This window comes from Oryctolagus cuniculus, chromosome 18 (assembly GCF_964237555.1).
Source record: "Oryctolagus cuniculus chromosome 18, mOryCun1.1, whole genome shotgun sequence".
Lineage (NCBI taxonomy): Eukaryota > Metazoa > Chordata > Mammalia > Lagomorpha > Leporidae > Oryctolagus > Oryctolagus cuniculus.
The window spans coordinates 9,916,904-9,972,893 of record NC_091449.1 but is presented as its reverse complement, the minus strand read 5'-3'; the positions used below and the strand labels follow the sequence as shown (position 1 = coordinate 9,972,893).

The window sequence follows — 55,990 nt, the reverse complement described above, 5'->3', positions numbered from 1 at the left end:
CACAGCCTGGGGCCCGAAGGAAGAGACACTGAGGCACAGAGGCCCCACACAAATCGAGCGAGAACGGGAGCGTGGGCGGGAGAGCGAGGACGCGGAGGTCAGGGACCAGCGTGAGGCCAAGGCAAGGAAAGCATAAGAGGGAAACTGAGGCAGAAAGCAGAGGACAGTGTGGCAATGGGGAGATGGGCGGCTGGGGAGGCACGGGGGCACCCAGGAGTGGGTGCTGAGAGCCCTGGGCCCCTCCTCCTCCCCACAATCTCTCAGGAGCGCCCTGTGTTTCTGTCCATCTTTGCTGCGTCCCTCTGTGACAAAGCTAAAGCCGGACGGGCACCAGTCAGACCCAAGCAAGGACTTCCCGAGGGGTGGAGGCTCTGGTCACAGGCAGGTGCAGGACTGTCCCCCCACATCTCCATTAGCCCTAATTGCCAAGATGTCGGGGGAGGGGCGAGGGGACTTAGGCAGATGGGTGCCCCTCCCCCTCCTAGCCAATGTCACCTCCCGGTGCCCAGTGGGTGCCCCAGCTCGGCGGCAGGGATTACCCCCCCGGGATCCAGGCCACAGCGTGTGACATCACTCCCGGCTCCGGGGCTTAAAATCACCCGGCGGGTGGGGACCTGTTTCCTTCTGCCTCTGCAGCCTGGGTGACTCCTGTGCCGTGTGCGGGACCTGGGCCACCAGGGCAGCCAGGTCGGTCCCTGCCTTCGGAAGGTGAGCGAGTGCAGGAGAGGCAGAGGGCACTGCGGCGGGGGCCGGGGTTGGGGCCGGGGCCGAGTTCCCCTTGTTCCCGGCTGGCTGGGTCTGTGGGGTGGCGGACTGGGCAGGTACACAGCAGAGGGCGGGGACTGGCCCTGGGCACACGCAGGGGCCCTGGATGGAGGGTGCAGGGGTGAGGGCTTCTGGCCGTCCTTCCCAGACAGCCCCTCTGCACCCCTGCGGGGTGTTCCTGAGAAGTCTCACTGCTGCCTGGAACTTTCTTCTCTGGGCATCTGCCTCTCCCACTCTCTCTCTCTCTCTGACCCCTGATTTCTTCCCAGTGCCTGCTGTGTGGTGGGGGATTTGCCAGGGTGTGAATGGATGGACAGGGAAAGACAGAAAGGAAGCGACGCGTGCACGCGGGGCCGGGCTCTCGGGCTCTGCTAAGTGGGGACCCTGGGGGGACTGCCCGAGGGGCCGGGATGCTTTGGGAGCCATGAGGCTGGTGACCTCATTACTTGGGGACCTTGCCACGCCTAACGGCTCCGGCCGTGCCACATCCCCTCCGAGGTTCCAGCTCCTGGTCTCTCCTGCTCCCTGGGGACCCAGGACAGAGGAGCCCTCGGGGGCTGCAGAGATCGTATGGGGGGGCACACAGCCGAGCTGGGGCCCCTTGCCAAGGGTGGGCATGGAGCCCTTTGGGTGTGGCCTCCCTGGGCTCCGGTCTCCTCCTTTGCAAGGTGGGGCTGGTGACGGAGGAGCTGAGGGAGGCTGGGGTCACAGGCCAGGGGAGGGGCGGGGTGGCCTCATCCTGCTTCCTGGGACCCCAGGTAGGTTTGGGGGACAACGATGGGTCCTGAGAGACTTGGGTTCTCTCTCTGCTTCTGCCACTTACCACCCATGTGGCCTTGGGACCCCTGGGCTCTGGGGGACTGGGGGAGAGCAAGGTGGGTATAGGCTCAGGGGGCGCTGGCCCAGCTGCTGGCCTGTGTGTGTCATGGGACCAGCCTCAATTTGCCCCTCTGTATACTGGGGCTGATGCCAGGAGCAGCCTCGTAGGCAGTTCCTCCCCCAGGTTCTTGTCCCCCGATGTCTTGTTCCCAAGGCCGTGCTGCAGGGACTGAATAGCTGGGAACGCTGGGACGTCCTTATTGTTATCCAATGCCTGGACTAGGGTGGGCATCCTCCTCCCCAGCAGGCTCAGAGACCCCTCCATGCAGAATGGGGTCACTGCAGGCCTGCCCAGGAGGTGGGGGTGAGCGCTCAGGTGGACGCGGGGCCCCTGGCCGGTGCTGCCGTCCCTCCCACCAGCCCTGGGGCCTTGAAATGCAGCGGGGCAGGGGGCGCTGTCAGGACCATGGTCAGTTCCCAGACACAGCCGGAATCAGCCGCTTGAGATCCTGGCTGACAATTCCTGGGGTGCTCGTGTTGCCGCCCACTCCTCTCAGGAGGTTCCAGGGAGGCCCTTCCGAGTTCATTTCTTGCTTGTCATTTGTTGTCACATCCCGTCTTCGTGGCTTCATCCACGCCTAGCGAACAGATCAACCCTGGGTTCCCACATGCTGCTGCTTGGCCCTGGGCACGCGCCTTCCTCCCCTGGGATCCTGCCTGTAGGATGGGCTTGTCCTCATGGGAAGTCCAGGCTTTTGGGGACACCAGCAGGGTCCTCCTGCCCCACTGCGGGGTCCTCCCGAGTCTCCCTCTTCCCATGCTCTCTTGGGGTTCATAGCAAACACTTCTCCTCTGCAAAGTGGGAGACAGCAGAGGGGAGGCGGATGGAGGGGCTGAGAAGGCAGGGGTGGAATCCGGGGTCCCCAGAGGGCCTCGCTGGGCCTGAGCACAACTTTTGGAGTGCGATGGGGTCCCTGCCTCCCAGGGCTGTGTGACAAGGTACTTCCTGCTTGGAGGTCAGGGGGAGGCTGGAATGCCAGTTTCCTGGGGCTGTTTGAATTGCTACGAAAGGTAACAAAGTGTTGCAAGCTTGCAAGGCGGTGGGCAGCAGGCATAGATCTCCCACTTGGCTGCTTGAGCCTCCTCCTAAGGCGGCAGCCAGCTCCGCTTTCCCTGGGGGCTGCCCTCTGCCAGGTCCCCAGCATTCTTGGTTAGGTACTGCAGCCCCTGCCGACCCACAGGGGTCCCCGCAGGGTGTGGCCATCAGGGTGGACTGCTCTCTGCTGCTGGTTTGTTTCTATGCGTTTCTACCCCAGGACGCCCCCGCAGCTCCTCCTAGATCTTTCCTCTCTGCCCTGTGATTGGTTCTGGTCACACTGGACCAAGTGATTCCAGCTTCCGGGCCGTTGCACCTGCTGTCCCTACTGCTGGGATCCTCTCCGTCCAGGACTGACCCAGTTGGGGGTTTCATCTTTGTCCCCCAACACTGGGACCGTCGCATCACCCCATTTTATTTTCTCCCCAGTTCATGAAACTCTGAGAGCATCCAGTTTGTTTTTTTTTTTTTTTTTTTTTTTTTGACAGGCAGAGTGGACAGTGAGAGAGAGAGAAAGAGAGAAAGGTCTTCCTTTTGCCGTTGGTTCACCCTCCAATGGCCGCCGCAGCCGGCGTGCTGCAGCCGGCGCACCGCGCTGATCCGATGGCAGGAGCCAGGAGCCAGGTGCTTATCCTGGTCTCCCATGCAGGTGCAGGGCCCAAGCACTTGGGCCATCCTCCACTGCACTCCCGGGCTACAGCAGAGAGCTGGCCTGGAAGAGGGGCAACCGGGACAGAATCCAGCGCCCTGACCGGAACTAGAACCTGGTGTGCTGGCGCCGCAAGGCAGAGGATTAGCCTAGTGAGCCGTGGCGCCGGCCAGTTTGCTGTTTTAAAAATTTATTTATGGGGCCAGTGTTGTGCTACAGTGGGTTAAGCTGCCATCTACAATGCTGGCATCCCATACGGGCACCGGTTTGTGTCCTGGCTGCTCCACTTCCCTCCGATCCAGCTCCCTGCTAATGCACCTGGGAAAGCAGCAGAGGACGGCCCAAGTCCTTGGGCCTCAGTCACCCACGTGGGAGACCCAGATGGAGTTCCAGGCTCCTGGCTTCTGCTTGGCCCAGCTCTGGCTGTTACAGCTATTTGGAGACTAAACCAGTGGACAGAAGATCACTTTTTCTCTGTCTCTCCCTCTCTCTTTTTCTCTGTAACTCTGCCTTTCAAATAAAATACGTAAATCTTTTTAAAATAAATAAATATTTTAAAATTATTTTCACACAGAGAGAGAGAAAGAGAGAGAGAGAAAGAGAGAGAGAGAGAGAACTTCCACCTGCTGGTTCTCTCCCCAAATGTCCACAACAGCCATGGCTGGGCCAGCCAGAAGCCAGGAGCCTGGAGCTCCATCCGGGTCTCCCATGTGGGTGCCAGGGGCCCGAGCACTTGAGCCATCGCCTGCTTCCTCCCAGGGTATGCGTTGGCAGGAAGCTGGATCGGAAGCAGAAGGGCCAGGACTTACACTCTGACATGGAATGTGGGCGTTCCAGTATTTTTTTTAATTTTGAAAATAGGCATATTGTCTTTCTGTGTGGATTTTTTTTTATGATTTTATTTATTTACTTGAGAGGTAGAGTTTGACAATGAGAGGGAGAGACAAAGATCTTCCATCCTCTGGCTCACTCCCTAAATGGCCACAATGGCCGGAGCTAGGACAATACAAAGCCAAGAACCAAGAGCTTCTTCTGGTCTCCCACATGCGTGCAGGGGCCCAAGGACTTGGGCCACCTTCCGCTGTTTTCCCAGGCGCGTTAGCAGGGGGCTGGGTGGGACATGGTGCTGCCAAGACTCGAACCGACGCCCGTATGGGAGGCTGCGCCACAGTGCTGGCCCCTTTCCATGAACTTCTTGCATGTCCTTCGTATGTTTGCATTTCAAAAATTTGGGCACCAAAGTGAAGTTATCCCACGAGCTAAGGGAAGTTCTATTCGTCCCGAGGGGCAGGAGACACAGGACTGTGCGCCGAACTCAGGGATGGCCCCCTCCCGGGAGGCTGGGAGGAGCAGTGGGGGCTCCCGCCGGGCAGAGAAGCTGTCGCCGCGGCCCACGGGGAGCCCTGCACACCTCCAGCTTCCTTTGCTTGGCACAGACTTCGCGGTTTCTGCTTTGGGAGAGGCAGCTACAGAGACCCACACCGTGAGGGCGGGGTCTGCAGGTGGCCCCCCTACCCCGGGCCACCTCACTGCCTCCCGCCCTAGAGGGAGCTTGCACCTCACTAAATGGCACCTGCTGCCACGCATGTGCACACACACACGCACATATATGTACACACATACAGGAATAAAGTCGTGCTGTGTTCTAAAGCTCGACACGACAAGCGGGGGGGCCTTTGGGCTGGTGGTTAAGATGCGCGCATCCCCTATCCAAGTGCCTGGATTCCGTTCCTGACCCCAGGTTCCCGCCCGTGCGGACCCTGGGGGGCAGCAGTGATGGATCCAATAATTGGGTCCCTGCTGCCCACCTGGGAGACCTGGACCGTGCGCCTGGCTCCTGGCTTTTGCCAAACCCACTGTGGGCAGTGAACCAGATGTCTCTCTGCTCCTCAAATAAATACAAAATTTAAAAGATGAATACAATGGTAATGTACATGCATTATACACTATATAATAAATCTCATGCTCATAAAGGTTATAGCAGTACTTTTTAGTGAGTACGATATTATAAATATATATGTAGCATTTGGTCATATATGCTATGTAACATACACAGACCAACACACCTATGGCAAAGTGTAATTAAAAATATTTAAAAACCTGATTTTCAGACGCAAATATGATAAACCCAGGTGGAAGATCTATTGAGGGGTCGGCACTGTGGTGCAGTGGGTTTCGCTGCCACCTGCAGTGCCGGCATCCCGTATCCCAGCGCCCGTTAGAGGCTCGGCTGCTCTGCTCAGCTTCTTGATACATTTCTTTTTATTGCATAGCTATAGCGCATTTTTTTAAATTTTTTTATTTTTTGACAGGCAGAGTGGACAGTGAGAGAGAGAGAGAGAGAGAGAGAGAGAGAGAAAGGTTTTCCTTTGCCGTTGGTTCACCCTCCAATGGCCGCCGCGGCCAGCGCACTGCCGCTGGCGCACCGCGCTGATCCGATGGCAGGAGCCAGGAGCCAGGTGCTTTTCCTGGTCTCCCATGGGGTGCAGGCCCAAGCACCTGGGCCATCCTCCACTGCACTCCCTGGCCACAGCAGAGAGCTGGCCTGGAAGAGGGGCAAATGGGACAGAATCCGGCGCCCCAACCGGGACTAGAACCTGGTGTGCCGGCGCCGCTAGGTGGAGGATTAGCCTAGTGAGCCGCGGCGCCGGCCTATAGTGCCTTTTTTTTTTTTTTTTAAAGATTTATTTATTTATTTGAAAGTCAGCATTACACAGAGAGGAGGAGGAGGAGGAGGAGGGGAAGAAGAAGAAGAAGAAGAAAGAGAGAGAGAGAGAGAGAGAGAGGTCTTCTGTCCGCTGGTTCACTCCCCAGTTGGCTTCAATGGCTGGAGCTGTGCCAATCCGAAGCCAGGAGTCAGGAGTTTCTTCCGGGTCTCCCTGGGGGTGCAGGGGCCTAAGGACCTGGGCCATCCTCCACTGCACTCCCAGGCCACAGCAGAGAGCTGGATCAGAAATGGAGCAGCTGGGACTCGAACTGGCGCCCATATGGGATGCTGGCACTGCAGGCGGTGGCATTACCCATTACACCATAGAGCCGGTCCCTGCTCAGCTTCTGAGCCAGCTCCCTGCTAATGTGCCTGGGACTCTACACGGGAAGCTGAAGCGAGGAGCCTGGAATGGCACCCAGGTCTCCCATGTGAATGGCAGGGACCCCAGGACTTGAGCCCTCGCCTGCTGCCTGAAGGGAGCTGCAGTGAGGAGCCAGGGCCGGGTGTGGTCACAGGCACCTCGACACGGGACGGGCATCCTCACTGCTGGGCTGAACGGTCCCGACCCTGTCCCCGTCTCCACCATCAGATGTTTGGATGGAGCTGCTGCCGAAGCCGGTGTGGCCTCAGTCCACTCCCCAGAGTCCCAGGGAAGCCCTGGCAGCCTTAAGCTTGAACGTGCAGAGAGGTCAGAGATGGCCCGAAGCTAAGAGACAGAGGCAGGATTTGAACTTGAGCCTGAGTGTCGCCGGGTGGAGAGTGACTGGCGAGTGTGTGTCTCACCCCCCCTTTCTTTTGCAGGCCCCCTGCCCCGGGCCCCAGGGCCCTGGAGATCATGATGGCGTATATGAACCCGGGGCCCCACTACTCCGTGAACGCCTTGGCCCTGAGCGGCCCCAGCGTGGATCTGATGCACCAGGCTGTGCCCTACCCGAGTGAGTGCCGAGCCGCCCCCACTCCTGGGGGCCTCTGGGGTCCCTTGCCTTCCGGAAGATGACGCTTAGAAGAGGGGGTGACACTGGGGCTGCATGGCAGCTCGGTGTACTTATCTGCAGGTGCAAAAACACCGCGAAGTGTCCCTTAGAGGGGCGGGGAGAGAGTGCTGGACGTGGCCAGAGAAATGAGGAAGGTGACTCCCTGGGAAGCAAGTCAAGGGTGCCTTCCTTCCAAAGCTTGCTTCCTTTGTACAGATTCCTTTATTTGAAAGGCAGAGTGACAGAGAGAGATGGAGGGAGGGAGCGAGCGAGCTTTTCTGTCTGCTGGTTCACTCCCCAATGGCTACAACAGCTGAGAGCCGAGAGCCAGGAGCTCCATCTGGGTCTCCCATGTGGATGGCAGAGGCTCACGGACTTGGGTCATCTGTTGCTCCCCCAAGTGCACAAGCAGGGAGCTGGATTGGAAGTGGAGCAGCAGGGACTCGAACCTCGGGCTCCTAAACGGGATGCCTGGTTCCGCCCCCCCCCCCAAGCCATATCACCAGCCCCCAGGCCCCATTTCTAAGAGAAGGGAGCAGTCAGTTATTCGTGGCTTTGTTTCTGAGCGTGAACTAGACCCACACGGGCGGGGTCACGCTCCACCTGTGTGCATCTTAGGCATTTTAGAAGGTGAAGGAGCGGACTCAGGCACCTGCTCCCCAGCTGGAGCCAGATCCCTGGGCGGGGGGGGGGGCACGGAGACCCTCCGCCCCGTGTCCCAGAGCGACAGAGGGAGGTGTGGAAGGGCAGGGGCCAGGCGCCCGGGGTACTCGTGGTCCCTCCCGCCGCAGGGGCTCCCCCCAGCAGGCCTGAGTCACCCGAAGCCCTCCCCGCCAGGCGCCCCCCGGAAGCAGCGGCGGGAGCGGACCACGTTCACGCGGAGCCAGCTGGAGGAGTTGGAGGCCCTGTTTGCCAAGACCCAGTACCCGGACGTGTACGCCCGCGAGGAGGTGGCGCTGAAGATCAACCTGCCAGAGTCCAGGGTGCAGGTGGGAGGCTGTGCACCCCGGGCCCCTCCCGTCCCTCCCTGCGGCCAGGCCTGGAGGGTGGCCCCCGCATGTCGCCCCCCTCCTGCTCCCACTCGGACCCGTCTCAGCCCACTGCAGCCACAGCGGCTCTGTGTGCAGCGCGTTCCCGCCTCGGGACCTTTGCGCGCTCTGCGTCCTTGAGCGGGAATGCTTATTCCGGCCCTGCCACTTGGTCTGGGTCTTTGCTTATCAATCAATCGGGCTGCCTCATCCCCTGAGGAGGCCCAACTGACCGCAGCGTTTGCAACCGCAGCGCCCTCCCACCCCACTGTGTAGAGCCCCTTTGTCGCATGCGCCAGATTCTGAAATTCTCAGATTTACTCACAGAGCTCCCCTGGGGGATCCCTGCGGCAGCAGGGCGTGGTTAATGCAGGTTTAGGAACAGGTTGCATGGGTGGGTGGAAGAACGCATGGTGCTCGCATGGTCGTGTGCACGTGTGTGTGTGTGTGTGTGTATGAATGGCGGGGAAGACAGATCAGTGTATGTGTGTACTCACGGATAGCTGAGTGTGTGTTTGTAGGACTGGATGGGTTCTTACCCCGGTGCGTGATGCGTGTGTAAGTGTGTGACCGTATGTCTGTGCACACACGATTGGATGGAGGGATGGGTGTGTTTGCGTGTGTAAGTGTATCACTGGAAGCCCTGTCAGACGTGTGTGCGATGGATGAATGGATGCACGCGTGCGTACTTGGGTGACGGTCGGCAGTGCGTGTGAACGGACGGGTGCATGTACATGATGTGTGCACGCCCCACGCACATACAATGCACGCCCCACTGTGCACAGGTAACAACTGCATGTGTGCATGGCCCGTGCCTATGTTGTCTCCGTGTGGCTGCCTGTGCACGTGTGTGATCAGGGGTGGGCACACACGTGCGTAGGGGACATGCATGTGTGCGCATGCATGTATGACAGGGTGGGCAGACACATGCTCCGAGCTTGGGGGCGCAGCGGGGAGACTCATCGCGGGCCTCGCCGCTGCTCCCCGGGACCTCTTCCCCACCCAATCCCGCTCCTCCCTCAGGTGTGGTTCAAGAACCGCAGGGCCAAGTGCAGGCAGCAGCGGCAGCAGCAGAAGCAGCAGCAGCAGCCGCCGCCGCCGGGGGCGCAGGCCAAGGCTCGCCCGGCCAAGAGGAAGGCGGGCGCGTCCCCGCGGCCCTCAGCCGACGTCTGCGCAGACCCGCTGGGGCTCTCCGAGGCCTACAGCCCGCCTCTGCCCGGCCCCTCGGCCTCCCCCACCGCGGCAGTGGCCACCGTGTCCATCTGGAGCCCGGCCTCGGAGTCCCCTCTGTCCGAAGCGCAGCGGGCGGGGCTGGTGGCCTCGGCGCCGTCTCTGACCCCGGCCCCCTACGCCATGACCTACGCGCCCGCCTCCGCGTTCTGCTCCTCCCCCTCCGCCTACGGGTCTCCCAGCTCCTACTTTAGCGGCCTAGATCCCTACCTCTCCCCCATGGTGCCCCAGCTGGGGGGCCCGGCCCTCAGCCCCCTCTCAGGGCCCTCCGTGGGGCCCGCCCTGGCCCAGTCCCCCACCTCCCTGTCGGGCCAGAGCTACGGCGCCTACAGCCCAGTGGACAGCTTGGAATTCAAGGACCCCGCGGGCACCTGGAAGTTCACCTACAACCCCATGGACCCGCTGGACTACAAGGACCAGAGTGCCTGGAAGTTCCAGATCTTGTAGGAGACGCCGCCGAGTGCAGAGGCTGGGGCTGCCTCCCCGACCCGCGTCCAGCAAGCGCTAGGTCCGGTCCACGCCAGGTGCAGCTTAGCTGCTCCCAGCCCCACCGGGTCCTCCGCAGGGAGCGGCTCCTGCTGCCTGCCCCTGGCTCAGCGGGTGTGGGACCCCCAGCCCCCGGTTGGGGAAGCTGCAGCCGCGCGGACTCGCAGCCGGCCTTGCGGGGGGGGGGGGGCTCCGTTCGTCTCCTCTCCACTTGGGCTCTTCTCTAGCGCACGTTAGGGGTCCTCGTAGAAATCCCCAGGATGGACTTGGAAGGCCCGCCGCAGCAGCCCGCTAAAACGCCCCCTGAACGCCCCCTGGGAATTCGACAGACTTCGAGGATGGCAGCTCTGTGTCAAACCCCAGGGCATTCCAGAGCGCTCCTGGGAAGATGGCATTCGAAGAGAACGTTTATTTTGGTGCAAATGAAAAAAAAAATTGAAATAAAAAAATATTTAATAAGACAAATGATCCATGATCTTTCTGAAGATTCTGCCTATGGACACACACCCATATGTTTTCTTTAAATAAATGTATTTATTTGAAAGAGTGTCAGAGAGAGAGCGAGATCTGCTGGTTCACTCCCCAAATGCCTGCGACCATCTGGGGCTGGGCCAGGCCAAAGCCAGGAGCCAGGAACTCCATCCGGGTCTCTAGCGTGGGTGGTAGGAATCCAAGCACTTGGGCCATCATCCGAAGCCTTCCCAGGCACATTAGCAGGAAGCTGGATCGGTAGCTGAGGAGCCAAGACCTGGACCGGGCTCTCTCTTATGGACGTGGGCATCCCAAGCTGTAGCTCAACCCACTGCACCACACTACCTGCCCGCCTGTTCCTTTTAAAAGACGTCTGTCATCCACTTGCTCACGTATGCACCAGGATGTGCACGTCTGGTGGGAGATGGGGGCAAGTTGCTTGTCCAGCTCTCCTGTGTGTTTTCTGAAGGCAATGTCCCCTACACGTGGGCAGAGCTGGAGGAGCTGCGTGGGAGTGCACTGGCTACCGTTGTGGGCGTGCCAGTGATGGCAATGAACTTGGAGTTGGGAAGAGTCCTGTGCTGGCGGGCGGGTGGGTGCAGGTGGCACCAGCCCCCGCGGGCCAGGAGCAAAGCTCGCCGTGAGGAGGGGTAGGGAGAGGTGCACACCGTGTGGACCCCCGGGGGCGCCCACATCTGCACGGAGCCAGTTCCTGTCTCACAGTCCTGGGTTGTGAGCCCCATGAGCAGCTGAGACACGGAGGACGGCTAGGGGGCCACACACGCTGGGCGTCTGAGGGTGGAGTCCAGAAAACACGGGGTGGGGGGAAGGGGAGGACCGGGACAGGGCGGGGTGACCCTGAGTCTAGGGTCTGTGCAGGAGTGGGGGGCCTCTGCTCTGTGCTGGAGCCCGGTGTTGGGGACAGGAACTTGCATTTGTGGGGGAGGCGAAAGACACAGAGGAAGCTTGGCGTGGACGCCGTGTTCACCGCCACCGTCAGACCTTGAGGGACTCTGGTCCCAGAGGGAGACTGACCTGGGGGGAAAGCCCCTTCACCTGCACCCCGGTGCATCAGCCGCCACTGGAGGTGTCCCACGCACGTCCCAGCCCCTACAGCCCGGAAGGTTGATGAGGCGGCGAGGGGCGGGGCGCGAGGCCAGGGGCTCCCCTCCCCCACATCCTGCTCCTCCAGTCTCAGCACTCAGACACAGCTCCCTGAGACAGGACGCGAGGCTGTGACCAGACTTTGTCTCGGAGCCTGGTGCCTGGTAAGAAGCAGCTCGGGGAACATTTATTTACTGACTTTTGTGCTAAAATGCACACAATTGTACAAATTGAAAGTATCCAATTTTTCCCCCTCTTTTAAAGTGTACCATCATGCACACCCACAGGAGCGTGTGGGCCCATTTATAGGAATCTTCAAAACAGGCAAAGCTGCAGGGAAGATGCATGGCTGCTGGGCAGGGCCAACTTCCTGGGCTCAGGGTTTTCTGCACACATCGAAAGCGGGTGTTCCAACAACGGCTTGTCCACTCATATTCAGAGCAGAACCCAGAGACAGAAGCACCCCAAGTGTCTCTCCAGAGACGGATGGGTCGACAAGTCGTGGTCTGGCCAGCCACGGGAATATTACTCAGCCCTGAAAAGGAATCAAGAAGCAAGTATGGCCTGGCACAGACGGCCCAGGGAGCACCTTGCTAAACGCATAAAAGGCCCCAAACTCGGCTGGCGCTGTGGTGCAGTGGGTTAACGCCTTGGCCTGAAGCGCTGGCATCCCATGTGGGTGCCAGTTCTAGTCCCGGCGGCTCCTCTTCCGATCCAGCTCTCTGCTATGGCCTGGGAAAGCAGTAGAAGATGGCCCAAGTCCTTGGGCCCCTGAACCCACGTGGGAGACTCGGAAGAAGCTCCTGGCTCCTGGCTTCGGATCAGCGCAGCTCCGGCTGTTGTGGCCAACTGGGGAGTGAACCAGCTGATGGAAGACCTCTCTCTGCCTCTCCTTTCTCTGTGTAACTCTGACTTTCAAATAAATAAATAAATCTTAAAAAAAAAAAAAAAAGCCTAAAAGGCCCCAAGTTGGAAGCCTTCCAAGGGCCTCTCCACTGCGAACACCTTGTGCCGGCCTGGGCGGGGGATCCCGTGTGACTCCACGTGTACGAGACTCCAGGAAGGACACCGGGGTCGGGCAGCGTGGGATTTGTGCCAGTGGACACCAGGGCGCCCTTTTCTGGGTGTGTGTGGGGTGTCAGACACGTTCTCTCCTCGCCTGGGGCGCTGGTTCAGGACCGCTCACTTGCAGCAGGTGGGGTCACGGACTGTGAATTACTCAAGAAACCACGGAGCAGGCTGCTGTCTGCCCAGTGCTGGTGCTGGCTGGTCCCCTGCGTCTCTGTCGATTCTCCGTCAGCCCCTCAGGTCCCAGGTGAGGTCACCGAGGCAGAGGCGACCCCCGGGCCCCTGTGGGGAAGGATGGGGCAGAGCCCCCCCCCCCCCCCCCCCCCCGCCAACTTTGTCCGGTCGGCTCCTCCTCTGGCCCTGCCTCCTACTCCCTACCTCTCGTCTTGTTTCTTCCTTTGGGATCTTTCCTTCTCCGCGCCCCTTCCCCCGCCCCCTGCGCCTCTGTCCCCCCACCTCTGCGCCCCGCTCTCGCCCTCCACCCTGTCTGTTTCCCGTGTCCCCGACCAGGACTAATTTAGCAAATGCCTCAATCCTCTTAAGGACACCAGTCCAACCTCAGCAGAAGGGCTGGGGATTAGAGAGGATTAAGCCAGCCCCGCGGGGGAGGGGCCGCGTGGAGACCCCTCCCCCGCCCTGCTCTGCAGGAAATCATTCCTGGCTGAGACCTGCTAGCATCAGCCCCCGCCCCTCCCCAGCCCCAGTTACAGGTGCGTTTTCTCTGTCGCTCGCTCACAGGGTCTCCACAGTGCCCTTCCTCCTGCCCTGTGGACCAGGAGGGGTTTACGTGCCTGGGGTCCAGTCCCAGCCTGCCCCTGGGCTTTCCCGGCTTACAGAGGAGGCGCCAGGCCAGCTGTGTCCGGGGCCTCCAGAGGGGATAGGTTTTCACCTCCCATGGAGCATGGAGGAGATGGAGAGGCAGAACCAGGGAGGGAAATGTTTTGCAGAGAAGCAGGCATGGAAGCCAGCGTGGAGGAGGCGGCCAGGGAGGGGGAGAGAGGGCCAGGCTGGAGCTGGGAGGGGCCGCAGGCGCCGCCCCACACATCCCCCTTAACAGATCAACGCGGGTTTCCATGGCAGCCCAGGACTGTCCTGCAGGAGGGACCTTGGGGTGGGGACAGGAGTGAGTCACCGAGCCCTCGGCTGGAGCCGGGGTCTGCACGTGGCTCGGTTCCTCCGGCTGCGGCAGGACTTTCTCCCCAGGCCGCCTCAGAGCTTCTGGGAAGCGGGGAGCTCCGGGCAGCTCCGGGCCCCACAAACACCTTCCTGCGACCCGGGATCCTCCGCCGACCCTCCATGTCCCTGCCCCAGCCCCCTTTGCTCGTTGTGCTGTGGCCACTGTGGCTTCCCCTTCTTTGTCTCCTGTGGCTGCCGCCCATGCTGTTCCCTCGACCTAAATGCTCCTCCATGCCTGGCTGAATCCTCAACATTTTAATTATTTTTATTTATTTTTTCCTTTTTTTTTTTTTTTGACAGGCAGAGTTAGACAGTGAGAGAGAGACAGAGAGAGAGAGAAAGGTCTTCCTTTTTCCGTTGGTTCACCCCCAAGTGGCTGCTATGGCTGGTGCATTGCGGTCAGCGTGCTACACCGATCAGAAGCCAGGACCCAGGTGCTTCTCCTGGTCTCCCATGGGGTGCAGGGCCCAAGCACTTGGGCCATCCTCCACTGCACTCCCGGGCCACAGCAGAGAGCTGGCCTGGAAGAGGGACAACAGGGACAGAATCCGGCGCCCCGACTGGGACTAGAACCCGGGGTGCCGGCACCGCAGCTCACTAGGCTAATCCTCCACCTGCGGCCAATGTTTTTATTTTTAAAGATTTATGTATTTATTTTTAAAGGCAGAGTTACACACACACACACACACACACACACTGAGGGGGGGTCTTTCATCTTCCATCCACTGGTTCACTCCCCAAAAGGCCGCAATGGTCAGGGCTGGACCAGGCTGAAGCCGGGAGCCTGGAGCTCTGTCTGAGTCTCCCACATGGGTGCAGGGGCCCAAGCACTTGGGCCATCTTCTGCTGCTTTCCCAGGAGCATTTGGATTGGAAGTGGAGCAGCTGGGACTTGAACCAGCGCCTACATGGGATGCCGGGGAAGCTGGCCGCAGCTTAACTCGCTGGGCCACAGTGCCGGCCCTGCCCTTCCTCAGCAAGGCCTCTCTGTACCTCCTCCAGCCCAGGCTCGAGCCCCAGTTGCTAGTCCGATTCTCTCACTTAGCCATGGGTATAACGGAGGTGAGCGGTGACAATGTATCCAGTGCTTGTCACAGGCCACGTATGTTTCCTAGTGTTAGTGTGTTCATGCGTGTGCATGCTTGGTGCAGCAGGATAAGCCGTGCCTGCGAGGCCCACATCCCGTCTCGGAGTGCCTGGTTCAAGTTCGCCTCTGCTTCCCACCCAACTTCCCGTTAATGCGCTTGGGAAGGCAGCAGGTGATGGCTCGAGCAGTGGGACCCCTGCCAACCATGGGGAAGACCCGGATGGAGTTCTGGGCGCCTGGCTTTGGCCCGGCCCAGCCCTGGCTGTTGCAGGCGTCTGGGGAGTGACTCAGTGGACAGAAGCTCTCCCTATGGGGCTGGTGCTGTGGAGTAGTGGGTTAAGCCACCACCTGAGATGCCTCTCGGAGTGCAGGTTTGAGTCCCAGTTGCTCCGCTTCTGACCCAGCTCCCTATGAATGACCTGGGAAAGCAGCAGTGGAGGATGGCCTGAGTCCTTGGGCCCCTGCCACCCACGTGGGAGACTGGATGAAGTTCTTGGCTCCTAACTTCTGCCTGGCCCAGTCCCAGCTGTTGTGGCCATTTGGGGAGAGAACCAGCAGATGGCCAATTACTCTTGCTCTTTTCAAATAAATGAATAAATCTTTTTAAAAATTAGTTATTTACTTGAAAGGCAGAGTTATGGAGGCAGAGAGAGAGAGAGAGATAGGTCTTCCATCCCTGGTTCACTCCCCATATGGTTGTAATGGCCAGAGCTGGGCTGATCCAAAAGCCAGGAGCCAGGAACTTTCTCCAGGTCTCCCATGCAGGTGTAGAGGTCCAAGGACTTGGGCCATCCTCCATTGCTTTCCCAGGCCATATCAGAGAGCTGGATCGGAAGTGGAGTAGCCAGGACTTGAACTGGTGCCCCTATGGGATGTCAGTACTGTAGGCAGCAGCTTCACCTATATCAGCGCTGGCCCCAATAAATAAAAAGAAAAAACCTCTTGTTCATAGTCTGTTAAATTGTGCAGTGCCTAAAAAAGTGTACATACCTTAGTTAAAAACTATTTTGGGGTTGGTACTCTGATACAGCCGGTTAAGCTGCTGCCTGGGACACGCCCCATATCAGAGCACAGCTTGGAGCCCCGGCTGTTCTATCTCTGCTTCAGCTACGTGTTAACACGCCTGGGAAGGCAGTGGAAGATGGCTCAAGTGCTTGGGAGACCAAGCCAAAGTCAGGAGCCAGGAACTCCATCCGGGTCTCCCACGTGGGTGGCAGAGGCTCTCCCAGGCCATTAGCAGGGGGCCGGATCAGCAGCGGAGCAGCCGGTGCTCCTGCCGGGATGCAGGCCTTGCAGGCGGTGGCTGGTTCCCACGACGCCAGCCCCCACGGGATCAGAGTGTTCCAAGCCCCTCCTGGTGCTGATTTTTGAATCAGGAATGTTCTTCACGGGGAATCCTTTCAGTCAGCCTTGCCAAGGTCCATCACAGGAGCTGCTACACCAGTGGCGGTGAGAGTCGATGCGGAGCGGACGCTGGGCTGCACCAGACCGGGCAAGTCTCGCTGGGCCCTATGTCAGGGCTCCTGGCGAGCAGTGAAACGCGGAAGGACTCTCGCTTTTCGAGCAGTACTTAGCAGCCGGCTTGAAGCAGTCAGCAAACCACGTGGGCAAGAGCTCCCGGGCTCTGCTCTGTTCATGGAGCACAGGCAGAGGGGATTGAGTGTTAACTCGTAAGGGCCCAGGCATCGTCAGATGGTGAGCGAGCTTGGCTTCTGCTTCCCGGCACCTGCAGGAGCCCCTGACGTGTGTGCGGGTCGGCCTGGCCATCGCCAGCTTCTCCCCAGCCGTGACAGCCCAGCTGGCACCATCGCCCTCCAGGGGGCGCTGTTCCGTCCACCTGCTGTGGGCGGAGCATCTTCACCAGCGCATCAGAGACGGCGGCTCCTGGCTGCAGCTGTGACCATGGCACTCTCGGCTGCACTGGGCATTTTTGTTTTTTAAGATTTACTTATTTATTTGAGAGGCAGAGAGAGAGAGAGAGAGAGAGAGAGAGAGAGAGAGAGAGAGAAAGGGTCTTCCATTCACTGGTTTACTCCCTAAATGGCCTCAACTGCTGGAGCTGGGCTAATCTGAAGCCAGAAGCGTCTTCTGGGTCTCCCACGTGGGTGCAGGGGCCCAAGCACTTGGATCATCTTCCACTGCTTTCCCAGGCCATAGCAGGGAGCTGGATCGTAAGTGGAGCAGCCTGGACTCGAACTTGGCGCCCACATGGGATGCTGGCACCGCAGGGGGAGGCTCAGCTCCCTACGCCACAGCGCTGGCCCCACGCACCATGCACTTCTGTGAGTGTGGACGACTTCTTAAGCCTCATCTGCAGCTTCTGCTGGCCTCAAACGCTTCTCCTGCAGCGTCCTCCGCTCTCTCAACCCTCACAGAACAGAAGAGAGTTAGGGCCTTGCTCTGGGTCAGGCTTTGACTTGGGGACCTCCTGGCTGACCAGATCTTCTCTATTTGAGAAGCAGAGAGACAGAAGCAGCTTCCACCTGCTGATTCACTTCCCGAGTGCCTGTGACCGCGAGTTGGCTGGGCCATTCCAAACACTAGGATGTGGAGCTCCGCCCAGGTCTCCCACGTGGGTGCGTGGCAGGGACTTGAGCACCTGCTGCCCCCTAGGGTGTGCATGAGCAAGAAGCCGGAATTGGAAGCAGAGCCTGGATGTGGACACGGCGTGCGTACTGCAATGCCTTCCCCGGGGAGTGTCTTCTTTTTTCTTGCCCTCTCCAACAAGCAAAACGTTCCACTGACATTTCTTTAAAAATTACAGAGAGGGGGACCAGCTGGTTGAATCTCACAGGCCAAGGAAGTTGCTAGATTCTCCCTTGTTAACAGCAGGGCCAGCTTGATGGCCGCGGTCTTTGCAGCTGCTCAGGGAGGTGGACCGAAGTGGCCGCTTAAGGCGGCGTGAGAGGGAGCCTTCAACTCAGCCGCCGCCCACTGACAGCCCAGCAGACTTGGGCCGCATGGGCAAATCCAGCCACGAAGGGGTGCTGAGCCTCTTCATGTCTGGGCCCTGGAGGGACCACTTGGAAAGTGGACAGTAGTGGCCAGGGTGGCCTCAGCGGGGAGGCTGTTGGCTTGTGCCCGCAGGGGAGATGGTGGTGGGACGTGGGCTCCCAGCTCCAGGAAGGAATGGGGGTGGCTGGAGGTGCTTTTTCTGTGACGGGGGCTGAGGGTTCCTGGGCTGCAGCCCCGGAAGGGGGGGGCCCAGCCTCTCTCAGCCCACCCCCAGCTGCCCAGCTCCCACTCAGCACAGGGCCCAGCATGCAGGTGGTGCTCAATAATGGAAGGGTGAACGATTCCTCCTGAGTGGGAAGGGTGGGGTTGGGGGTGGGAGGGTGGAGACAGAGAACCCTCCCAAGGCGGGGCCAGGTGGGCAGGAGGGAGGTGGGATTTAAATCCCAGGAGCACAGGAGCAGAGCTGGGGCAGGATGGACGGTCCGGATCCTTGCCTGGGTGAGTCTGGGGCTGGGGTCCGGCAGCTCTGTGACCTGCAGGGTGGGGGCCCTGGGCCCTGCCTGTGTTGGGTTCCTTCAGTCCCTGGTGGGAGGTTTAGGCGAGGAAGCCGGGGAGGGCAGCAGGCCGAGGCGCTAGGCTTGGGAGCCTGTTGCACCTGCCCTTACCTGCCCAGGTGAGCCGTGATCAAGTCCATGCTGAGGGTGTGAGTGCTGAGGCCCAGAGGGGTACAGGGTCTGACCAGGGGCTTGTGGGCCCAAGGCCAGTTTCTCTGGCTGCTCCCATGTTCCCACCTGCGCTGGAGGGGCTGCCCAGGAAGGGGAGGTGGCCTGGGACTGTGTGTGGGGTTCATCTGACCTGCTTCTCCCTCCTGCCCCTAGGACTTCCAGGGCCGCCATCACCCAAGAGACCCCTGAGAACCCCAACGCCCCCGGGGCCCTCAAGACCCCCAATGCCCCTGGGACCACCAATGCTCTCACTGCCCCTGAGACCCCCAAGGTCGCTGGTGTCGCTAGCATCCTCAGTGCCTTTGGTTTCTGGGAGATCCCCAACATCCCCAGAACCCCGAACACCTGTGGGACCCCCGAGACCCCCAATGTCCCCAGGACCCCCAACATCTCCAGTGCCCCAGAGATGCCCAGTACCCCTGGTGCCCTCAGGACCTGCGGTGCCCTCAAGGCCCGCGGCGCCCTCACCAGCCCCAGGGGTCCCAAGACCCAAGGCGCCCTCACCCCCGCCGGGAGTCCCGAGATTCGCGGCGCCCTCACCACTCCCCGGGGCCCTGAGACCCGCGGCGCCCTCACCACCCCCGGGGGTCCCGAGATTCGCGGCGCCCTCACCACCCCCGGGGGTCCCGAGATTCGCGGCGCCCTCACCACCCCCGGGGGCCCCGAGATTCGCGGCGCCCTCCCCACCCCCGGGGGCCCCGAGACCCGCGGCGCCCTCCCCACCCCCGGGGGCCCCGAGACCCGCGGCGCCCTCCCCACCCCCGGGGGCCCCGAGACCCGCGGCGCCCTCCCCACCCCCGGGGGTCCCGAGACCCGCGGCGCCCTCCCCACCCCCGGGGGTCCCGAGACCCGCGGCGCCCTCACCACCCCCGGGGGTCCCGAGACCCGCGGCGCCCTCACCACCCCCGGGGGTCCCGAGACCCGCGGCGCCCTCACCACCCCCGGGGGCCCCGAGATTCGCGGCGCCCTCCCCACCCCCGGGGGTCCCGAGACCCGCGGCGCCCTCACCACCCCCGGGGGCCCCGAGACCCAAGGCGCCCTCACCACCCCCGGGGGTCCCGAGACCCAAGGCGCCAAGGCAGAGGCGTAACTTCACGGAGGCGCAGGTGTACCGGCTGGAGCAGTTTTTCTGGGAGGCCCAGTACATCTCCCAGCGGCAGCGCGCGGGCCTGGCGGCGGAGCTCAACCTAGATGAGTACAGAGTGAAGGTGGGCCCTCCCCACCCCTCAGGGACCACCGCCCGCTGTAGCTGTCCCCTGGGCTCCCTTGAATCCGGGGTACCCTCCGAGTGCCAGCTGCACCCCTCCTGCCCCCTGCCTCCTTCCCCAGGAGCCTCTGGGTTCTGGGGGTGGTGGGTGGGGCTTGAGACTCACCTGTCTCACCTGCTCAGAGGCCCCGCCCCTTTCTCATCTCTCTGAGCCCCCCTGCCCCACCCTTCCAGCTGTGGTTCCAGAACCGCCGGGCCAGAATTTCCCGAGAACAGAAGAAGGCAGCGCTGAAGTTCAACGTCACGGTTGCCCCTGCCGACTCCACCAGCCAGGTGGACCCAGAGGCTCCCAGCTCCCAGCTGCCCAGCCCCACACAGCCTTCTTCAGCAAGGCACTGCGTCACACCCAGCTATAGGTACCAAGGGTGCCCCCTGCACCCCGTCCTGATTCAGAGCCCTATGGACCTCAGCTCCAGGCCAGGCCGCAGGCCACCTCGTGATGTCCCACAGCCGCCTTTGCCCCCGGATAGCTCTGGGGACTGCTTGGTCCCCAACAGGACTGCAGAGGATGACCAGGAAGACATGGAGAAATGAGGCCAGGCTGTGGGCCCTGCAGGTGCCTGGCCGCCAGCTGCCCCCTAGCCCCAGACGCCTGAGGCCCGAGAATGTCCCACCTGGCCACTGGGCCCCACGTGTCCGTGTCATTGTGCTTGGGGCTGGCTAGCTGCCTCCTGCTCCCGGCCGTGCTGGGGCCCCTGCAGGGCCGACCCAAAGCTTCTGTCTCGGACCTGGGGCCCCGGGCATCCGCCTCTCATGGGACAGGAGTCTTCCGCCAATTTTATTTTCCCCATTTTTGTAGTTGACTTGATCCTCTTTAAATAGCTGTGATTTAAATATAAAATGTCTTTGACGATTTATAGCTATGTCCTATTTTGTGAGTTTGTCTTTTTTTTTTTTTTTTACTTTTACTGAATGTATTAACCTTTATTTATTTGAAAGGCAGAGTTACAGAGAGGCAGAGGCAGAGAGAGAGAGCTTCCATCCACTGGTTCACCCCCTAAATGGACGCAATGGCAGGAGCTGGGCTGATCTGAAGCCAGGAGTCAGGAGCTTCATCCAAGTCTCCCACGCGGGTGCAGGGGCCCAAGGACTTGGGACATCTTCTGCTTTCCCAGGCCAGAGCAGAGAGCTGGATGGGAAGTGGAGCAGCTGGGACTTGAACCAGCACCCATATTGGATGCCAGCACTGCAGGCGGCAGCTCTACCTGCTATGTCACAGCGCTGGCCCATGAATATATTTTTTGATGGGGAAAATCTTAATGTTTGTTTTACTGTACTCCTGTATCTTTATTATTTTAACTTTTTCAAAAACAAGTAAAACTAACAGGTCTTCTATTTGCTGGTTCTCTCCCCAGATGTTGCCACTGCTGGGCCAGGCCGAGGTCAGGGACTAGGAGCCCCATCCAGGTCTCCCACATGGGTGGCAGGGGTTCACGCACCTGCTGCCTTCCCAGACCATTAACAAGGAGCTGGCTGGGAAGTGGAGCAGCCGGGTCTTGAACTGGCGCCCACATGGGATGCTGGTGTTGCAGCCTCGTCAACTCTGCCACAGCCCTGGCGCCTGCCCTCTACCTTTACATGGAGATTGGCACATTGAAACCTTAGTAAACTAAAACAAGCTGAGGTAGTCTAAATGCAAACACCACTTCGCAGCTGAGACTTTGACGCACACTACCCCAAAGGCTGCCGAATGTCGCCTGTTGTAAAGGGTTTGCAGACTGCTACTGTCCGTGCGACGGTCGGGGTCTTCTCCTCCTGCTGCCAATTTCAGTCGAGTGTGAGGAATCCCGCTCAGTCTTAAGGTTCTCAATGTGTCCTGTGTTTTCCCGGCAGAGCGTCACTTTCCACATTTGGGCCCTGAGTATAGATGGCTGTGCGTGGTGTGAGGGAGGGCTCGGGTCTCGCTGTTCCCTCTCGCGAGTGACCTGCTGTCCCACGTTACTGCTGCCCCGTGCCACCTGTGTCACACAGCGGGCTCTGTGCTAAATGGCATGTGTTTCTGCACTATTTTTTTTTTTAAATCAGATTTAGCTTTAAACGTTTTTAGACAGAAAGGCAGAGAGATCTCCCGCACACTGGTTCGCTCCCTGAATGCCTATGACAGCCAGGAGCTCTGTCCAGGTCTCCCGTGGGGGTGGCAGGGACCCCCCTCCCCCCGGTTCCCATTAGCAGGGAGCTGGAATGGAGAGCAGGGCCTGGGCACTCGGATGTGGGCCAGCATCCAAACTGGTGCAGCACAGGTTCCCGGCCCCTGGCTCCACGCTCTGTGTTGGTGGGCTGCGCCGAGCTCCTTTGTGATCTGAAATGCAGACCGCGATGCACTGCCCAGCAGGCCTCCCCGGGATTCGGTAGGCAACGTCCTCTCGGCTGCTGTTGGATCTTTGTCTTGGCGATTTCTGAGTGGCCCCTCAGGTGTCTTCAAGACATCTGTTGGAATTTCCGTCGGAATCACAGAAAATGTGCGGATGCTGGGGCAGCTGCTGGGTGTATCTGTTCAGACATCACCCGGGAGGCCCACAGCCCGGGCCGGTGCGAGAGCTGACGCCAGGCTCTGCCCCCAACTCCCGCCTCCCGCAAGTGAACCCCCAGTGAGGCAGCCGAGATGACTCCAGTGCTCAGGCCTCTGCCGTGCACAGGGGAGACCCAGATGGAGTTCCTGGCTTCCGGCTTTGGCCTGGTCCTGCCATGAGTATTGCAGGTATTTGGGGAATGAAGCAGCAGATGGGAGATGGCTCACTCTCTGCCTTTCAAATAAAACACAATGAATAAAAATGATAAATGTGGGACCGGTGCTGTGGCTCAGAAGGGTAAGGTCGCCACCTGCAGTGCTGGCATCCCCTATGGGTGCTGGCATCCCCTATGGGTGCTGGTTCAAGACCCAGCAGCTCCTCTTCCACTCCAGCTCTCTGTTGTGGCCTGGGAAAGCAGTGGAAGAGGGCCCAAGTCCTTGGGCCCCTGCACCCGTGTGGGAGACCTGGAAGAGGCTCCTGGCTTCAGATTGGCACAGCTCTGGCCGTTGTGGCCATTTGGGGAGTGAACCAGCAGATGGAAGACCTCTCTCTCTCTCTCTCTTGCTGCCTCTGCCTCTCTGTAACTGCCTTTCAAGTAAATAAATAAACTTTAACAGATAAATGCTGAGGCCGGCACTGTGGTGCAGCAGGTTAAACCACTCCCTGTGACACCAGCATCCCGTTTGGGCGCCAGTTTGAGTCCCAGCTGCTCTGCTTTCTTTTCTTTCTTTAGAGATTTAGTTATTTACTTGAAAGTCAGAGCCACACACAGAAGAAGAGGCAGAGAGAGACAGAGAGGTCTTCTGTCTGCTGGTTCATTCCCCAGATAGCCACAATGGTTGGAGCTGTGCTGATCCGAAGCCAGGAGCCAGGAGCTTCCTCCGGGTCTCCCATGTGGGTGCAGGGACCCAAGGACTTGGGTCACCTTCTACTGCTATCCCAGGCCACAACAGACAGCTGGATCGGAAGTGGAGCAGCCGGGACTTGAACTGGTGCCCATATGGGATGCTGGCACTGCAGGCGGTGGCTTTACCTGCTGTGCCAAGCGCCAGCCCCTGCTCTGCTTCTGATCCAACTCCCTGCAAATGTGCTGGGAAAGCGGTGGAAGATGGCCCGAGTGCCTTCGTCCCACATGGGAGACCCGGATGGAGCTCCAGGCTCCTGGCTTACAGGTTGCTGCAGAGTGAACCGGCGGATGGAAGATTCTCTCCCTCTCAGTCTTTAAAGTGAACAAATCTTTAAAAACAGTGGTTTGGGGAGGGAAGAATTGATATCTTTCCAACACTGAGTTTTCCAGTCTACTCATTGTATTCTTTATTATTATTATTTAATTTGACAGAGTTAGACAGTGAGAGAGAAACAGAAAGGTCTTCCTTCCATTGGTTCACCCCCCAAATGACCACCATGGCTGGAGTTGCGCTGATCCGAAGCCAGGACCCAGGTGCTTCCTCCTGGTCTCCCATGGGGTGCAGGGCCCAAGCACTTGGGCCATCCTCCACTGCCCTCCCGGGCCACAGCAGAGAACTGGGCTGGAAGAGGGGCAACCGGGACTAGAACCCGGCGCCCATATGGGGTGCCAGCACCGCAGGTGGAGGATTAGCCAAGTGAGCCACGGCACCGGCCCCATACTCATTGTATTCTTATAATGTGTGGACTTGTGCAATTTTTTAAAAATTTCTTTTATTTTTTTTAAAGATTTATTTATTTGAAAGAGTTACACAGAAAGAAGAAAGGCAGAGAGAGAGAGAGGGAGAGAGAGAGAGAGAGAGATGTCTTCCATCTGCTGGTTCACTCCCCAATTGGCTGCAACGGCCAGAGCTGCGCTGATCTGAAGCCAGGAGCCAGGAGCTTCCTCTGGGTCTCCCACGCGGGTGCAGGGCCCCAAGGACTTGGGCCATCTTCTACTGCTTTCCTAGGCCATAACAGAAAGCTGGATTGGAAGAGGAGCCGCCGGGTCTGGAACCGGCGCCCATATGGGATGCCAGCACTTCAGGCCAGGGCGTTAACCTGCTGCGCCACAGCACCAGCCCTCAACTTCTGCAATTTTACCAAGATTCTTCCCCAGGTTGCTAAGCCACGGAGGCCCTGGATACCCCTTTCTAGTGTGCCATCTTTGTTATGGTTTGACGTTTTGGGTAGTATTTTTTCTTTTTAAAATTTAATTTTAACCTTTTAAAGACTTATTTATTGGGGTCAGCATTGTGGTGTATATAGCCTGTAAAGCCTCCACCTGTGGTGCTGACATCCCATATGGCGTCGGTTCTAGTCCCAGCTGCTCCATTTCCAGGCCAGCTCTCTGCTATGGCCTGGGAAAGCAGTAGAAGATGGCCCAAGTCCTTGAGCCCCTGCACCCGTGTGGGAGACCCGGAGGAAGCTCCTGGCTCCTGGCTTCAGCCTGGCTCAGCCCTAGCTGTTATGGTCATTCGGGGAGTAAACCAGTTGGTGGAAGATCTCTCTCTCTCTCTCTGTCTCTCTGTCTCTCTCTTTCTCTCTCTCTGTTCTTAATTCTGCCTTTCAAACAAATAAATATTTAAAAAAAAACTAATTTATTTGATGGGGCTGGCTCGATGGTGCAGTAGGTTAATCCACCTGTTCTAGTCCCAGCTGCCCCTCTTCCAATCCAGCTCTTTGCTATGACCTGAGATAGCCGTGGAAGATAGCCCAAGTCCTTGGGCCCCTGCACCTGCATAGGAGACCGGGAAGAAGCACCTGGCTCCTGGCTTTGGATGGGTGCAGCTCCAGCTGTTGCAGCCAACTGGGGAATGAATCAGCGGATGAAGACCTCTCTCTCTCTCTGTCTACCTCTCTCTGAATGTAACTCTACTTATCAAATAAATAAATAAAAATCTTTAAAAAATTAATTTATTTGAAAAGCAGAGATCTTCCATCTGCTGGCTCACTCCCCAAATGCCCACAACAGCCAGGGCTGGGCCAGGCTGAAGCCAGGAGTCTGAAGCTCCATCCGGGTCTCCCACATGGGTCGCAGGGAGCTGAGACCTTGAGCTGTCTTTCTCTGTCTTCCCTGGTGCAGTAGCAGGGAACTGGGTGGGAAGTGGAGCAGCTGGGACACGAACCGGAGTGCATACAGGGTGCCAGTGTCGCATGGCAATGCTTGTGCCTGTCTCCTTTTCAAAGTCTCCTAGGGGCCGGCACCTTGGCATAGCAGGTAAAGCCGCCGCCTACAGTGCTGGCATCCCATATGGATGCTGGTTCAAGTCCAGGCTGCTCCTCTTTCAATCCAGCTCTCTGCTATGGCCTGGGAAAGCAGTGGAAGATGACCCAAGTCCTTGGGTACTTGTACCCACGTGGGAGATCGGGAAGACTCCTGGCTTCCTGCCATTGCGGCCATTTGGGGAGTGGATAGAAGACCTCCCCCCCCCCTTTTCTCTCTCTCTGCCTCTCTGTAACTCTTCCTTTAAATCAATCAATCAATCAATCTTCAAAAAAGAAGCCCCTTTGTCCTGTGCACAGGATTCAGTCGCTCTATTAACTTTGTGTCCAGAAGCCTAGCTCAGTGCCTTTCCACTTCTAATAACTTACTGGACCTTACCACGGGAGGTGAAGTTCCAGCTGAAGGTCACCGTGAGCCCCATCCCTCCCCGTGACCGCGCCCCTCTCCTCTCTGGCTTCTGCATCCTCAGCCCCCGCCTTGTGGCCATTCAGGTCCCCACAGCCGGTTCTCTGACCCTGTCCTGCCCATTTAGCAAATGGCTTAATCCTCTTAGGCCAGCAGCCTCAGCATGCGGGGTGGGGGCAGGGTGGGGAATTAGATCAGGTTTCTGGCGGGGAGGGCAGAAGGAGGACACGTGACAAGCCGTGTTTGTGTGTGTGTGTGTGTGTGGGGGTGGGTGGGTGGGCAGAGCGTCAGGATGCGATGCAAGCCCCTTCTTACTGGAGAGAGCCCTGGGTGCAGGCACAGGAGTGTCATAGCCACACTGCGGCCAGGCTTTGCATGTGGACGTCCAGCCTGACGGGGTCTGAGTCCCACCCTGGGGCTTCCTGGGAATGAAGAGTGGGTTACTTCACCCCTGGGTAGGGGCGGACGTGGCCCCGAGCTGTGGCCAGCCGGACAGAGAGCAAGCGGCAGAATCAGAGCAGGGTCCCCCCTCCCTCATCTCCACTCCCTTCCACCTGCTCCTCCCAGGCAGCCCCAGCCCCTCCTGCATCTGGGGTCACCTGCTCCCATGTGCTGTGTCCTGAGCATCCCCTGTAGAAGTTTCTGGAGTCCCGGGGGGAGGGGGAGGGGCCTCCTCGACAGGTGCTAGGGCTTCTGCACATCTGGGCTGGGCCACAGCCTGGATTTCCTCTGATCTCCTTGCCTGTAGAAGAGGAGGCAGCCAGCTGTCTCACCTGGGACCAGGGCCCCAAATTCGCCACCACGGATGGCCTGGGAGCTACCACAACACTTGGGGTGGTTTCCATGGAGATGCTTGTGGACCCCAGCAGCACCCCCTGGGGGAATCTGTCCCACACGGAGGGAGCGAGTCCGTCCTTTGCACCTTCAGCCAAGGGGTCTTAATTATGCTCCAGGTGCTTGGGGTGGGGTGGAGGGGAGGCGGGCCGATGTGTCCTCTCCCGGCCAGGACTGGGGAAGGTGGACACTGGGAGCCCGGGACAGAGAGTGTCACTGAGTCAACAGGGAAGAGAGGAACTGCGTTGAGACGTTCAGGGAGCCGCCTGGGCTCCAGCCGGGCCCAGAGACACGGGACCCCCTTGCCCAGGTGGGACAGAGCCAGGAGAAGCCGACAGGAAGAAGGCGACGGTTGTCCAGGCTTCTGCACGTGAGTCTCTGTGGCTCCATTGCCGGGATGAAGAGACTGCAACCAGAGAAAACGAGAGGTGGCCCATTCTCCAGCAGGGACAAACTGAGTCTCCACAGGATGCCCAGGAGGGGGCACTGTTTGACAGAGGGGAGGCGGGGCTCCCACAGAGGTCTCCATCCAGCGAGAGCCACCTGGCCTGGGTCTGCTGGTGCTCCTCGGGCCCCTGTGGGCTACCCAGCCAGAGCCTAGGGCTTTGGATCTAGTTTGTGGCTCAGTGTGTCTGCGTGGGCATGAGGCTGCCGGTCGGGTGCCACCAGTGACATTGCTGCTGTTAGCTGAGCTCTTGACCACGTCACACATCGGGGTCACCTGGGGAGCTTCTCCCAGGCCAGCTGAGCAGTGTCAAGGTGGGGGAGGGGCAAGAGTGGGAGCTGTGTTTTTTTTTAAATCTTTTTTTTTGGAGGGGGTCTGACCATTTAATGCAAGGGCTTGCAGGTGCAGCTGAAGAAGTGTGGGCCCCGAGGAGACCCGGCGCCCCGAGCCGGGCCAGCCGCTGCCGGCCGCCATGTTTCCCAGTGCCTTGCCCAGCCCTGCGTGGGTCCCACGGAGCTAAGGTTTCACTGCCGTTATTTTATTTCCCTAAAAGAAAATTCACTAGTGTCTTATCTGGTTGCTGCTTTTCACAGAAATCGATTGCTACAAAACACTTAAAAAGTAATTCTAAATAAACGTGTTTTCATTTTATGTGTGAGAGAGATTTCCCACCGCTGGTTCACTCCTCAGATGTCTGCAATGGCAGGGGGTGGGATCCTGCAACTCAATCCAGGTCCCCCAGGTGGGTGGCAGGGCCCCAGGCCTTGAGCCATCATCTGCGCCACCCAGGGTGGAACTGGGAGTGGAGCCAGGACTTAAACCAGACACTCCACGGTGTCCCAAGTGGTGTCTTAGCTGCTGTGGCAGGGCTTGGCCCCATAAAAACACTTTTAATGGTTATCAATTTCTTTTACAGTACATGAACCCCATAGTCACTAGTAAACTTGTTAATTCAAAATATTTTCAAAACTCCTTTAAGGGACTCTTTCCCTGAAAGCCTTTGGGAGAAAATGCTTTTCTGACAGGAAACAAAGCAAAAAATTGACTGTTTTGTCCATTACTTCAGTGTTCCCAGAACTGTGGGGTCAGATCAAAGAGGGGGCCGGTTCAGAGGCACCCACAGAACTGGAAGAGAAAGCCCTATCCTCGCATGTGTTGTGACATCCCCTGGCCACCAGGGGGCAGTGGCACACCACTGTTCCCACGCTGGGGACTTCGGGGTGGGATAGGGAGAGATGGGCACATTGGAGTGGGAGAAAAACAGGGGAAAGCCACTGAGGTAATATTATTATTATTATTATTATTATTATTATTATTATTATTATTATATCAGTGTAAGTTAACCTAAAGCCAGACAGCTAGGAAATACTAGTTTGGCCAGGCTGTTTGGACGTGGGTTTACAGCATCTGTGAAGTCCCCACACACATCCCATGAGCTGGCAGACCCACTCCCGGGCGGAAATGCCCACCAAGACACACAGAGAGACACCAGCTTCCCCACGGCCCGTGTCCAACGTGATGGCTCGAGGAAGGCCCAGGGCACTGGCCCGGCCCTGAATCCCACACAGGAGCGCCGCTGTGAGGTTTCACGTGTGCCCGTCTCCCCAGGCTCTGGCGAGTGTGCGCGTTGGTAGCAATGTGCAGCAGATCCAGCTGCTCCGTTCCCACAGCCCAGGCAACGTCAGCACTTCTGCTTTTATTAAAAAGTTTGAACGTTTGTACCCAAGAGGCAGAGAGGAAGGCAGACAGGGAGGACTTCCACCTGCTCGCTCACCCCCAGGGGCGCTGGAGCCGGGAACTCCATCCGAGTCTCCCACGTGGATGACGGCGGCCCAGGCACCTGAGCCATCGCTGCTGCCTTTTTTTCCCAGCTCTGTCCAGAAGCTGAGCCAGGAGCGACAGCCAGGACTGCCTCAGCACTTTTTTTTTTCTTCTCGTAGCCATTTTACTAGCCATGTGCTGGTGTCCGACTACGTGCTGCTAAAGGCCAACAATGCAGCTGCCTGTATTTTTACAAAGGTTTATTTATTTATTTGAAAGGCAGAGGGAGAGAGAGAGAGAAGATAGACACAGAGCGATCTTCCACCCACTGGTTCACGCCCCAAATGGCCGAAACAGGGCTGGGCCAGGCTGAAGTCAGGATCCTGGAACTCCATCCAGGGCTCCCACATGGGCGGCAGGGGCCCAAGTAGCTGGGCCATCGGCTGCTGCCCCCTAGAGTGCCCAGCTGGGACTTGAACCAGGCACCTGGACAAGCGGTGCTGGCGTCCCAACTGGCCAGTTAACCGCTGAGTCAGCGCCCTTCCTGTGCATTTTCTGAGTATGTGTGTGTGAGGAAGTGAAAGGGGGTTACCCAGGTAGTTTTTATTGTTTATTATTGTTACCCTGGTACATCTTTAACAAGCGTGTGCTCCTTCCCCTGGGTAATTCAAGGCTGCGGTTAAAGGGTTAGGTTTTGTGCCCAGGACCCTTGGTCATGCACGAAGACACAGTGATGGGGGGGGGGCACACGGCAGGGCCTGGGCAGGGTCCAGAACATTCTGGATGTTGTTACCATGGGAACAGCTCTTGGGGGAGATCTGCCATCTTCTCCTTGAAGACTTTGTCGAATTTTTCAGCTTGGGTTACCGTAAAGTGATTTTTCCAGTCCCCAGAGATGCCTGGAAGACATGAGACAGGGGTGGGGTCAGATTGGTCATAAGGCCCCAGCACTGCCTCCTGGCCAACCTCCCCCTCCTGCCCACAGGACACGGATAATGTCGCTGATACAGCAGCACCACCAGGGCCCCTTGGAGGGTGCCCACACCTGTTCGCTACCTGCCTGGGAGCGGTTTCCTACCTCTTCTTCTTCAGCCCATCCTGGGCCCTCTCCAGCGGCGACGGCGCCATCCAGGAAACCTGATGCATCCGGAATCCAGCTGCTGTTTCCACCACCTTGACCCAAGCCAAGGTCATTTCTCACCTGGATTAGTGTCCTGGGCTTGTAACTTGGTCCTCTGGCCTGCGACCTCTCTCCCTTTACAGGTTATCCTCAGCATTCCCTGGGAACGTGGGAGACCTGGAAGAAGCTCCTGGCTCCTGGCTTTGGATCAGCTCAGCTCTGGCCGTTGTGGCCATTTGGGGAGTGAACCAGTGGGTGGAAGACCTCTTTCTCTCTGGCTCTACATCTCTCTGTAACTCTGTCTTTCAAATAAATAAAAATAAATCTTACAAAAAAAGTGCAGGGTGGTCAGCTCTTGGAGGACTCATCCCAGGCCAGAGGGAGCACTGAGAGTCCCCGTGTCTGCTCCCTTGGGTCTCTGGGGTGTTGGCTTCCACGCTTCCCTCCTCTGGGCAGCCGCACTGTGTTCCTGGAGGCATCTCACACCAGTCTCGTATGCACACACAGAACTTTTATCTCAGCCGGACCCTGGTGCGTGAAAGGAAAGCTAAGGATGGACAGCGTGCCCTTCGCTCCTGGTGCAGCGTGAGTGGCTGGGTCAGAAAAGATGGCTGTTTCCATCCCACAGCCCGGGGGCCTGGGAGTCGGGGTCAGGTGCTGGTTGGTCTGCTCTGGAGCCATGGAGGCATGCAGATGGCTGTGGTCTCTTCTCTGTGCCACACCCAGTTTTCCTCTTACAACCACGCCGGTCCTACTGGGTTAGGGCCCATCCTATAGCCGTGATTCCAACTTATGCACCTGCGCTTAGAGCTGCTGCATGCGGGCGTGGCCGCTGTGGGGCAGTGGATTCCGCTGCTGCTCGCAACCCTGGCAGCTCATTAGAGTGCCTGGCTCGAGTCCTGCCTACTCCACTTTCCAGCCAGCTTCCACTAATACATCCCGGGAGGTATCGGATGATGACTCAAGTCCATGGGTCCCTGCCGTCCATGTGGGAGACCAGGATGGAGTTCCGGGCTCCTGGCCTTGGCTTGGCCCATCCCACCCCTGGCTGTTGCGGGCATCTGGGGAGTGAACCAGTGGATGGAAGATCTCTGTCTCTGTGCTGCTCTGCCTTTCAAGTAGATGAAGATAAACAAGCAGAAGACCTTATATCCAAGCATGATTACATTCTGAGGTCCTGGAGGTCAGGACACCAGTGTAAGGAGTTTCGGGGGGAAGGAACACTAATCAGACCACAGCAGTCCACCCTCCTCCCTCCACTCCACACGCAAAATTCACAGACCCTGTCCCAGCAGCTCAGGATTCTTTACCCTACAGGAACTCTAAGTGCAAAAATCCCATCTAAGTACCGCTTACATCCTGAACGGGTGAGGCTCGGCGTCTAATTGATTCTGGGGCAGAATTCTCCTCCAGCTGCCAGCCAGACGTCTCCTTCTCCCAAGATCTGATGGTGGGGTTAGCGTGGGACAGGCACCCCAACTCCAATAAGAACCAACTGGGGAGAAGAAAGGGCCCACGGGCCCCGCACAATTCCAAACCCAGGAGGGCCAATCCCATCAGGTGTGAAGGCTCCAGAGTAACCCTCTTGGCCTTGGTGCCCAGTCTTCCTGGCCCTCGGGCGAAGGCCAGGTACCTGTCCAAGGTCATTCAAAGCACAGAGGATCTCTTTGCTCCCAGCTCCGTGTGGACTGCAGGATTCTGCAAACACGCAGCCTTCGGCGCCGCGCGCAGATGTCTTCATGCACCTTTTGGAGGCCGAGGGTCGGGGTGAGATGAATGTTCACGCAGGAGTCTCTCCTCACTGCTGCTCCCAGCGGGGTCATGTCTGTCTTTCCTTTAAAGGCTCTTTTTATAAAGATATTTATGTCTTCACCTTCACTGACGTGTCAGGGACTCCATGGAGTTCTCTGCGATTTCTCTGCCCGACAAATCGGTCAGACTTCCTCACCACGGGCTTACTGTTAACAACTCCCAAATGTTCTCTGATCATCTCCACCACTGACAAGAAAGTAAGTAATTCCACAGGCTTAGGAGTGCTGACAACTCTGCCCACTGGTGTTTTTAAATTATCAGGACAAAGAGAAACACTTTCACAGTGTGGGGTGTGACTTTCTTTTTTGATTTGGGGAAAATGCCACTAAGTGGGGAAAAAGGCTCCTTAGTAACAAATTCAAATCATTAATTGATTGTCTGAATAATGAAGGCTGAGAGAGAGAGAGCGCAAAATGAAACAAGTAACATAGGTGTCAGTAATATAGGTGTTCTTCCAGACAGGAGGTCACCACAGCGCCTCCCACAGGCTGAGAGGACCATTGCACCATGTAAATTACATGGCTCATTTTGTCTAAGGGTAGTACACTGTTCAATATGAGATTCTGTCCATATAATAAAGAATTGCAACCTCCGAAATACCCTAGTAGATGTGAGAAGGAAGCAGAGTCACGGCTTCATGTTTTTTGGGTCAAGATAGTTCTCTTTGCTCACTTACACACAGAGCAATCCCAACATGACCATCCCAAATCCCTCACACCCCTTCCCATGTCAATCCTGTGAGTGTGGCAGGTGCATCCGGTTCACCTGGCTACTGTCTGCAGAATGGAGACCCCCACGCCCAACTCTGAAGCCAGAGAAACTGAATGACCAACCCTGGCCAAATTCCTCCCATGAGCTTGCCGTCCCTACCAGACCCTGCAGAGACTCCCAGATCCCAGTGCGTGAGGCGTCATGTGGGTGGTGAGCAGTGAAGCTGGACCACTGCACGTGGCTGGGAGTCCCAGTGCGCCCTCTGTGGGATCCGACACATTCGGAATCCTGAAATCAGCTTTTACCTTTTCTCATGAATGAACCATGGCCTTCGTGGATCAGGTCAACCTCACTCAGGAGCGAATAGTTGGACATCTTGTTCTCTTTCATGGCCTGGAAGGAGCTGTTCTTGAGGACTAAGTTGATTTCCTCCGGTTCTAGCTTCTCTCCCAGGAAGTGGCAGATCTTCTCGATGGTGCTTCTTGTATCCTACAGGGAGCAGAGAGGAGATGACAAAGTGCACAGTGGCCAGGAGAGGAGGAGAGGGAGAAGAGAGGAGCAGCATGCAGAAGCAAGAGAGATTGAGTTGGCTGCAAGCGGTGGGGAGAAGAGGGAAGGCCGAAGAGATGTGGGCATCAGGCCTGCGTTTCCCCAGGGACTGCTACGTCTGGGGCACCCTCACAGTCAAACAGCCGGGGGCTTCCAAGGAGGCTCAAAGAAAGGCCTCTAGGCACGATCAGGATGCAGCAAGGAGAGGTTCCGGGAGAACTCTGAGAAGGCAGGATGGAGGGAAGTTAGCAGCAGTGGCAGAAAGGGTGGGGGAGGGTGTGTGCTGACGGTGGGAGGTGGGGATGGCAGCTACCTGCTTCAGCTCTTCATAGCTCAGTAACAGGAAGTTCTTCTGGTCTCTCAGGGACAGCCAGCCATGAACGTGATCAAACCAGGAGCCGAACACCACTGCGGGCAGCAAGAGTGACAGGTGACACACTCGTGCGAGCTGCATTAAGGTGCAACTGACACATTGCACCATGTCTGTGTTTACAGACACGCACGGCATGATGTTTTGATACACGAGGCCCTTGAGAAACGATAACATAAAGCTAATGAACACACCCAGCAGCTTGTGGTCTTGCTTTCGTGGTGTCGAGAACATGTAAGGTTTACTCTTGAGGCAATTTTCAAGCATTTGGTATGTTATTATCAACCACCGTCTGGGAAGATCTCCAGAATCTATTTGTCCTGTCTGCAATAGAAACATGGGGTCCTCTGGCCAACAGCCCCCCACCCTACCACCTCTCTATCCCCATCAGCCTCTATTCTACTCTTCTTCGATGAGTTCTGTGGGGAGCAACTCGGACTAGACTAAGTTACTGGAATTAAGACTTATTCTATGCATCTGCTCTCCCACAATATGGCGCTGAGAAGGGAGAAACAGCTTCTACACAGCTGCCTCCAGTTCAACCAATAAACTGTAGGACTTATTCCTGATTGGAGGAGAGCAGCGTACTCGGCGTGTGGGTAGCAGAGTTGGGATTGGTGGAAGAGGACTATAAAGGAGGAGAGAGACAACATGCACCAGGAACATCTAAGGGGAACATCTATCTGAAGGAACACCTGTGCAGCCCCCGAGAGAGCCGGCCAGCAGTGTGCCGCTCCCCCGCGGAAGTGGGGAAGGTGGCAGGGGGAACCGCCCTTCCACGGAGGTGGAAGGGTCGGTAGCCAACCCGGGAAGAACCAGCAGCAAACCTGGGGAGGGCCGAGCAGACAAAAGAACAGCGCAGGGTCCTGTGTCGTTCCTCCATGAAGACGGGGAGCGACAAGTTCAACCCTAAAAATATCTTTAATTGACACATAGGAATTATACGTTTTTATGGGTGACAGTGTGATATTTCCGTATATGCTGTGTAATGATTGATTGTGGAAGCTGGCAAATCTATCACTTCAGATATTTATTATTTCTTTGTGTTCGGAACGTCTAAGATCCTCTCTGCTAGCTATTTTGATATGTTCAGTTAATTGCTGTCTACCACCATTAGCCTACAGTGCTACAAGATAGTTAATAATATTTCCCTCATTCAACAGTATTCCTGTACACACTCAACATTTTTAGACACCACATATGAGCGAGATCACGCAGGGTTTGTCTTTCTGGCTTATTTCACTTTGCAAACTGTCCTCAACATACATCCGTGTTGTTGCAAATGATAGGATTTCTTTCTTTTTAAAGGCTGAATAATATTCCAGTGTGTGTGGGGGGGAGAGGGAGGAAGACAGAGAGGGAGACACACTTTTTTGTTCATTTATCTGATGGACCCTTCGGTTGATTCCTTATCTTGGCTGTTGTGAGTAGTGCTGTTATGATAACGGAAACGCAGATGGCAGATGTCCGTCAAGGGACGACTGGGTAAGGACAGAGTGGATCACATCCCTTTGGCAATGGCATCTTATTCACCCTTGAAAAGAAGGAAACCCTGTTGCTTAGGACACGTGGGCGCACCTAGAGAACTTTACATTGAGTGAAATAAGCCAGGCACAGATCTACAAATACTGCATGATTTCACTTACATGTGGAATCTGAAACAGCTGACTTCAAAGAAGAGGAGATAGAATGGTGGGTGGTGACCAGGGACTGGGGATGGGGAGGCAGCCGGAGGGGACATTAGTCTAGCGATATAAAATTTCAGTTAGGAGGAATAAGTTCAGGAGTCTTTACACCAAGATGACTATAGTTAATAACTCATGTATTGTATTCTTGAAAATTGTCAAGGGAGAAGATTTTAAGTGTTCTTACCACAAAATATGGTAAGTTCGTGCAGTAATGCCTATGTTAGTTAATACAGCCATTCCATGATGTGTACATATTTCAAAACATGTTGTACAAAAGCAGTGTGTACACTTTTATCAATGAAAAGCCATTTTCCCATGAAAATTAATGAATTATTTAAAAAAAATGGAATGGGCCATTCCCAGTTCAGGTCTATTGGGATTCTTTTTTTTTTTTTTTTGACAGGCAGAGTGGATAGTGAGAGAGAGAGAGAGACAGAGAGAAAGGTCTTCCTTTTGCCGTTGGTTCACCCTCCAGTGGCCACCACGGCTAGCGCACTGTGGCCGGTGCACCGCGCTGATCCGAAGGCAGGAGCCAGGTGCTTCTCCTGGTCTCCCATGGGGTGCAGGGCCCAAGCACTTGGGCCATCCTCCACTGCCTTCCCGGGCCACAGCAGAGAGCTGGCCTGGAAGAGGGGCAACTGGGAAAGAATCCGGCACCCTGACTGGGACTAGAACCCGGTGTGCCAGCGCCGCTAGGTGGAGGATGAGCCTATTGAGCCACGGTGCCGGCTCTATTGGGATTCATGTTTCTCTGAGTGTGTGTCCTTGTCCTTACAGACGTCTCACTCTGTGTTCAGAGAAAGAACCCTTAAGGCCTTGCTGTCACATGTGACCCGAAGCTGTGCTCCAAGGCCCAGGGTCCTGTGTGGGGACCCCTGCTGCCTATGTCCAAGGGTGGAACTTACATTCCTTTTTTTTTTTTTTTAAGATTTATTTATTTGAAAGGCAGAGAGAGAGAGAGAGAGAGAGATCCATCTTCCATCTGCTGGTTCACTCCCCCAGTGGCCTCAATGATTGGGATGAGCCAGGTTGAAGCCAGGAGCCTGGAACTTCATCCTGGCTGGGGCCCAAGTACTTGGGCCATCTTTTGCTGCTTTTCCAGCACAGGGAGCTGGATCAGAAGTGGAGCAGCAAAGACTCAAAGCAGTGCTCATGTGGGTTGCCAGTGTCGCAGGTGGCAGGTTAACCCACCGTGTCACAAAGCTGGCCCTGGAGTTTGAATTATTGTATGGGGAAGGGGTTCCAGTGACCCCGCTGCAGGGCTGTAGACGCCTCAGTTCATTGGTATGGGTGGCAATAAAAGTTCTAGGGGGTGAGCGTTCAGCCTAGTGGTTGAGATGCTCCTGTCCCACATCGGAGCACCTAGCTTTAATTTCCGGCTTTGCTTCCAATTCCAGTTTCTTGCTAATGCAGACCACCGGAGGCAGCAGTAATGGAATGACTCGGTCCTGCCACCCATGGGGGAGACCCAGCTTGAATTCCAGGCTTCTGGCTTCTGGCCCCTTGGCCTTTGTGGAGACTTGGGGGAGTGAACCAGCAGATGCGAGACCTCTGTCTCTGCTTCTTTGTTGCTTAAATGATGAAAACTAAAGACTTCACGTGGTTGGTTGTGGATTGGGTATGAAAGAGAGGAGCCTGTGAGTAACTTGGAGGGTATTCGGGGGTGGCGGTGAGGTTTCCAGGAAGCGTCACCAGCACCCACGACAGTGGCCTGGACTCCCCAAGATTCCTGGGAGCGCTGAAGCACAGTGCAGGCTGCTCACACCCCACATGACAAGACCACCTTCAGCACTGAGTCGGGGGGCAGGGCGGCACTCTCTTCCCGTCCCGTCTCCCACTTGTGGCTCCCTTTCCTGAAAGAATGACTGGGAACAAAGCAGGGGATAGGACTGGAGAGTGCAGCTGGGAGGGTGAGACAGAGAGATCTTCCCTCCAATGGCTCACTCCCCAATGGCCACAATGGCCAGGTTGCAGCCAGGAGCTAGGAATTCATCCAGGTCTCCCAAGGAGTGGGCGCCCAAGGTCTCACAGACTGCTGTGAAGAGAAAATGAGCCATGCCACGGACGACCGAGGGTCGCCGCACAGCTCTGAGGCCAGTGAGACGCAGGTGTGGACCCCAGTGACCAGTCCCCTCTGTCAATGCAGGTGAGAAGAAGCGGCGGCTCCAGGTCATCATGCACCCATGGCTGTGGTGGCAAATGGACATTTAGTGCTCCAGAGAGGCGGGCTGGAGGCTGGCCAGGCGGCAAGGGCCATTCTTCCACCGGCATCCAACAACGAATCACTTGAGAGCTTACATTTTAGAGGGGAGACACGTGGAATGAACAAATGGGAGAAGACGGCTGCTGGTGATGGGAGCTGGGGAGTATGAAAGGAGACAGGACGGAGCCAGGGAGGGCCGCTGCGTTCTGCAGGGCACAGAGGGACGGCCGAGGGCCGCTGCAGCGCGGGAGGTGACTCCCACCTGAGGCCTGGGCCTCCTCATGCAGTTTTGAGAGCAGTGGCAAAATTGAAGGGAGCTGGAATAGCCCAGGTAACCTGCAGAATGCGAAGTGTCGAGGGCCCAGATCCAGGCAGGGGAAAAGAGGGAGATGGGTAACTGAAAAATAAAAATGATGGGAGGTGAGGACCGTGCTGTCTGGGAAGGCAACAGAAGGCTGACTTGCAGAGAGTGTCACCAACTAGGAGAGGGGGAGATGAGGGGTCCGTGTCAGCCCTGGGGACTGCAAGGGCTCCGGAAGTAGCTGGGGGTGGTGGATGACGGGTGGGGCGGGCCCAGGGCTACCTGGAGCTCTGCTGTTGGTAGGGGAGGAGGTGGGCCTAGCGGGTTTGGGTTCCAGGGAGACATGCTGGTGACAGGTAAGAGATGTAGGGAGCGTGTCGGATAAAGGACTCTGAGAATCTCGCAGCCATGTCTTACAATGTACTCACCATTCCCATCGAGGAACAACTCGAAATACTCTTGCAGCGACTTTGTGTTCTCCACAAATTTCACGTAATTCCAGAAATAATAACCAGACACGAGAACATCTCTGGGATTTCTCATGAGATAAATCACCTTGAATGGAAAGATGGAAGAAGGAAAAAAAAATAATCAATGTAGCCATTTTCCATCTTTCTTGATCGTCACAGAAATGGAGAAAAAGTGAATCCCTATATAATTCCTATTTATTATTTTTTGTTTTAAGATTTTATTTATTTGAAAGTCAGAGTTACACACACACACAGAGAGAGAGAGAGAGAGAGAGAGAGAGAGAGAGAGGTCTTCCATCCACTGGTTCACTTTCCAGTTGGCTGCAATGGCTGGAGCTGCGCTGATCTGAAGCTGGGAGCCAGGAGCTTCTTCTGGGTCTCCCACGCGGGTGCAGGGGCCCAAGGACTTGGGCCATCTTCTACTGCTTTCTCAGGCCACAGCAGAGAGCTGGATCAGAAGAGGAGCAGCTGGGACTAGAACTGGCGCTCATGGGATGCCGGCACTGCAGGTGGCAGCTTTACCCGCTACGCCACTGCGCCAGCCCTTATTTATTCTTTTAATACACTAATTACAGCATTCATGAACCAAAAATAAAATCTCAATTATGCCTATAGTAGATAACAATGGGAAAAATGGGAACGGAAACACTGCCCATTCCTTTGGTGACATTATGATTAACTCACAATAGGAAGAGACTGGAAAGCTTTGAAAGGCGAGTGCCATTGTGCTTGAGTTCCATGGTTTAAAGGTAGTGAACAGGAGAAAGGATTCACAACTTCTACATACGGGTAGGTACGCAGCAAGGTACGTCCACACATACACCGAAAGCAGGGGAGAACCTGAGTCGTCGCGCTGGGGGATGGGAGCGGGCACTTAAGAGTTCTTGCCGCAGAGTCCATGTTCGTGAAGTTCAAGGACAAGGACAACTCCTCGACAGCTGCAAGTCAGGAGGGCACTGTGTACCTCACTGGGTGAGCCTGGAGCAAGCAGGGGCATGCAGGAACTCTGGATCTGGGTGCTGGTTACCCGGTAGTACACACTGAAGGTTAGCGTGCACGTGCACACGCACACGCATGCGCACAGGCACGCTCGCTTGGGGCTTGGACATCCGAGTTCTACTCCGGATTCAGCCCTGAGTCTCTGTGGCATTATCCTTATGCCTCATCTCCTTAGGCCTCAGTTTCCAGCCAGGGATTTACCGAACACCCACAAGGTGTGCACAAGCGGGTGCATCGTAACAACGTGTGTTGCTGCATGCTGGGAGATTTCCAAGAGAGGAGCGTATTATGCTACATTTCTCATAGAGTTTAAGCATAAAACAAGCAATTCACTGAGACAAGATGATTCTGGGGTGCCCGTGGTCCTTCCTCCCTTGTAGGAGATCTGTACGGCAATCATCAATGGATGGCTATTGTGAATAGTAAGACATGGTAGCTGGAAACAACAGCTAGGACATCAGAGCCATCACACTGGACTTGCGTATTGATTCATGAATGGGCTGCTTCCTCACTGTGTGGACAACTCAGAATGTGGCGCCTTCCCCTAAGTGGCAGGAGGCATTTATTAAATTAAAGCCAGATAATTATTTTCTTTGAACACTAAAAGGGTGGTTAGCTAACATATAACTCAGCTACAGGGGCCGGTGCTGTGGCATAGAGTAAAGCTGCCGCCTGTGGTGCCAGCATCCCATATGGGCACTGGTTCAAGACTCAGCTGCTCCACTTCTGATACAGCTCTCTGCTGTGGCCTGGGAAAGCAGTAGAAGATGGCCCAAGTCCTTGGGCCCCTGCACCTGCGTGGGAGACCTGGAAGAAGCTCCTGGCTCCTGGCTTTGGATCGGCAGAGCTCCGGCTCTTGCAGACATCTGGGGAGTGGACCAGCAGTTGGGCGACCTCTCTCTCTCTGCCTCTCTTCTCTCTGTGTAACTGTGACTTTCAAGTAAAATAAATAAATCTTTAAAGAAAAAGAGCTACAAATTCTGACTGGGCTTAACATGAGATTTCCTAAGATTCTGGTATCATCATCTCATGCCACCCCTCGGGTCTGGCTGGGAAAAGCCACATGATGGTCTACCCCTCCCTCTGCCCCCCATACTCAAATGTGCTCTGTGGAGCAGTCACACCAGCCCCACCGACTGCAGAATCTCAGGCCTTCGCCTCAGGCCTCCCAAATGGGAAGGCATTTCAACAAGACTCCAGATGACTTCTAGGAGTGTTAGAAGCATGAAAGCGTTGATCAAAGCTGTCTCGACCCACAGGCACTGACCTTGGCTTTGGTCGTGTGGATAGACTTGGGGAAGATGTGGATGGGGAGGTGGGTGCTGATGAGGCGTGGGCTCTCCATTGTCTTAAGGTCTTCATACCCAGAAACAGTCTCCACCCAGGGGGAGCGGACCCAGATGGGCACAGACTGGATCTGTGTGGCATCGCCCTTGGAGCGGATCAGGCAGAGAATCTCGATCAACCAGTTCGTTCCTGGATAAAGAAAGGAAAATGATGGTCACTCATCTCACACTGATTCAAAAAAATTTTTTAAGAGATATTTATGGGGCCAGAGCTGTGGCATAGCGTGTAAGGCTACCGCCTGCAGTGCCAGCATCCCAGATGGGCACCGGTTCTAGTTCCGGCTGCTCCACTTCCGATCCAGCTCTCTGCTCTGGCCTGGGAAAGCAGTGGAAGATGAACCAAGTCCTTGGGCCCCTGCACCCGTGTGGGAGACCTGGAAGAAGCTCCTGGCTCCTGGCTTTGGATTGGCGCAGCTCCTGCCATTGCAGCCAATTGGGGAGTGAACCAGTGGATGGAAGACCTCTCTCTCTGTCTCTACCTCTTCTTCTCTCTCTGTGTAACTCTAACTTTCAAATAAAATAAGTAAATCTTTAAAACAAAATTTATTTATTTATTTAGAGAGAATCTTCTATCTGCTGGTTTATGCTCCAGGTGGCTACAACAGTTAAGGCCAGGCCAGACTGAAGCCAGGAGTCAGGAGCTTCACCCAGGACTCCCACGTGGGTGCAGGAGCCCAAGCACTTGGACCATTCTTGGCTGCTTTGCCAGGTGCATTAGCTGGAAGCTGGTTCAGAAGTGGAGTAGCTGGGATCTGAACCGACACCCATATGGGAGGTCTGTGCTGCAGGCAGCAGCTTTACCCACTGGGCCACATGCCCACTCTCACACTGACTTGTAAAAGTACACATGCTGTAAAATGTATGCTTTCAACCATTTTTAAGGACACAGTTCTAGTAGTGTTGAGTACATTCTTTTTTTTTTTTAAGACTTATTTATTTGAAAGTCAGAATTACACAGAGAGAGGAGAGGCAGAGAGAGAGAGAGAGAGAGAGAGAGAGAGAGAGAGAGAGAGGTCTTCCATCTGCTGGTTCACTCCCCATTTGGCCACAATGGCCGGAGCTGCCCCGATTTGAAGCCAGGAGCCAGGAGTTTCCTCTGGGTCTCCCACGTGGGTTCAGGGGCCCAAGGACTTGGGCCATCCTCCACTGCTTTCCTAGGCCACAGCAGAGATCTGGATTGGAAGAGGAGCAGACGGGACTAGAACTGGCACCCATATGGCATGCCCACGCTTCAGGCCAGGGCGTCCACCCACTGCGCCACAGCGCAGGCCCCATGAATACATTCTGTTCTTCCACTGTTGCTCAACCAATCTCCAGAATGTCTTTTCTTCCAACACCAAAACTCTGCACCCAGCAAACCACCCCGATCTGCTCCTCCTCCCAGCCCCTGGCAACTATCCTGTTTCCATGAACTTGATACCTTACATGAGACAAAATCATCAAGCATTAAACCTTTCTGCAACTCATTTCTTTCATTTAGCATACAGTCTTTGGGGTGCATCTGTTGTAGCTTGTGCCAGAATTGAATAACATTCCATTGCAACATATTATCACGTTTTCTTTACCCATTTATTTGTAAATGGACATCCGGGTTGCTCCTACTTTTTGACTTTTGTGAATCATGCTGCTATGAAAGACCGCTGTCACCAGCGCTGCGGCTCACTAGGCTAATCTGCCTGTGGCGCCGCCACCCCGGGTTGTAGTCCCAGTCGGGGCACTGGATTCTGTCCCGGTTGCTCCTCTTCCAGTCCAGCTCTCTGCTGTGGCCAGGGAGTGCAGTGGAGGATGGCCCAAGTCCTTGGGCCCTGCACCCCATGGGAGACCAGGAGAAAGCTCCTGGCTCCTGGCTTCGGATCAGCACTGCGCTGGCAGTAGTGGCTATTTGGGGAGTGAACTGACGGAAAAAGGAAGACCTTTCTCTCTGCCTCTCTCTCACTGTCTAACTCTGCCTGTCAAAAATAAATAAAGAAAAAAGAAAAAAAAAGAAAAGAAAGAAAGACTGGTGTTAGGGTTTTTGGCTGTGTGCCCATATGTACTGCTGCTGAGCCACGTGGTCATTCTGTTTAGTTTTTTGAGGAACTTCAAGTAGGGCTGCGCCCTTTTATACTCCCACCAACAGTGCACAATGGCTCTGATTTGTCCACATTCTAGCCAACACTTGCTATTTCATGGTTTTCTAATGATTAGTGATGTTGTTGAGCATCTTATGTACCTGTTGGCATTTTTGATATTTTCTTTGGAGAAAAGTCTATTCAGGTCTTTCGTCCATTTTTTTTTTTTTTTGACAGGCAGAGTGGACAGTGAGAGAGAGACAGAGAGAAAGGTCTTCCTTTGCCATTGGTTCACCCTCCAATGGCTGCCACGGCCGGCGCGCTGCGGCCGGCACACCGCACTGATCCGATGGCAGGAGGCAGGTACTTATCCTGGTCTCCCATGGGGTGCAGGGCCCAAGCACCTGGGCCATCCTCCACTGCACTCCCTGGCCACAGCAGAGAGCTGGCCTGGAAGAGGGGCAACCAGGACAGAATCTGGTGCCCCGACCGGGACTAGAACCCGGTGTGCCGGCACCGCAAGGCGGAGGATTAGCCTAATGAGCCGCGGCGCCGACCTTTCGTCCAATTTAAAAAAATTATTTATTTGAGAGGCAGAGTGTCAGAAAGACAGGGAGAGACAGAGGAAAGAGAGACTGCCCATCTGCTGATTCGCTCCTCAAATGCCCACAATAGCTGGGGCTGGGCTAGGCCAAAGCCAGGAGCCAGGAGCTCCATCCAGGTCTCTCTCGTGGGTAGCAGGCAGCCCAGTACTTGAGCCATCTCCTGCTGCCTCCCAGAGTGCATATGGCAGAAAGCTGGACCGGAGGCAGAGGCAGGGCTCAAACCCAGGCCCTCGGATATGGGATGAGGGCCTCTCACATGGCAGCTTCATCTGCCGCACCAAACGCGTACCCCACCTTTGCCCATTTTTAGATTGGGTTATTCTGCTGTTGACTGGCAGGGATTCTTTAGATACAGTCTTCCAAGTATCTTCTCCCATTCTGTAGGTTGCCTTTCCACCCATTTGATGTAGAGACATGGAAAGTTTGATGTAGTCTAGTTGACTGAGTTTCAGGTTTATTGCTTGCGTTCAAACAGACTTCGACCCCACTTCACTACTTTTTTATCACTTGCTAAATTCACTGAAGACCTTCAGGTCACCATACCCAGCTGCTTGTCTGATTCAACCTCTGACTTCATCCTTAACAGGGGCTGTTGCTCACCCTCCCTGCCACACCCTCTCACAACCCTTGTGGTATCAGGGCCCCCCCCCCCCCTTTTTTTAAGATTTATTCTATTTATTCAAAAGTCAGAGTTACACACACAGAGAGGGGGAGGCAGAGAGAGAGAGAGAGAGAGAGAGAGAGAGAGAGAGAGAGAGGTCTTCCATCCACTGGTTCACTCCCCAACCAGCCAAAATGGCTGGAGCCACACTGATCCGAAGCCAGGAGCCAGGAGCTTCCTCTGGGTCTTCCCACGTGGGTGCAGGGGCCCAAGGACTTGGGCCATCTTCCACTGCTTTCCCAGGCCATAGCAGAGAGCTGGATCAGAAGTGGAGCAGCCGGGACTTGAACCTGCACCCATATGGGATGCCAGCACTGCAGGCGGTGCCTTTATCCGCTACACCATAGCGCCGACCCCACGGGCCCATTGTTCTTAATTTGCTTCTCTGGATTTTCCTGTGCAGTGTCTCTCACTTTTCACTAGAAATCTAATTGACTACTTTGAGAGGAAGACAGAAAGAAGGTCCTCTCATCTGCCTGGTTCACACCCCAAATGCCCAAGAGCCAGGAACTCAGTCCAGGTCTCCCATGGGGGTGACTGGGACCCAGGTATTTGAGCCATCACTGCTGTCTCCCAGGACATGCATCAATAGGAAGCTGGAGTCGAGAACTGGTACTCTAAGAAGGCTCTCTGATATGGCATGTAGACACCCCAAGCAGGGGTCAAATGTTGTCAAATTGTTGGGTCAAATGCCCACCTCACACTTTTTCTCTTCCCACTTCTGTGCTTTCTAGGTAGACTTAGTACTCTTAGGGTTAGCAGACTACAGAATGAACAATCAAGCCAGAAAGCTGATACAGCCCCAAGTAAATGTGGCACAAAAAGAGTGCACAGCACAGCAGGTTAAAGCCCTGGTCTGAAGCACTGGCATCCCACATGGGGGCTAGTTCTAGTCCCGGCTGCTCCTCTTCCGATCCAGCTCTCTGCTGTGGCCTGGGAAAGCAGTGGAGGATGGCCCAAGTCTTTGGGCCCCTGCACCCATGTGGGAGACCTGGAAGAAGCACCTGGCTCCTGATCGGTGCAGCTCTGGCCGTTGTGGCCAATTGGGGAGTGAACCAGCAGATGAAAGACCTCTCTGTCTCTACTTCTCTTTGTAACTCTTTCAAATAAATAAAATAAGTCTTAAAAAAAAAAAAAGCAGTGAGAGACAAACTCCAAGTGTTAGGAGTGATGCTCGCCACTGTCCCTGACATCCAAGTGGGAGACCTGGATGGAGCTGCAGGCTCCTAGCTTCTTCCTGGCCCAGTCCCAGCTGTGTGGCCATTTGGGGAGTGAACCAGTGGATGAAAACTCTCTGCTGCTCCTTCTCTCTTTCACTCTACTTTTCAAATAAAATAAATCTAAAAAAATTATGGCATGTTTTATATATGTATCTGTATGAAAATTCTAAATTTATTGTTTGTGTAGCATGCTTGGAACTTTGCATGTGTCCCATTGATACAAAAGAAAATGATCTTCATACATATGTTAAATCCGCAAGGGATATTACAATGCATGTTATAAAAAAAATTAAGCGTGGCTGTCAACTTTGTTTGCACTGACATAAACTTCTCTTTTAATTTCATTTCCTGTGAACTTTTTTTTAAAAGATATATTTATTTGGCCGGCACCGCAGCTCACTAGGCTAATCCTCTGCCTGCGGCGCCAGTACTCTGTGTTCTAGTTCTGGTTGGGGCGCCGGTTCTGTCCCGGTTGCTTCTCTTCCAGTCCAGCTCTCTGCTGTGGCCTGGTAAGGCAGTGGAGGATGGCCCAAGCCCTTGGGCCCTGCACCCACATGGGAGACCAGGAGGAAGCACCTGGCTCCTGGCTTCGGATCGGCACAGCATGCCAGCCTGTTGCAGCCATTTGGGGGGTGAACCAACAGAAGGAAGACCTTTCTCTCTGTTTCTCTCTCACTGTCTAACTCCGCCTGTCAAAAATAAATAAATAAATAAAGATTTATTTTATTTATTTGAAAGGCTGAGTTACAGAGTGGCAGAGGCAGAAAGAGAGAGAGAGAGAGAGGTCTTCCATCCGTTGGCTCACTCTCCAGATGGCCGCAATAGTTGAAGCTGTGCCGATCCTAAGCCAGGAGCCAGGAGCTTCATCTGGGTCTCCCATCTGAGTGCAGCGGCCCAAAGACTTGTGTCATCTATTGCTTTCCTAGGCCATAGCAGAGAGCTGGATCCGAAGTGGAGCAGCCGGGTCTTGGACCAGTGCCCATATGGGATGCTAGCACTGCAGACTGGGGCTTTAACCCACTGTGCCACAGCGCTGGCCCCCTTACTTATAATTTTAAGGTAACCTTATTATTGTTATTTTTAAATTCTCAAATAACAATTATACACATTTTAGGACACACAAATGTGATGTAGTGGGTAAAGCTACCACCTGCAGTGCTGACATCTCATATGGGTGCCAGTTCAAGTCCCGGCTGCTCCACTTGGCTCTCTGGCTCTTGTGTCCAATGGGGGAGTGAAATAGTGGATGGAAGACCTCTCTCTCTCTCTGCATCAGCTTCTCTCTGTGTAACTCTGTCAAATAAATAAATAAGTAAATAAAGTATCTTAAAAAAAGAAATATGTATTTATGGTGCAAAGGTTACATCAATATACTCCTTCAACAATCCCCTTAAATTTATTTTTTTTCTTAAGATTTATTTATTTGAAAGGCAGAATTAACAGAGAGAGACCAGGAGACACAGAGAGATTGTCCTTTTGCTGGTTCACTCCCCAAGTGGCTGCAATGGCCAGAGATGGGTTAGGCCAAAGCTGGGAGCTGGTAGCCTCTTCTGGGTCTCCCCTGTGGGTGCAGGGGCCCAAGCACTTGAGCCATTTTCCATTGCTGTCTCAGGCGCATTAGCAGGGAGCTGGATTGGAAGTGGAGCAGCCAGGACGCAAATCGGTGCCCATATGGGATGCTGGCACTGCAGGCCGTGGCTTTACCCGTTATGCCACAGCGCCGGCCCCAAATTTCCTGAACACTGAGTGGGTGGAGCAAATGTTGTGAAATTATGCTCTAGCCATTCCTTGCTTCAATCCTTTAAAAAAAATGTAGTGATTAAACTCCCCTAAACTTTGCCATTGTGACCACTTTTAGGTCAAGGTCAGCCTTGTTATGGATGTTCCCATTGTTGTTTACCCATCTCCACAATCTCACTGTACAAAACTCAAACTCTGGACCGGTGGAGCAAAACCTCTCTTCCTAGTCCCTGGCAGCCCCCACTCTACTTTCTGTCTCCATTACTCTGGCTTCTCTGGGTACCTCATGTAAGTGTAATCATATAGTATCAGTCTGGTTGTGACTGGCTCATTTCCTTTAGCATCATGTTCTCAGGGGTCACCCATGTGGTAACCCATGTCAGAAGTCCCCTTTTCCAAAGCGGAGTAATATTGCATTCCACCTACAGATTACCTTTGTTTTAGCCACTAACCCATCAGTCGGTTGCCTCTGCCCTTTGGTTTATCCACTAACCTGTCAATGGGTTGTTTCCACTCTTTGGCTATTTGTTGAAACCCTTTGGATATGTTCCCATCACCCTTGTCCTTTCAGGGCCACATCCCTCCCAGGGTCTCTGGCCTTAATACTCCTAGTCCCTAGCCCCACTCCCGTAGAAGCATCACCCACATCCTTTTAGGTCTTTGAATTTTCCAAGCTTTTTTCTCAAATACGTTAAGGAATTTATACCTGAAGATATCCCTCTTGACCAATTTCACATTCATTCTTGTCATGTCAACATAGATGCTGCTTCTTCTGTTAGGATTTCACTGGTCTTCTCCAATCCCAGCCCCCATTCAAACACTTGAATCTGCCTTAAGATTTACTCCTGTGGGTCCCTCCGATACTTGAAATGACCTCCCTTGGACACTGATCTTACTGCATTGTTGCCTGGCTCATTCCTCTCTGTGAATGTAAATGATGGGAGGCATGGATTCGCCCCTACCCCCAGAGCATCACATGTGCCTTTGTGGGGGTACACCCTTTGTTTCCTGAAGGAACAAGGAACAAGCACCGCCCTTTCATGACCCTGTTTTCTTACCTGATTTCGGGAAGGTCACTGTTAATACATCTTCTTCATTGACCACAAACTCCTCGTATGCTTTCCTCATGAGTTCTGGGTTGAAACCCACGAAAGGGAAGGCAATCCCTTCGTACCATATATTCTTCTGGGTCATGGTGCCGAGTACGGTGTGCTTGGGATTGAGGCTCAGCAGTAACCACCGTTGGCTGTTATGGCAGTGGCTGGGAGTTCAGATTTTATGGGCCAGACAAAGAATGATTAATCTCTCCCCAGTCTGTTGTGAAATGAACTGGATAAGAAAGAGATATTGGCACTGATGATCAAAAGGTTAGTGGTGTTGAGCAACTGTGAACTCATTCAGAGGACGTTCTGGGAATTTGAGTTCATGGATAGAACTAGGAATCCAGTAATGAGCACAAGACATAGAAGTGTGGATCTACTCAAAAATATATTTTTAAATTATTTTCTTAAAAATTTTTTGACTACCATGGACCAGCACTATGGCATAGCAGGTAAAGCTGCAGCCTGCAGTACCAGCATCCCATATGGGCACCAGTTTGAGTCCCAGATGCTCCACTTCCCACCCAGCTCTTTGCTATGGCCTGGGAAAGCAGTAGAAGATGGATCAAGTCCTTGGGCCCCTGAACCCATGTGGGAGACCTGGAAGAAGCTCCTGGCTCCTGGCTTCAGTTTGGTCCAGCTTCGGCCATTATGGCCATTTTGGGGGTGAACCAGTAGATGGAAGATCTCCCTCTCTCTTTGCCTTTCAAATAAATATATATCTTAAAATTTTTTCTGATTACCTTTTGGATTTTAACTTTTTATGGATTGCAGCATTTCAGCTATAGGTTTTTTTTTTAAGATTTATTCATTTATTTGAAAGGCAGAGAGAGAGAGAGAGAGAGAGAGAGAGAGAGAAAATGAATGAATGAATGAATGAATTTCTACCCACTGGCTCACTCCTCAAATGGCTGCAACAGCTGGGACTGGGCCAGGCCAAAGCTGGGAGCCAGGAGCTTCATCTGGGTCTCCCATGTAGGTAGCAGGGATCCAAATACTTGGGCTATCTTCTTTTTCTTCTTCCTATTCTTTTTTAAAAGTTAGCCAGGAGCCCCATCTGAGACTCCAATGCAGGTGCAAGGGCCCAAGCATTTGGGCCATCCTCCACTGCTCTCCCAGATCATTAGCAGAGAGCTGCATCAGAAGTGGAGCAGCTGGGACTTGACCAACCAGTGCCCATATGGGATGCTGGCACTGCAGACTGGGGCTTTACCTGCTATGCCACAGCGCCGGCCCCTGGGCAATCTTCTGCTGCTTTCCCAGGTGCATTAGAAGGCGATGGATTGGTGGCCGGTGCCGCGGCTCACTAGGCTAATCCTCCGCCTTGCGGCGCCAGCACACCAGGTTCTAGTCCCGGTCGGGGCTCCGGATTCTGTCCCAGATGCCCCTCTTCCAGGCTAGCTCTCTGCTGTGGCCAGGGAGTGCAGTGGTGGATGGCCCAGGTCTTTGGGCTCTGCACCCCATGGGAGACCAGGAAAAGCACCTGGCTCCTGCCATCGGATCAGCGCAGTGCGCCGGCCGCAGCGTGCCAGCCGTGGCGGCCATTGGAGGGTGAACCAATGGCAAAGGAAGACCTTTCTCTCTGTCTCTCTCTCTCACTGTCCACTCTGCCTGTCAAAAGAAAAAAAAAAAAAGGTGATGGATTGGAAGTGGAGGAGCTGGAACCCAAACTGGTGTACACATTGGATGCAGGTGTTGCAGGCTATGGTGTAACCTGCTCTGCTACAATGCCAACCCCCAGCTGTAGGTTTTCATAAATCTTTTTAATAAGCTTCATTTTTTGGCTGGTGCTGCGGCTCACTTGGCTAATCCTCCACCTGCGGCATTGGCACACTGGGTTCTAGTGCTGGTTGAGGCACCGGATTCTGTCCCAGTTGCTCCTCTTCTAGTCCAGCTCTCTGCTGTGGCCCGGGAGGGCAGTGGAGGATGGCCCAAGTGCTTGCGCCCTGCACCCGCATAGGAGACCAGGAGGAGGCACCTGGCTCCTGGCTTCGGATTGGTGTTGTGCGCCGGCTGTACTGGCCATTTGGGGGGTGAACCAACAGAAGCAAGACCTTTCTCTCTGTCTCTCTCTCTCTCTCAGTCTAACTCTGCCTGTCAAAAAAAAAATTTAAAAAATTAAAAAAAAGGTTCATTTTTTAAAGCACAGTTTTAGACTGATAGAAAATTACCAGAGAGAATTTCCATAGTCCACCCTTTATTCAGACTTCCTTACACTTTGCCTAATACATTTTTTTTTTTTGACAGGCAGAGTGGACAGTGAAAGAGAGAGAGAGGGACAGAGAGAAAGGTCTTCTTTTTGCTGTTGGTTCACCCTCCAATGGTCGCCGCGGCTGGCGCGCTGTGGCCGGATCCGAAGCCAGGATCCAGGTGCTTCTCCTGGTCTCCCATGGGGGTGCAGGGCCCAAGCACTTGGGCCATCCTCCACTGCCTTCCCGGGCCACAGCAGAGAGCTGGCCTGGAAGAAGGGCAACCGGGAAAGAATCCGGCGCCCCGACCGGGACTAGAACCCGGTGTGCTGGTGCCGGCCGCCTAATACTCTTTTTTTCTGCTCTGGGCCTCTACACTGGAACCATTTCACATACGGTGGTCTCCTTAAGCTCCTCTGGGCTGTGACAGTGTCTCTACTGTCTTTTTTATTTTTTTAAAGATGTATTTATTTGAAAGGCAGAGTTACAGAGAAAGGGGGAGATCTCCCATGCACTGATTTACTCTGTAAATGGTCACAATAGCCAGGGCTGGGCCAGGCCAAAGACAGGAGCCTGACGCTCCATCTGGGTTTCCCACATGGAGGGCAGAAGCCCATGTTCTTGGGCCGTTATCTTCTGCTTTCCAAGGTGTAGGAAGCTGGGTCAGAAGTGGAGCAGCCGGGACTCAAGCTGTGAGGAGTTTGGGATTCCTGCCTGGGAGGAGGGACCGTGAGCAGGCAGCAAGAGGAATAAGAGGTAGAGAAAGATAGGGAACCTAATGGGTCTCATAGAAGCTAGGCTCTGGCACTGTACCACACCATGCCATGCCATGCTTTGCCACAAAGCAGTGTGTCTCAAGTGCTTAGTAACTGACCCAGTCAGCATAACTGTCCTTAACTGGTCAGGTCAGCACCATTTTTCTTTTTCTTTTTTTTAAAATTTATTTGACAGGTAGAGTTAGACAGTGAGAGAGAGAGAGACGGAGAGAAAGGTCTTCCTTCCGTTGGTTCACTCCCCAAATAGCCATTATGGCCGGCACTGCGCTGATCCGAAGCCAGGAGCCAGGTGCTTCCTCCTGGTCTCCCATGCGGGTGCAGGGCCCAAGCACTTGGGCCATCCTCCACTGCCTTCCTGGGCCACAGCAGAGAGCTGGACTGGAAGAGGAGCAACCGGGACTAGAACCCGGCGCCCATATGGGATGCTGGCGCTGCAGGTGGAGGATTAACCAAGTGAGCTGTGGTGTCGGCCCCCAGCACCATTTTTCAACTGTCACATTTCTCAAGTGGTCAGCAAGGTAACGTTTCTTCCTGGTTAGCAACCACAGATGCTTCCTGAGAGGCAGAGAAGAAACAAAACAGACCCGTGGTGTATCGGAACGATGTAGAAGAACTGATGACCTGGTGTGCACTCCACACAGGAGCTCCCAGCGCCCGGAGCTTGATGGATCCTCCTTTGCTTCTCCTCATGGCAAGCATGCATGTCTGCTTCTCAGCAAATCCACTTTCGTTTTGCTCACCCACCCTCACTGTCCATTTCGTCCCTCTTAGTTGACTGTGAGACAAACAACTGATTCTAATTCTTGCACCAAAGCCAGCACTCTGATATGGGATGTTGGTGTTGCAAGCATCAGCTTAACTCACTGTGCTGCCCTCTCTCTATAAGGTAAGGCCCTCAGATATTTCATTGTGGTGATGAAAACTGAGTAATAGACCTACCACTGCTGACATTGGCCTTGGACGTCAGAGATAATGTCCATCAGAGTTCTCCACTGCCGACAAACTCCTCCTCCTCTTTCTACATGGACTTATTTGTAAAAAAGATTTATTATGGGGCTGGCACTGTGGCTTAACAAGTTGAGCTGCTGCCTATGGTGCTAGCATCCCATGTGGGCACTGGTTTGAGTGTTAATGTGCCTGGGAAAGCAACAGAAGATGGCCCCTGCCCCCACATGGAGACCTGGAAGAAGCTCCTGACTCCTGGCTTCAGATTGGCCCAGCTCTGGCTGTTGTGGGCAGTTGGGGAGTGAACCAGTAGATGGAGATCTCTCTCTCTGTCTCTCCTTTTTTCTCTGTAACTCTTTCAAATAAAAAAAACTTTTAAAAAAAGATTTATTATTTGAGTGGCAGTGTTATACAAACACACACACATATTATTTGAGTGGCAGTGTTACACACACACACACACACACACAATCTTCCATCTGCTGGTTTACTCCCCAAATGGCCAGAATGGCCAGGGCTGGACCAGGCCAAAGCCAGGATTCAGGAGCTAGGAGCTTCATCTGGATCTCCCATGTGGGTGGCAGGGACCCAAACATTTAGGCCATCTTCTGCTGCTTTCCCAGTTGCATTAGCAGAGAGCTGAACTGGTGGGACTCAAACCAATGGACATATGGGATGCTGGCATTGCAAGATGTGGCTTAACCCACCGCACTGCAATACTGGCCCCTGGGAAAATTAACATTCTATATGAGAGAGAAAGAGTGAGAAGGGCCTAGCAAATGTCCATGTTACTGTCTGTGAATCTGGGCCATCTGCAACAAAGAACCTAAGTAATTTTTTGCAATTTTTTTAAGTTTGAAGATATTTTAAAACGAAGGTTAAAATTAAGTAAATCGCAAAACGGTAGCAGCAATAAGCAGAAAGGAAAATGGGAAGCCACAGCTCACCATCTCTGAGTGTGAAGAACTTGTTTCAGCATCTTGCTCAGGTGGGGAGGTTTACATTCAATCAGGACTGCACTGCAGGACCCAGATCTCCTTTGCTGTTTGTTGATCATCTACTGGGCATTTATTATGTGACTCCAGGCTTTAGGAACTGGATTAAGGGGATTCTCCCAGAAAAGCTATGACAGACATTGTTATTTCCATGATCTCGCACTTCTGCTTGTGAGTAGAGGCCTTTGAAGGCTGAGGGATTCATCTGTTCACACAAAGGCCACTCCTGCAGGCTGCACCCAAGGATCCAGGTTTCTCCCATGTTCCAGTTTTCTTCTGTTAGCTGAGATGAAAATCATCTAATGGATGATCTAATACCCCAAGTTGTGGGCTACGATATTTGAATGAGAGTACTTGATAATCAAGAAAACAGTCACTGTCCCTTTCACTCTTCTTCATTTTTCAACTGGATCAATAGGTTGGACACTTGTGTCTCAAACCAAGTGCTGACAACACCTATATCTAAGTCCAGCCCAGTCATCGCTCTGTTTATGTTTCTGGGCCAGAAAGACCAAAAATCAGAACATGTCTAATGTTGCATCTCAAAGGTAAGTGGGGACTATCAAGGTAAGGAACTGGGAGAGGGGGTCCGGCATTGTGGCATAGGGGGCTCAGCCTCTGCTTGTGGTGCCAGCATCCCAAATGGGTGCTGGTTTGGGTCCTGGCTGCTCCTCTTCTGATATAGCTCCCTGCTAATGGCCTTGGAAAGCAGTGGAGGATGGCCCAAGTGCTTGGCCTCCTGCAACCACGTGAGAGACCTGGAGGAAGCTCCTGGCTTCGGATCAACCCAGCTCTGGCCATTGTGGCCATTTGGGGAGTGAACCAGCAGATGGAAGACCTCTCTCTCTCTGTAACTCTTCCTCTCAAATAAAATCTTAGAAAAAGAACTGGGAGAGGACCTGTGCTCTAGATAGACAGAATAGGCCGGCGCCGTGGCTCAATAGGCTAATCCTCCACCTTGCGGCGCCGGCACACCAGGTTCTAGTCCCGGTTGGGGCGCCGGATTCTGTCCCGGTTGCCCCTCTTCCAGGCCAGCTCTCTGCTATGGCCAGGGAGTGCAGTGGAGGATGGCCCAAGTGCTTGGGCCCTGCACCCCATGGGAGACCAGGAAAAGCACCTGGCTCCTGGCTCCTGCCAGGATCAGCGCGGTGCGCCGGCTGCGGCGGCGGCCATTGGAGGGTGAACCAACGGCAAAGGAAGACCTTTCTCTCTCTGTCTCTCTCTCTCACTGTCCACTCTGCCTGTCAAAAAAAAAAAAAAAAAAGATAGACAGAATATTGCCCACATTATGATCCCAGAGCATTCTGCACATCTGACTTCTGCTATACCATCTCAGTGAGCATAGAGAATGAGTGAGGAAGTTATGCACCTACCTCAACACCTGTGAAGATTAAGACTTGGGATGCGATGGCTAACTTTTTTGGAATAATTCAGCCACTCAGCAGTGGTGTGAGACTTACAACCAGTGCCTTGGACACTGCACTCTGCTCCACATTGGATGACAGTTCTCCCAAGTAACACTTGTGTTCATGGTCTGTACTCATTTATGGCCTTCCCTGTTCTCTGTTGAGAAAGCTAACCTTTCTAATCTTGCATCACGACTAGAATTAACCAAGTTGTGATTTATGTCCTGCTACATAGTTTTTTTCCAAAGCATATTTATAAAAAAATGAAGACACTGTGGCAAAAAATGACCTAAATCAAAGATCTCTGTGAGGGGCCAGCGCTGTGGTGCAGTGGATTAACGCCTTGGCCTGAAGCATAGGCATCCCATATGGGCACCAGTTCAAGACCTGGCTGCTCCATTTCCAATCCAGCTCTCTGCTATGGCCTGGGACAGCAGTAGAAGATGGCCCAAGTGCTTGGGCCCCGGCACCCAAGTGGGAGACCAGGAGGAAGCTCCTGGCTCCTGGCTTTGGATCAGCGCAGCTCTGGCCATTGTGGCCAACTGGGGAGTGAACCAAACGGAGGGAAGACCTCTCTCTCTGCCTCTCCTCTGTGTAACTCTTTCAAATAAATAAATCTTAAAAAAAAAAATCTCTGTGAGTGAGATCCCAGTGGAAAGAACGGGCCATCAAAGAAGGAAGTATCTTTCTCTGATACGAGGAGAGAACTTCCACTTTGATTATGGCCTTGTCTAAATAAGGTTGGAGTTTGTGAACTCAAGAGGCTTCCAGAGCCTTGGCAGTTCATGAAAAGAGCCGTGGGTGATTACTGACATCACAAATAAGAGTGTCAGTTGTTAAATCAACAAGAGTCACTGTGTACTTACTCCCCATGTAGAAGCTCTGTCTTTAATGCATTGTACTATGAGAATTAATGATAAAACTAGTCCTCAAACAGTACTTTATACTTTGTGTGTCTGTGTGTTGAAATATTTATGGCCGGTGCCGTGGCTCAATAGGCTAATCCTCCACCTAGCGGCACCAGCACACCAGGTTCTAGTCCCGTTCGGTATGCCGGATTCTGTCCCGGTTGCCCCTCTTCCAGGCCAGCTCTCTGCTGTGACCCGGGAAGGCAGTGGAGGATGGCCCAAGTGCTTGGGCCCTGCACCCCATGGGAGACCAGGAAAAGCACCTGGTTCCTGCCTTCGGATCAGCGCAGTGCACCGGCCGCAGTGCGCCAGCCGTGGTGGCCATTGGAGGATGAACCAACGGCAAAAGGAAGACCTTTCTCTCTGTCTCTCTCTCTCACTATCCACTCTGCCTGTCTAAAAAAAAAAAAAAAAAAAAAAAAAGAAAAGAAATATTTACTTAGTATATATTAAGCTGATCTTATGTATATAAAGATAGTTAAAATCTTAATGAAGACTAGGATGGGAGAGGGAGTAGAAGATGGGATGGTTTGCAAGTGGAAGAGTGGTTATGGGGGGGGGGACTGCTATAATCCAAAAGTTGTACTTTTAAAATTTGTATTTATTGAATAAAAGTTTTCTTAAAATAAAATCCTATATAGAAACGAATGTCCTAGATTTTTTCTAGTATTTCTTTCTATTACCAATCCACTTAGTGAGCTTGCAGAAGGCTACGGTTCTGCCAACCAATGAGTAAAATAAATTCCAATGTATTAGACTAGAATCTTTATAAATTATTCAAAATTTCAGCTTCCCAGGGGGTTTCCAAAGCCACTCCTGAGTAACTGACGCTCACTTGCCAGCAGCCATCTTAGCATGGCCTTCTCATTCCACCACAGTGTAAGACTTGCAAATCAGGCCCGCGCCGTGGCTCAATAGGCTAATCCTCCACCTAGCGGCGCCGGCACACTGGGTTCTAGTCCTGGTCGGGGCGCCGGATTCTGTCCCGGTTGCCCCTCTTCCAGGCCAGCTCTCTGCTGTGACCCGGGAAGGCAGTGGAGGATGGCCCAAGTGCTTGGGCCCTGCACCCCATGGGAGACCAGGAGAAGC

The 55,990-nt window shown here is 54.7% G+C and overlaps 3 protein-coding genes across 5 annotated transcripts; 2 read left to right on the top strand and 1 right to left on the bottom strand.

Annotated features, from left to right (window-relative positions):
* Positions 1–181: 181 nt before the first annotated feature.
* On the top strand, positions 182–10,304 carry LOC100342009 (cone-rod homeobox protein). 3 transcript variants are annotated; one of them, XM_070063297.1, is made up of 5 exons: positions 182–381; positions 637–708; positions 6,841–6,974; positions 7,851–8,002; positions 9,065–10,304. In XM_070063297.1, exons 3-5 carry the CDS (start codon positions 6,875–6,877, stop codon positions 9,716–9,718), a joined length of 906 nt encoding a protein of 301 aa, XP_069919398.1. In that variant the 5' UTR covers positions 182–381; positions 637–708; positions 6,841–6,874; the 3' UTR covers positions 9,719–10,304. The 3 variants fall into 3 exon arrangements, with proteins under 3 accessions (XP_069919398.1, XP_051693404.1, XP_069919397.1); XM_051837444.2 differs by lacking the exon at positions 182–381; XM_070063296.1 differs by lacking the exon at positions 182–381 and having other exon boundaries at positions 643–687.
* A 7,786-nt stretch (positions 10,305–18,090) lies between these two features.
* Positions 18,091–20,468, top strand: LOC138846789 (collagen alpha-1(III) chain-like). The gene is made up of 3 exons (XM_070063494.1): positions 18,091–18,115; positions 18,360–19,550; positions 19,784–20,468. The coding sequence occupies exons 1-2, from the start codon at positions 18,091–18,093 to the stop codon at positions 19,430–19,432; spliced, it is 1,098 nt and encodes a 365-aa protein (XP_069919595.1). The 3' UTR covers positions 19,433–19,550; positions 19,784–20,468.
* A 9,057-nt stretch (positions 20,469–29,525) lies between these two features.
* On the bottom strand, positions 29,526–47,776 carry SULT2A1 (sulfotransferase family 2A member 1). The gene is made up of 6 exons (NM_001081987.1): positions 47,641–47,776; positions 40,227–40,435; positions 37,919–38,045; positions 33,242–33,336; positions 32,685–32,868; positions 29,526–29,635 (listed from the first exon to the last, which is right to left on the bottom strand). Exons 1-6 carry the CDS (start codon positions 47,774–47,776, stop codon positions 29,526–29,528), a joined length of 861 nt encoding a protein of 286 aa, NP_001075456.1.
* Positions 47,777–55,990: the final 8,214 nt, after the last annotated feature.

What these genes read in the sequence shown, in the direction of transcription:
- SULT2A1 (NM_001081987.1), bottom strand. Translation starts at nt 47,776, where the DNA reads ATGACCCAGAAGAATATATGGTACGAAGGGATTGCCTTCCCTTTCGTG. An exon ending in GTTGTTCCTCGATGGGAATG is followed by an intron (nt 33,337 to 37,918) that starts GTGAGTACATTG and finishes TGCTGCCCGCAG; the next exon opens with TGGTGTTCGGCTCCTGGTTT. An exon ending in TGGTTCATTCATGAGAAAAG is followed by an intron (nt 29,636 to 32,684) that starts GTAAAAGCTGAT and finishes CATGTCTTCCAG; the next exon opens with GCATCTCTGGGGACTGGAAA.
- LOC100342009 (XM_070063297.1), top strand. Translation starts at nt 6,875, where the DNA reads ATGATGGCGTATATGAACCCGGGGCCCCACTACTCCGTGAACGCCTTG. An exon ending in CCAGGCTGTGCCCTACCCGA is followed by an intron (nt 6,975 to 7,850) that starts GTGAGTGCCGAG and finishes CCTCCCCGCCAG; the next exon opens with GCGCCCCCCGGAAGCAGCGG. An exon ending in TGCCAGAGTCCAGGGTGCAG is followed by an intron (nt 8,003 to 9,064) that starts GTGGGAGGCTGT and finishes CTCCTCCCTCAG; the next exon opens with GTGTGGTTCAAGAACCGCAG.
- LOC138846789 (XM_070063494.1), top strand. Translation starts at nt 18,091, where the DNA reads ATGGACGGTCCGGATCCTTGCCTGG. An exon ending in CGGTCCGGATCCTTGCCTGG is followed by an intron (nt 18,116 to 18,359) that starts GTGAGTCTGGGG and finishes GGGTCTGACCAG; the next exon opens with GGGCTTGTGGGCCCAAGGCC.